Source organism: Saccoglossus kowalevskii, chromosome 5 (genome assembly GCF_978046115.1).
Source record: "Saccoglossus kowalevskii chromosome 5, keSacKowa6.1, whole genome shotgun sequence".
In the NCBI taxonomy this organism is placed as follows: domain Eukaryota; kingdom Metazoa; phylum Hemichordata; class Enteropneusta; family Harrimaniidae; genus Saccoglossus; species Saccoglossus kowalevskii.
The window spans coordinates 18414206-18486294 of NC_140645.1; the positions used below are offsets into that span (position 1 = coordinate 18414206).

The following is a 72089-nucleotide window of genomic DNA, read 5'->3' on the forward strand; positions in this document are numbered from 1 at the left end:
CTTCAGGCGAATTCGTGTCCTCGTGTTTTACGTGCAGTATTACCGGTAATCACACAAATGGGGAATATCATATGACGATAACTCCTGTCCGTCTTGAAGATGAAGGGACGTGGAGATGCTCAGCAAGTTATGAAGCAATTCCAAGTTCATATGAAGCACAACTAACTGTACTAGGTAATTTACAACATCACTTGTCAATTGACAATATTAAATAGTTTCTTTTAGCATTTGGTGCATAAAAACCGATAGTTAAGTTTATACATATTAATAACCTAAATTAAAAGCAATGATTAACACAAACACAAGTAATGTAATATCAAAGTAAAGCAGTCCGTACTAAATCACCTGTTGCAAAACCTATACGTTACGCCATTTCACGTATATACATATTAATTTTTGAATTTTTGAGAGCAAACAAAATACTTATTTCAGTTCCAGCAAATATCGATCTTTCACCGTCAGACAAGATAATAAATGAAGGTAATACCGTAATATTGCTATGTTCAGCAACTGGTAAACCTACTACTATTATATATGCATGGAAGAAAGACAGTGCTGATATCAGTATCAGTGGTAGATATAGTCTGAATGGTGGATCATTGACTATTAGTAATATTGTAAGAGAAGATGACGGTATATATACATGTTATGCCAATAATGGAGTAGGACAATCAGATAGTGCGTCAGCTACAGTTACTGTACATTGTAAGTTTTAATTTACTTGTTTTTTTGCTCGTGTAAGACCATGGTTTGTAGCACGTGGCCAAATACTGATGATTTTATGATCACCTGACTTTTCAGCGTCGTAATACGCAAACGTAAAATTCAAAATATCTTGGAAAAATAATAATAATAATAATAATAATAATAATAATAATAATAGGAAGCAACGCTTAAAGTAGGGTCATCAAGACAACGTCTTGTTTACATTAGAAATTTCCATGGCAACAGTTTCGTGCGATTTCATTTTTGAAAATGATATTCTAGTTAAGAACGTGTTTTCAAAAACTGACATTACATATTCAATTTTCCAAAAAAAACAACTTTGCATTTTCTAGGTTTAGATATATATTGAGCCAATCGTATCGAAGTATGCAGACTGTGCTCTCAGTCACCGTTACATATCTTGGCGTCTACATGTTACACTTTTTCTCTTGGTCAGATTTTAGTGGTCATATCATAAAGAAGTCTTTAGTTTTGTCTAATCTAATATATTTAACCTTTAATAACTCACAGTAAATATTATTGATTATGTTTTGCAGAAAATTGACAACTATACAATGCTTTCGTATCACCTGTACGAATCTACATGCCCCTCGTCGTTAGCATTTAATTCAATTTGAAGTTCAAGTTATTGAGATTAATATAGACTCAATCAAATTTTGCAATTTATCAGTAGCTTGAATTGAATTTGCACATGCCGAGCTTCACTACACACAAAAATATATGAATTACGTCATTGGTCATTGTATAATTGATATTATTAATTTTTAAAACTTACTACACTAACTATAGCGTAGCAGAATGTATATTAAATATAGGATTTTAACAAATTAATTGTTATATATTACATTACAGTTCCGCCAACCATACATACGTTCCCATCAGATCAAACTGTGACTGAAGGCACAAATTCAGTAACATTACAATGTTTAGCAACTGGTCTACCTACTACAATTACATATACATGGAAGAAAGACAGTGCTGATATCAATATCAGTGGTAGATATAGTCTGAATGGTGGATCATTGACTATTAGTAATATTGTAAGAGAAGATGATGGTATATATACATGTTATGCTAGTAATGGTGTAGGACAACCACATAGTGCATCAGCCACAGTTACTGTACATTGTAAGTACTGTATATTGAGATTATTTTATGAAATGGTAGTATAATACAAGCTGAGGGCAAATCGGTGTAAGGTTGATAAATGAACCCTATCACCGGCAAAACTGCGACATCGGAAAAAGAAACTGACAAATGTAACCCGACGTTTTTTTAAAAAAAAATACATTGTATTGTGTATTGATTTCCTAGACACAAATCTGTATTATCAAATGCTCCGTATATATTTAAATTGATTCTTCAGCTTGAGACTTAATTCGGAAGCACTGTTAATTTGCCAATGTAGGTGACTGTCTAGAAGAACAGTATCTTTCAAAATTGGTGTTTGAACGGTTTCGATTTTGTCTCTGCAGTTCCAGCAACTATCAATACTTCACCGTCAGACAGAACAGTAACTGAAAGTAATAGCGTAACATTACCATGTTCAGCAACTGGCAAACCTACTACTATTACATATACATGGAAGAAAGACAGTGCTGATATCATCATAATTGGTAGATACATTCTTAATGGCGGGTCATTGACTATTAGTAATAGTGTGAGAAGTGACTACGGTATATACACGTGTTATGCTACCAATGCTATTGGAGATGATACGAGTGATCCAGCTACAGTAAATGTCAAATGTAAGTATGACGATCTATTTCATGTGAAGGCAGATTTTTTTTCACTGCTTTATGGCACTGTGTTGTGTTATGTTAAATGTATGTTTAGTTACGTCTTTTAGTAATATTTTCAAATTCATTTTAAGGAATATAAATATATAGGGCTGAGGAATTGAGACAGGCGAGATGGAATTCATTTAGCCGTATCAGCGAGGTCATCATACAACACTAACTAGGATTCATGATTCAACAACAATTTGCTACGCCTGGCCTAGCACATTTTTAGCAGTGTAGCGTGAACACAGCGCCCTCAGATTCAGAGATTTTGCACAATAACTATATTCAATGTTACTCACTTAGTTGACCCTGTGGCAGCGAGTGTACTTAGTAGTACTGATGACGTCATCATGGGAACTGACCTCACACTGACCTGTACAACAACAACAAGTAAACCACCTGCTACAATATCATGGTATAGAGGCACAGAAAAACTCAGTGACAGTGACAAGGATATCAACATTGGGAATATCGAATACAGTGACGGTGAATACAATGGCGAGACATCTGAACTACAAATTACGATAACAACAACAGCAAAAGACAACAAAGCAGATTTCAAATGTATAGCACGGAATTCAGACGTTGGTGGCGACGTAGATTCAAATAGCATAACTACCAATGTGTATTGTGAGTCAAACATATTAAATTATTTATTCTGAATAACTACATATAATTAGCATGTAATTATAAATAAACGTCGAGCTGCGTATTATGCTAGTTTGAAACCGTTTATGTTTCCAGTTCCTCCCAGGTATCCAAGTGGGTGTAGCACTCAGCTACATGGTTACCCTGACAACACTGGTTACGTTGTAGCTGGCAACGCATTGACCCTTACCTGTATGTCATGCAGCAGTAACCCGGATGCAGATGTACAGTGGTATCACGGCACACAGGTTGTAACTTCGGGTCTCAGTGATGTGTCGTATCACGATGGCGTGTACGAAGGACAGACTACCACGCAAAATCTTACAATACAATTATCATATCATCACCATATGGATATATTTAATTGTGACGCAGGCAATGTTTATTTCGCTTCAAGAGAATCATCGAATACAGTCATACTCAATGTGCGCTGTAAGTAGAAACGACCTTTATGTTATTCAGTGTGTAATAATTTATAACAGTAGAAATAAACATCGTAACAACTACATTACGAATATGATAATTCCTGTGGATGAATACATCAACGAATAAGTTTAAGGGAACAGCATGCATAACGGAATCAGTGATAGAAAAAAAATATATAGACCTCAGGGCGCATACAAACAAAATGCTAGATTCTATATACCGTCATGAAAATTAATCATAAACTCATACACAAAACAAGAGAAAACTCTAATCTCTGGAACCAACAAACTTTAAATTCATTGAAGACATTAAGGCTTTACCACGCCCAAACATCGTCAGCAAATGTTGATGAAAGGTACTCGTAATATTATTATATTATTCGTATATTTGTTTTCAGATGAACCGTTTGTAGTGAATGACGCACTGAATCAGCGCACTGCTGCGAATCAAGGCGACGCGGCTGAACTACGATGTGAAATAAACAGCAACCCTCATTCTGTTATAAAATGGTATGGTCCAGGCGGTGACGTCATTAAGAAAGGCAATAACATAGCAATAATTATTACTAGGAACTTTACTTGGCAATTGAATAAATTAATAATTAATAAGAAAACTGGAAAAGATAACGGACGCTATATATGTAATGCCGACAATGGCATTGGGTCAATTGATTTCACAGTGGTACTAAGTGGGAAAAGTAAGTTTACATGTTATGGTTCATACAATCGAATTATAATATATTCATAACAGATGTACAGTATTTTTAGTAACATTTAATAATAAAATTGAATTATTTTTTTCATTACCACTTCAGGTTTTCCCGACCCTGCTACAGATATCATTGTTTCTTCGACTCATAATACATTGCACGTGGTATGGAATTCTGGATTTAACGGAGGTTATCCACAATCGTTTTTTATTGAATACGGTGAATTGCCAGACGGGGATCAACAATTCACAGAAGATACACAGGACAACGAATTGACAGTCACGAAATTACAACCACTGACGGGTTATTACATCATCGTGGTCAGCACGAATGCATTAGGGGAAGCTCGAAGTGAAAGATTATGGACACGTACAATAGGTACAATTCAGTTTTCATCGCTGTCATTGTTGTTCATTTTCAGCTTGTTTGGAAAACGTGTCACAATGTCGCACATTAGTAGATATTGTTACAGACAGTCTCTGTGCACTTAAACAGAATACTCCAAGTTTCACTAAACTCGCCTGATATCTTGTAGCACTAATTTACATAATTGTTTAATTTGCTTAATGATTTAACTGTACATTATTGAATAATGTGCAAACAAGACCAGCGAGCTCTCATTCACATCCTATTTTAAACCATTACAACATGATTACAATATGATCACATTTAAATACCATTAAACCTAATTATGCAAATTATGGTGCAATAATGCGCACCCCTGTTCTAAATTAAGTATGTGTTTGTCTTACCTGAATATACAAATTCGTATATTCAAATGAGCTCTAAATAATGAACGTTTACTCTGTTTTAGAAGAGCCAATCAGCTCTCCGATAATAATCTATCTGTTGTCGTCAGCTCTCCCGATTTTAGTTTTAATTGCTGGTTCATTAATGGTAGTGTATCTTAGAATGAGATGCATTAAACCAAGGGAAAGACAAGGTGCGTTAATAAAAGTAAATACAAAATGTTTCAATAAAAATATATTTATCAATCAATCAATTAATCAATATTATTTATTTATTTATTTATTTATTTATTTATTTATTTATTTATTTATTTATTTATTTATTTATTTATTTATTTATTTATTTATTTATTTATTTATTTATTTATTTATTTATTTATTTATTTATTTATTTATTTATTTATTTATTAGATCGTATAGAAATGGTTGAGAGTCCTTATGACGTAATAACTGACCAGCAGAATAAAGGTATTACATGAAATCCAACGTTATATTCTGCTAGTTTGATGTTTGATTGACTACCGCCAGTGTGTGTATCAATCCGCCGTAGACATAGCATCAAACAATTATATATATATATATATATATATATATATATATATATATATATATATATATATATATATATATATATATATATATATATATATATATATATATATATATATCACATGCATTCGGTCTTGGAGTTAGCATATCGTTATTAAGCAGTCATGGAAGGATGGACAATAGAAAATCAAAACAAATATGACATACAACTTGCGGAATGATTATGAACACTGTATAAAATGCACAAGTATTTCATAAAATCATTCCAACAAGTTGACGATGAAAGGCCGATAACAACTGCTGTCACGTTACGTTCGTATGACCCGATCGTTCTAATGATCGTACCAGTATGTGTTGTATATTTCAACTTGTTCCATTTCAATAGACAACAGCAATTAGGTAACAATGAACAACGAGGTATAACTTGAATTTAAAATAATATTTTTGTCACGAACAAATCAAGTTTGTCAGAAATTATTCATTGATTTTAGGATTGTTTCACGGCATAGTGATTTGCACTTTGAACTTTTGTACTGCCGGACAGCTGCATTATCTTTATAGATAGGCGTTGGGAAATGTGTTCCTGCCATGAGGACTTTGAATGTCGTCTTCCGAGCAGAATGGCTAGCTGTGGCGGATCCAGAGGGGGGTCCAGGAGGCCATGCCCCCCCCCCCAAACGCATGACGATTCATATAATCTGGATTACGCATAGCTTCTTTGCGATTTACGCTCCGTATATCTTAAGCGAAGCTTGGACCCCCCCCCCCCCCCCCCAATACATTTTGCTGGGTCCGCCACTGATGGCTAGTATTCTTTCTAGCCCTCGGTATATGATTCATGGTGATAATGAATATTCAAATTAGGACACTCAATACTTATTTTTTCTTATGGGTAATGGTTCGTAAATTATTTGTGAGGACGAACTGGGCATTTGTCCAGTTAAACAACAACATAATAGTAAGTTGTTATTACGTCAGCATCATAGTCAGTGTCAGATGTCAATGGCTGACATCTGCCAATGTGTCACGTAGACTACATTGTACTTATCAATAACAAGCTTGGAGCGTACTTTGCGTGGAGTCGTTCTGGTGCAAGGAAAGTCGTTCGTCTGTGACGTATACAGGTCGAATACAAAATACAAAGCAACCACGGTTATATGATATACTGTGGTGTTTGGCAATTAAGCATATAATAACATTATAAAGACTGTTATGACTATTACTACTTTCGACATTACACTGGGATATGGAATAACGTAAGCCTGGTTTATTGTAAATTGTTCTACGCACCGTTTTTCTATTTTAGATTATGTAGGTGATGGAAACGATGCCAATAGTTACGATGATATAAATATACAGCCGACATATTCTAAGGTAATTGTGAACACATTGTACCAATTAATACTTAGATGTTGTTACAGGTTCCACGATAAGGCGCTGTATTTACGAAATACCAAAACTATTGAACAAATTACATAATAAACCCTTTTATGACGTTTTGTTCCAATAATTCTATTTCGCTGCTTGTCGACCTATCGTTCTGTCTCCATCCGCTGAATTCACACTACGAACACTGACTGACACCGGCGGTCTTGGACAACAGTTTGTAATTATGTTTCTGATAGTGTTGAATAATGAATACAGTATTATTTCAAAACCTATTCAATATAATATTTAATTGGTAAGAACAATGATTGTGATTATTAATTTGTTGTTCTGAATATACATTTTAGTTAGCGCATGCTGAAATTTCAATAATGTCGTCCAAGTGTCATTTCCGTATTCGAAATAGCTGCATGATCAGTAATAATGTCCATTTCATCCTAAAGATAACGATGATACCTCACTATTTGTGAATACGAACGTTGTATATCTATTTAATTCACGCGTTTTTACAGAATGTAACAGATGTAAGCCATTATGCATCCCTAAGTAAACCGGAAGCTGAGAATCAATACGCCTCGTTGTCGATTAACAAAGAAGAACACATCTATATGAAGCCAGAGACAAGGATCTGTGAATTCCCCAGAGAACGAGTATGTATCACCAGTGTTATTTCATCCGGGAGATTCTACGAAATGTGTAAAGCCGATGCCTGGAATATCGACGGGAAAAAAGAACATGCGGAGGTTGTCGTTAAAAAAAGCATCGGTATGTGCGAAGTATTATTTACGTATTACATTTTGAGTACTTAAAGGAAACATCAAGTCAAACAACATAATGACCCCTCAAGAAAAATATCCACAAATGTGAGAGAATGCAATTTACATTTTTATATCAGTTTTCATAGTCTAGATATTCAACTTTTCATCAATATTATGTAGTCAGCCATCTTGATTTTGTCAGGCAAAGGATTATGGTTTAAGTATGACATCATAGAATCTGTTGTCAGAAATTGAGAAAATGAAATTTGTAACATGAGTAATACTGATTATTGTAATGGAAATTAGAATGTTACAAATACACGTAAAGTGAAGATATTGCTAAAAACGTTAAACAAATAAAAATTGTAGTCGTGAAATATAGAATGACACTTTTTTGTGGCCAACAGGTAATATATCATCTATATATTTAGTAGAAAAACATAAAAATAAATATTTTCGGTTCTGTTTCTATGACAATTATTTTATAAGCATGTTTGGCACAAGTACATGTATGCTACCATGTTCTAAACTTTCAGCCATTATGAAGTTCAACTTTTGAAGTTATAGATGAAATCATTTTCTCAATATCTGACAACAGATTCTATGATGTCACACTTTACCCATAATACTTTGCTGAAGAATCAAGATGACGGACTCCATCAATTGATGAAAAGTTGAATATCTAGAAAATGAAAACCGACTGTAAAAACTGTAAATTGCATGTTCTCACATTTGCCGAGCTGTTTTATCTGGGAGTATTATTTTGTTAGTCTTGACTTTCTCTTTAAGGGCAACTTTTTAGAGTTACTGGATGGTGTGTATTGACGAGTACAAAACACAATTACTTACAGATCCCTGCAATGCCCTGATTGAAGCAGAGATAATGAAAGAGATTCAAACACTGCACTATATTCAGGGGAATAAAAATGTTGTGAAAATCATTGGATGCTGTACTGACCAATGTGAGTAATTCATTCATTGTATGCTATCAAAACACAATTTGAAATGCCGGGGTAATTTCAATAAAATCGAAGAATTGGTGATTTTTTTTCTAATTTTATTTTTAGCTCCAAAATATATTATATTGGAACAAATGCCTGAAAACCTGAAGAATTATCTTCAATTTCAATGTAACACATCAACGGAGCATGTGAGCGAAGTTACTCAAAAGGATATGTTTTCCTTCATGATGGACATCGCAAGAGGAATGGAGCATCTCAGTAAATTGAAGGTTGGTTTACACTTAAAAACACACACCACGTTTTCCCGCGCCTTAAATCTGAAAATAACATTATATAAACAATTTTTTGTATGTATGTATTCGGCGCTGAATGGAACGGGGTGTTGTTTCTTCTGACTTGTTGTTAGTTATTGTAAATTAAAATGCCGAACATACTGTGTATTTCTGTACTTGTATGTACTTGTAGTTATCCGGCTTATCCGAACCTTATCGAAAGGTCTAAGAATGACGTATTGTAAGAGATTCATACCTCGACATAACTCGCCCAGATTATGAATCGATCGATGTTTTTATGTTCAAAACCAAGGTATGATTCTAACCTGAGTCCCGCGGGACCTTGAGATTTTCAGGCTGGTGTACGTAATTATATATAACCTTGGTATATCTTTTTTTACAGATAATACATCGATATTTAGCCGCTAAACATATATTGATATCGAGTAATAACACGTGCAAGGTTTCTAATTTCACTTATGCAAGTAACGTCATTAACGATGACAGATTCTACGAGAAGACAAAGGTATTTATATCCGAGTGCAGGGAGGTGGGGAATCGTCATATTATGTTTGAGGGTGCAACATTTTTCAACAGTTTTAATGCTTGATTATTATGTATATGTGTACTATTTTAGGACAATTTCCCGTATCAGTGGATGGCGATTGAAACACTTTTGAAGATGCGATTTGATTGGACGAGCGATGTATGGTCTTTTGGAGTTGTATTATGGGAAATCGTGACTTTTGGTAAATATTTATTATTAATAATAAATGTAAACTACAATTAGCCAATTAATTTACAATTTTGATATGATAAATAGTGTAAATTAAACGGTCTAATTGTATTTATAGGATGTTCACCACATGGAAGCATGACGAAAAAACAAGTTACAGATATGATTCGAATGGGAAAACGACTGACTAAGCCACCCAACTGCGGAAAGGAACTGTAAGTATCAAATATTTCTGATTTGAATTAATAATTGTGATTGTGCGAATGAAAAATTGACTATTGCAATTCCCTTTGCTTTTCAGCTACAGCGCGATCAATTCGTGTTGGATTCATAACGTTACAAATCGACCGCATTTCTCACAAATGATAGAAACCATCAACAGTTTGATGAATGATGGCAAGGTATGGAGTGTTTTTTTATGAAGCTGAACTTTTATTTATACAACGATACCACGTTACGAACATTGTACCAATCTAAGTAATTTATATTATATTATTGTATTTGTTCTTGTTTATTTCAGGCACACATCGATGTTTCAAATCCTGGCGAAATACTCAATATTTACCAACATAATTAACAATTTACTGTGTAGTAGGATAGTATTACTAACTCCTTATGTAAGGTTGACATAATTGGTATTGACAGTATGTTTAAATACTGTTTTTGATAACGTACGGCATGTATTGACAGTGGTTAAAACAGTTGTGTGAGAATACCTAAATAACAGTAGGGTCATATCAACTGCAGTTGTGATATCCAATCCATATATGTTTGTTTTTTTATTTATTCTTTGGGGGTGTTTATGAATTCAAATTTTCCTAACAAAAACCAAACGATTTTGCTAATTTATAAGAGACACTAACGATGATTTTTTTCCCAAGAAAAAAAATACTTTTGTTCGAATTGTTATATTTTTCGATGTTTCTTTTTTATTTTATTTTTTTTATTCTTTTAATTTGCACGTCTTTTGTGTTTTTTGAACACGATTTAACGTTGCAGAATTTTATTTAGTTGGTTTCCAATGAAGTATTATAATGCAGTAATAGTGTATGATATTGTCCGAATATTTACAATATTTTATTCGAATAGTGTAGACACAAAATCTAAAAGATATTATTGTTCATCTAATAATTCCAATCTCAAGAATTATTTTAAAATAAAAAGTTTAAAATTGGCAATTTATAATAATAAACTTACACAGTTTCTAATTGTTATTTTCGCTTTTGTATGTAAAATTACAAATGATCTCTCGTACATTTCTCATGCAGTTATGTGCATTCGTATTATACAATGCTTACTCTTTCGCTCAAACAAATTGTGAAATAAAAATGACTACATTTGCGATCTAGACATTTTTGTGTTTTTGTCTGATCTGAATGATAACCGCACAAGTCAATATTATCGTACAAATACATGTTATTTCATTCATTTATAATTTGACTTGCATTACTATCACTAGAGTCAGACCACATTGATGATTACGAGGTCATGTGTCAATCCTAGTGACGTAATGCATATGTTTTATATCGACTAAATAACACGCTGTGGAAATACCACGGGGACCATAGAACCCTCACTTAGTGACAGCAATGTATCGTTGCGTGTATTATAATTTTGGTTCGATGGCGCACAATTTTTTTGGTATATTAAGGTAGAAGCCTACTTATGATTTCAAATACCCAGAATTAACTATTTTGTTAATAAATTGTACTTCCAGGCAATATAAGAATATAGACTTAAAAAAATGTGTGGGTCACCATGTTAATTTTCGAGAAAATCATGGTTGCATTTTAGTGAATAGCGGCCATTTTGGCAGTATTATAGTGCTTTTACCATAGGTTCATATGGAAGAGATATTATGCCATATCTCAAATTGTAGGCTGGTGACATAGGCTGAAAAAATAATATATTGTTAATGATGGGGTACTTTTTGTTTTCCTGATTTTTTCAAAAATCTGGGTTTTAAAAAGTGTCGAAAAATGCAATTTTTGTTCTAAAAATGAATATTTTTGAAAAATATTAGGACAAATTTCTCAAAATACGTCACTGTAACACACAAAAGAATGCTATTTCAATGTGCCTTGGGACATTAGCTTCATGGCTTTACATGATAAACGAATGATTCAGAACCTTTTCATGCGATTTATGACCAACTTTCTCCAAAATGATGAGTAGGCTTCGTAAGAACATCATTAACGTAATATAAATTATACGTAAATGATAGATTGAATTAACAAAGTAAATGTGCCCAGAGAATTGTTCGTGCACAAGTATATCTTGTAGATATGCACACTAAAACCCACACAAGTAGGAATCTCTGCATTACTTGGCATTAATTGGTTCGCCCTAGTATCATCGCAATTTTCTGGCCAGCTTATGCAAACTAATGCAGTGACCTCTTGACAGTCAGCATTAGACAATTTGTTTTGTCTTGAATTGATGGCAGTATTTAATATAGTGTCAATATACTTACATTCCACAAGGCAAATGTGAGTCGTCTTGGCGAAGGATTGCTTCTTGAACAGCTCGAATAGCTATTGCACATCAAACCTTCCCACGTTATCTGCAAACAAAGTGTTGCGCCAAATGATTTTAGTTATGTGATTAGGACATCTACTTCTTAACATTCTCCACTGTTCCCAACTGCTTTTCCTGCACATATGTTTTTCACTTACTTTTTTATGAGCGGAAGGATATGTGTGTCACGTATGGCGTAGTGATATGTATCGATTTCCGTGAGATGATACTAATCATGATACCCTAGTGGTACATTTCATTCGTCATTCTCGGATTTTTAATATGTAACAATACGTCCGATGCTGTATAGAGTCAGGTCTGGTCACCCATAGGTGAACTGAAGTTTGTATAATTTTTAATAATATACTGACAAAAAAGTTGTATACGAATTAACTACAATTAAGTAATTCGGTCTCCGTCCGTCCGTCCGTGCGTCTGTGCGTCCGTGCGTCCATCCGGAGTTATATCTCAGAATCCCTTGGACCGATTCCGTTCATTCTTTGCATGTGCCTAGTACTTTATGTGGGACATATGCACATGCAGTGGTTTAGCGATTCGATTCCAAATGGCCGACTGGCAGCCATCTTGTTTTTTGAAAATGTCGTATTTTGGACATGATTTGTCAGTTTTCATGTCATGTCCCCGACCATCCGTGAGTTCCTGAGTCTGTCCGTCCGTCTGTCCGTGTGTCCGTCCGTCTGTGCTTCAGTCTGTCCAGAGTTATATTTCAGAATGCACATGCAGTGGTTTAGCGATTCGATTCAAAATGGCCGACTGGCAGCCATCTTGTTTTTAGAAAATGCTGTATTTTGGACATGCTTTGTCAGTTTTCATTCAAACTTGGTACACAGAATATACATGTTAGGATATATGTCCATGACCATTTATTTTACAATTGGATCAAAGATGGCCGAACTGGCAGCCATCTTGTTTTTTGAAAATGTCGTATTTTGGACATGATTTGTCAGTTTTCATTCAAATTTAGTACATAGATCATACATGTTAGGATACATGTCCCCGACCATCCTTGAGTTCCTGAGTCTGTCCGTCCGTCTGTCCGTGTGTCCGTCCATCTGTGCTTCAGTCTGTCCAGAGTTATATTTCAGAATTGCACATGCAGTGGTTTAGCGATTCGATTCAAAATGGCCGACTGGCAGCCATCTTGTTTTTTTAAAATGTTGTATTTTGGACATGCTTTGTCAGTTGTCATTCAAACTTGGTACATAGATTATATATGTTAGGATACATGTCCATGACGAATTATTTTGCAATTGGATCAAAGATGGTCAACTGGCAGGCATCTTGTTTTTTATGCGGTATCTTGGACGTGCTCTGTCAGTTTTCATTCAAATTTGACACATACATGTACTTTATACATGTTAGGATGCATGTCCATGACAATTTGTTTCAAAATCTGGTCAAGGATGGCCGATTGACAGCCATCTGACTTTTTGGCCTTCTACTATATTTCCACAATTTATGTACCATTTTCATTCGTATTTGGCACATACATCATACATATCAGTGTGTTTCATAATCAGATCAAAGATGGCCGAATAACGGCTGTTTTTATTTTTGGCCATATTACTACTACATGGAACACGTGTTTTGAAGTAAATAAACAATCTGTTGTATACGCCACTTGGAACTCAAGTTTCAAGGACACGCTCACGACAACCCCTCCGCTTTAATATGACGAGCACAAAGAGAACTTTCAAAAATTTAACGGGGACTGTCTCATTTTCAATGACTTGTTAGATATTAGATACAATGGTTGACACACGTGCATACTAGTGAGGATCTACACTGATTTACAATCATATTTATTGCAAGTGTTTATTTAACCTTTCCTATCCTGTTTTATTTTTTGAAATGTTATGGCTCGGAATTTTTTAACATAAAAATATTACAATAAACACTGAAAAAAAAATATATAAAAATGAAAAAAAATAGTATCGTAATTAAAGAAATAAATTACATTTTAGCACCGATGCAGTAAAAGCATGCATACATACATAAAAGTCCACATACAGTGTCACTGTTACAGTAGAACAGCGTCAATTGAATACAATTTCAATAACTAGTACTCGTATGAAGTTACAATTATATTTAATAAATGTTAAATACAGTATGAATTTGCATAATATCTTGTACAAAAATCAGACATGGCAAACCAACAACTGAGATTTATTGGTGTATGTGGACTACAAATACGCGCACTGAATAAAAACAAAACATGCTAAAACATCGACTTGTTCGTCGTTGGTGGCGCTAGTTAAAGAAACAATTGATAATTATATTCAATCTCCATACTCAATCTGCAAAATAAAACTGGCCTTTAATACGAAAGACATATCAACCACAATTTAATATACTGTTGACCGTGTAATGTAAAACATAATGTAGTGTAGTGTAGTGTAGTGTAGTGTAGTGTAGTGTAGTGTAGTGTAGTGTAGTGTAGTGTAGTGTAGTGTAGTGTAGTGTAGTGTAGTGTAGTGTAGTGTAGTGTAGTGTAGTGTAGTGTAGTGTAAAATATTATGGAGTGTAGTGTAACATATTATTTAGTGTAGTGTAAAACATAATGTAATGTAGTGTAGTGTAGTGTAGTGTAGTGTAGTGTAGTGTAGTGTAGTGTAGTGTAGTGTAGTGTAGTGTAAAATATTATGTAGTGTAGTGTAACATATTATTTAGTGTAGTGTAAAATATAATATAATGTAGTGTAGTGTAGTGTAGTGTAGTGTAGTGTAGTGTAGTGTAGTGTAGTGTAGTGTAGTGTAGTGTAGTGTAGTGTAGTGTAGTGTAGTGTAATGTAATGTAGTGTAGTGTAGTGTAATGTACAAGTGTGAACGAGAATCAATTCGTTATAGAGATATTAGACCAGGCGGCCACCAAATGACAGGATTAGGACAAATTACAAACGACGCCTTAACACTATGTTAATCATTTAAATAACGCTGTTAAACACATACGATTCAGAAGACATTTACCAAATAAACTACCCTTCAAACGTTGTTATATGTACAAGATTAGTAACATTTTCACAGTTCGGGAAGTTTTGATACGTATATTTATATTTCGTATCTGAATATACCAAGGATAAGTTATATATTTTCAGTTCGCATAGATATGGGCCATTTTAATACAAATCTGTGAGATTATTTTTATACCAAAACATTATAACATGGGCTCTCATATTATAACAATATCTTTTAGTTAAAATGCAAATAATAATATTTTTATAATATTATAATAAGATAATAAATACGCGATAAGTACATGGTGTACATAAAGCGTTACAGTACATCATAACTTGTCGATTTCACATTAGAGAAAAATATAAAGAACTTCTAACTAGTTCTTTCTAAACAAAATTATACATTTTCGTTTGAAATATACATCATCATAACGACAGTTCCACTGTCAATCAAGAAACGAAGCAAGAATTTGTTTTCTGAAGGCGAGCGTGTGTGCCTCTTGTGTACTTGGTGCTTCGAAATTCATTGCTGTATCCCTAATATCCGGGAAGTATATATGCTAAACAAGCACTGGTAGTATTGAAATTCAAGAGTCTGAATTAATTTAGTTTCAGTGCCCGCTGAACTTTCCACCCTTTTCATGTTCCTTTGCTTTTCGACATTTTCTCTTTTCGACATTTTCTCTTTTTCTTTTTCGAGCAGCATTTGCATCCACATGACTGTTCATTTATCCTGCAGCATTGTCGTTGTTGCCTAGTATTACAGTCGCAATCACATGTCTCTATGTGCGAGAAAGAAATATGACATATCAGGACTTCGATACTTTGAAATGTCTTGCGTGATCGTGTTAAGTACAATTTATTGCAACAAGTACTGCCAATCAACACATACTAGGAATCCTAAGTTATGTTGAAGCTCGAGATGAGGGGGTCAATTGTCATAGTAGTATAGATGTGTCGTTAGCATTTACCATCTCGTTACCCCGAATTTAAAACAGTTTACTAAAATGATGTCTGTAACTAATTCAAATTACATAATTTGTCAATCAGATAATTTGAATAATCTGCACACAATGTATGTTATAATTACCTTTCATTTCACAAAATAGTTCAGGTTCAATTTCATCTGTATTGTTTGTTGCACTGCATATATTGCAGCTGTTGAGCGTGTAACCTTGTGGACAAGTTAGGACACACGCGCTCTTCTTTCCGTCGGCACAGACGTCTCCCTCGGTCGTCAAGTCACTAGGTGGAGGGGGTGTACAAGATTCGTTATCTATAGATAATCAGTTAGATATACAATTATCATTTGAAAAGCTAAGAGTCAATGCATTGTGGGTAAATAAACAATCGAAGACCTAAATGGCCGCCGAATTCTCGTTGTGCGCGAGAGAGCCATGAGACTTACTTTTGCTTCTCAAAATGTGTTTCATCCTTTCCTGTAATTGAGTCGATAGTTCCAATTACCATGGTTACATACAATAGGAGAACAGTGAACGCGATAAGGGGGTGGGGGGAGTAACGCTATTCAAGAGGCAAACAAAACAGTCTCGCGGCATTATCGCTTTCAACGAGATCTCGACAGTTTAAGTCACCAATACATGAACATGTACAAATAATGAGATTGGCATTATAATAAACGAAACAGATATCTATCAGCAGTTAAAGAAATTATGCAATTTTTATGGAAGTGTCATGTGTTCAAATTTATAACATTAATGATTCATTTGATTTCCAAGATTCACTGTTTAAACAATGTCATTTTGTGATAGATTTCACACACAAATGTTTATCCATGTTATCTAAAATTTACGCCACGCTTAACTGTTGAAAAGCAATGTTGTTTTATTATTCTTTTGATAACATATATGTGAATTTATTCTGCCTACAAATGCATTTAATTATTATAAAGGTAAACAAAATATTTTTACTTGAAAATATGAGTTCCAACGAATGTATTACATACTATATGTAATTTGCATATTAGACTTGCAATGTCACTTGACGAAATAATGATTTATATATATTTTGTTTCTATGATGTAATTACTGTTCTACCTACCATGCTCAAGTGAAATATTAAATGATGCTTTTCCTTGATGCTTGAGTCCACTGGAGACTTTTAATGACAATTCGTACGTCGCGATATCTTCTAGTCCTATTTTCCCGATCGTGAAGGTTACGAACACGTAAGGTGACTGTATGTGAACATCCAGACAGTACATTCTATAACAACGAACGCCGCTTTTGTTCTGCACGCGGTGTGTGAGATTCATCCTACCAGACGGTGACACGTGGTATACCTCCGCGTCTTTCACGTCTTTGTCAGATTGCACGCTGTGACACTCCATCACGACTGTCGTACCAAAGGGCTCCCCGCATTTGACTTTGTAGTGAAGAGCATTGAACTTCTGAGCACATGACTGATGTAATACAGCTTCACACTGGAATGAGACTGAATACAGAAGAAAGCAGAGCGCTACTGTAAAAAAAATCGGGGATACATAGTTCACACCATGCTCTAAAAGTCTGGAAGCTACCTGCCTGAGAACAATCTGCTTTCAAAGTCACAAAATGGACAATACTAAGTATTAGACACTCGTTCAACCTGAACATCATTAACTGTCACCATCAGAACGAAAATCAATAAGTCAAACATGCAATTCATTATTTAGATAGAAGAATAAAACTTTTAAATTTATATAGAAAATGTATTAACACCACAGTGCGTATCCTCTATATAGCCCTATATATTGGGTCAAACCACTATACGGGCAGTGACCTAAATGAACAGCAAATCTATCCACAAACAACAAACTACGACCTAGTAGTCCACTAGAGACAAATACATGTTTTGTTGTGCTGATAAAAAAATAACAGAACAAAGGCTTGCAAGAATCCAGACTGTAGCAACAATGAACACCAGACATATGAGTTGTAAAGACATAATGTCTCCCATTGTATATTTATATTCATGCAATAACATGACCAACTGCACACTTTGATGTGCTGAATTGACTGTGCCGAGACTGTGTAGGTATTTCAACACCCTATTTGGGAATAAATCCCCATATTTTGGTATGCAGTAGCAAGTTATCCTTTGAAAACTACACATTGCTAGTAAGAGCTATAGAAACAATTGTATCAAACGTTTCCATTTCCCAGTGAATAGACGCGATCAAGTAACAGTCACCTAAGGTGTTTGTAATTCGATTCGAGAATGCTCAGATTCTAACCTGTACGTTTGACCTTACCTGCTAAAATGAAAATAAAACCAAGAACCATGGTTATTGCCCGTCTATCGTAGGTAACGTAGTCGTGAGCAAGCAGCACGTAGTAATTCGATATATGACTTGCAACTAGTACAGAGGAAGGCGGAACTTCGCTTTGTAGTTTTCTTTCAAAGGATTCTATTGTAATTCACGTCGTTCTTTATTTCCAACAACGCTTAATTTATCTGCAATCGAGAGATTTATAGCTATTGACTTAGTAGAGGGGTCGCATAAGTATGCCATTAATTCAGTGCAACTGTAGACCAAAGAATAAATACCGCGATAACGGACAATTGGTTCACGTCGTAAGAAGAATTGAATTTATTTAGATGAAACAAAGATTGATTCTATTTGTTTTAAACAAGACAAATGGTAATGAATAGTGTTGAAAATAAATGAAAATAGGTTGTAGGACTAAAGTTAGGCAAAAAGAGTAAACACGTTTAAAAAAAAAAAAAACATCCGATCTTTTGAATGAAGCTGTGTAATAGGCTATACAATTAGTCGTGTTAGTTGCGTTGATGCTAAGCTAATTGCAAGATTGGTGTTTAGGAGGTTATCGACCCCGACAGTTGATCCGCTTATTTGTTGACAAGTAATAAACACGTTGTATATATGCTTTGACTATATAGGTCGATTGTTGGAAGGTGGGCACATACCGTGCACATGTGCTGACACCATGTGTACAACATAGTGAAATAAGAGTGGGTGCAGGGTATATATTTTTACTTGATTTAGTATGAATGTCAACCACAGAACATGTCAATGCAAAGAGACAGTTATTAATTTACAGTGACCGGGGCTAGGGGGAAAATTTGTGAAAACCTTATTGTTATTGCGTGTCAAGTGCGGTAGTTCCGGAACTACTAAAGCGGATGATATTCCCATAATACAATGATCGATTGGACAGCAACTTCAGTTCGCTTTTGGTGCATATAATAGCAAAATACCGAAATACATAGTTGTAGAAATACATAGTTTTAACATATATTACCGTTGAAACAACAAAGATGAATTGAATGTTATAACCATCAGATTCACGGCAATTTCAGACACTTAAATTTCGTAAAACAGTTTTCCATATGTTTGTTTCTTAATAGGATGCACACATGCGAGTGTCAGTATATATAGCACTTGTTTATGTGCTCTAAATCTTCTTGAGGTGAAGACCTTTATAAATACTAACCCTTTATACACGCTTAGTGGTCGTAATGTTTTATCAACACAACCTCCCATCGAGGATGAATGGATTCGTATTTACCAGTGTTTAAAAACTAAATTGCTTTCAGCTGTCAGTGAGTGATTACGGTGAATTATTTATTTTTTAGCAGCATGCTCTGCATACAATTCTTTAAAGCTAGTTATAAACATACTAGTACAAAAAGCATAGCGTCTTTATAAAGCCCTCTAAGGCCAGAAAAAAATCTCTGTTTCTCGTTTCTCATTTCATGAATTTTTTTAATACTGAGCTAAAATAGGGGAAATTTGAGACAAGTGTGAGTACAGGCGCATTTTGGATTGCTTTAGAAGAAACAAAAACGTCGAAGGCGCATAGTTCAAAAGGGTGCGCGCGAAAACGAGAAACAGAGATTTTTTCTCAGCCTAAAGCTGTAAACCATCCAATTAAAGATAAAAACATAACACTGAACATAACTTAATGCACAACCGCAAATTATGAATAAGTTTTATTCGATCACCGAGAATTGAGCTATTTTGTCAGGGAAATATTAAATATAATATAATACTAGTAATAATTGCCAGATTCACATCAGATTGAATCAGAAATAGCCGATGTTTCTAGAACTTTTCACACATTGTTTTCACTTTGCATCAATATTTTTTTAAAACGTACTTATCACTGCTTCAGAAACAAATAGGGACTAAGGTCCTAGTCAACACATGTCGCCGATGACATAGAAATCAAAAACAAGAATTGTTGTTCGAGTTATACAAATATCCCTTATTTGTTCCATAACAGTTCTTTTACTAATAAAATCATTTTGTACAGTAACTGATTTTGATGCGAAAGTTCAACAATAAGAACTAGCAAATTCATCATTTAACATATACAACAATAAGAATGCCAAGGATAAGGCATTCTAAGCTCGAGCCAACCAGATTACCGAGTGTCGTATTTAGTCTGCCATTGGCTCTCGCTCGCGAACATTGCTTACGCATTAAAATTCTTAAAAGTGTATTTATTTGAGTTGATCACGTAACAAATGTAATCACTGTGTCACTTACTTACTTACTCGTTGTACACTGATTTAAACCAGATCATTTTTTTAAAGAACATTTGTTGACTATTCATTGGAATGTACACATGTTGGTAGAATTATAGTAACTAGTATATATTAGGTAAACAATACTACTATGCTATTTTTAAAATACTGCCATTTAGATGTAGGTACCTCAATTATCTAGCGAATAGTTTCGTATTATTTTTTTTTTTGCAAATAAAATCACATTTGTGATGAGGTCACCTGTCATGGTTTTGCCATATGTGTAATTTCATTGCGATAACTTTAATTGACACGATTAAATTCTCCATTTTTATAGCTTGCTCGAATTGTAAGCCAGTTTCAATTGTACCATCATATTCACCATGTGTTTGTAATTGTCTGTTTTCATGGAAAATGCTCTTATTTTGGATATGGGTAACGTAGTTATGAATCTCGGGTATTATCCGCCGACATGCTGTTAATTTGACATTGAGTCAAACATTTAATAACCATACTACCACAACACATACTCAAACTAATTATACAAACTTTGCAATATAGATTGGATTTGTGAATGGATGGAGTACTTTTTGTTGTTTTACATTATTTCAAAGATCTGGAAATTCAAAAATGCTTTTTTTTAATATTGTGTTCTATGGAAATGTATAAATACAAATTACTATATATTATTGTAAGACACAATAATGCTATTTTGTAGTGCCATGGGATAATAGCTATATGATTTTACATAATAAATCAATGAGCATTGTCATGTGAACTTTCCCAAAAATTATGAGTAGGCTCCTACCTTAAGGTAGAGATGCAGTTGACCTCCCTTGTCCACAAAACAATATATTATCGGAAAGCTTATTGTATGAATTTAAAAATTTTGTTAGTATTTTTTTATGGACACTGTAGTTTGAAATATGCACAAAATGTGCTTTTTTGGTCAAAAGTGATTTAAAAAAAATAGCTCCTAAACCATGCATGCAAGTTGTTTATTGTAATAGTCTTAACCTCTGTCACATTAACACAATCCGGCAAATGTAGGTCGGATTACTTGAAACTGTGTTAATCAAGCGAACATATACAGAGCAGAAACAGCATTTAAAAAAAAGAGAACATGGCGCAATTTCATAATTGTTACTTTCTTGGACAAACAAGTCCTACTCAAACGAGTGGTTTTAGCTCACAGTGCATACTATTGTTAGGGGTATTATGACACAGCTTCGTAACATAAGATTTACGTGCGACTGAAGTTAAATTAGCAGCTGAGCCGAAGCATGTTAATAAAGCAGTATGTGATACGTCGGAATAAACAGTTAACAGGTAAGACTCTTAAGTGTTAACCTGTGCGTTTGTAACAAAGGTTTATCAGCTCCATGTGTCCGCTCCATGACCTTATGTAACCATAGTTACAGCGTTTATCACCGGTATACATTTCGAAATTTATAGCCATTAAATGGGACAGGAATAATGCCTTATCGAGTGTAAATAGACTACATCAGCTATAAATACGTTTTTTGTGATAAAAAGACACCTGTGGTTTGTGTGCGTCACCCACTCACATTTAATGACGTAAATTTCTATACTGAACACCGCAGCTAATAAAATACACGAGTAGTATAGGATTATATACAATTAATCACTATGACTACTATTTGCATATATGTTAAGAAACACACAGTGCACTTTTGATTATTAATGATGCCGACAATAAATTTTCGATTTATATGATAATCCTACTCTAATCTCGAATTTCGATTGGTATAATTAATTTTATACTGTTCAGGTGAAATACATGCTGTAAAAGGATTAATTGTTCACTGGGTTTTAATTTTGCTTATTTCGCTGAATGAAAAATGCGCTAAATTAAAACCCAGTGAATATGTAAAATTTAGCATAGAACACATTATCTAAATGATAAAACCATGAATTTAAAACCCACTGAATATGCCTGAAATGGTAAATCAGTGAAATTTAAACCCAGTGAAAATTAGTCATTTTACAGTAATTTGCGCAAATGTATCGTTTTAATTGGAGCAAATTAGCTTACAAACAAAATGCTACGAAATTTCGTTTCAGATGATTCGGGTCGATAGGCGCATACTGATTCTGCTGAAAAGTTTCTGCCCGTACAATAGCTGTGGGGCCATAGCTGTTCTTGTGTCGGTGTCATTATTTTTTATTATTTTGAGAAATTGTGATTTTTATCGACACTATGGTTCTTCATATAGACTTGAGTAACACAAACGTGCGACGTGTATTTGTTTAGTCCACGTAGTATGAGTAATTCATGAATTTGCTATACATGTATATCTTGTTAAACACTTTAGAATATTATGGAAACTCTATTGATTTGTTATTCGTCACAATCCAGGTACTTTCTTGCAAGATACAAAATGACACTGTTTGCAAAATTGTTTATTAAAATAGAAAGTATTGTCAGGCATATTGATATCGATTGATATCGATAGTTTCAAGTTATTAACACTATTGATACGAAATCATTTAGACCAGATTTTCCTTTGCCACTATAAATAAACTAGTTTTTAACCTGTTAGCAAACAGTGCCTAATTTGTTGAAATTTAGTATTTTTTGCTAACCATATATATGTGAGAGTTAGAACGGACTAACAAGTCTTTAACCTAACCCTAAACAATGTAATATTGTAAGGTATTTTGAATATCTATGATCAGCTATATTCATAAATTTACATCAATATTTAATACATCTCCGTCTCCTACCACACAAAGAACAGAAATATTTGGAGCATTACAAGAAACACCAAAGAAGACGGCGGCAGGTTAGACACTGAATTTGTTCCAAGAATATTCAAAAAATTCCCTGGCCGGACGATGCTCTAACTGGACCACTTGGACAAGTACAATATTCAGTATACTTATTATTTGTAAGGAATCGTAACTTTACAACAATGTACATAATATGTAGCACTTCAGTCATTTTAACGTTCATTTTAATAGTATAAACTACATTCTTTGATTCATAACAATGAAAAATGAAAATCAAAAATAGGATAACTTGATAAGTTTTGCAAGATACGAAGACGGGAAATTTTATGAAAAATAATACAGGATTCGTCACATCTCAAGTTTGGGCTCTCTGGTGTGAGATGAACAAATCACACATTTTATTGGTACACATTCTAAATCGAACAGTTGTCAATTTATTTTGTATCAGTGACCGTGTTTTGTCAATCATCCCAAGACATTCTACCAATAGGTATCACACTGTTATTCTCTGGATTACACTAGCACGAACTCTACCTCCCCCCCCTCTTTATGAGGTAACAATACATATATAGCTCAAAAATCTAATAAGTTCAAAATCTAATAAGTTCAAAATCTAATAAGTTCATTCTCGTTATTATCATCAGCCGAATCTTGCAACTTTTCTGAATAAAGGTTTAATTAAACTCCAGTTCAATGACATTATGTTGAATTATATTATAGCACTAAAATTGCAGTAAATTTTAAGAGGTCTTTGCGGCAAAATATTTGCAATAATGTACCCCATTATTGATTATGTAGCATCAAGGAACGTTACCATGGATGTAAATACAATGTTGTTTTGGGCATCGAATAAAGGTGAAGGTGTTAAAAATAATTGAAACTATGAGGTACCAAGTATTTAATACTAAAATTGGCATCAAACATAATGGTACATTGCTAGTAACTAAGATTTCCATAATGAAATCAAACAATTTTGTAAGGACATCGTCATCTGCTCTGTACGCTAAAGCGCATTCCATCTAGTTCTCTGACTTATGCCGATGTCATGGCGGCCGCCAAACCGGGTTGCCCGATCGTGTCAATGGACTAAAGTGACTCAGGGGTGATTTATCCAAGCGAATGCGATAAACAAAGTAGGAGTATGTCTACAGAGCGCGAGGACTCAGGGGTGAGTGTTCGGCTTTTAGTAGTGAGTAGCACTACTTTATTTTTTAAACGAGCTAGACGAAAGGCCAACGTGACTTATATTTCCCCCACGGCGACTTCACGGGAAAAGTCACAGTCCGGGTTCACAGTTTGCATAAACAAATGAAAGTATCTATATTATGATCAGGTATGTGTGTTATTTATATAGTCACATTACTCTTCTAGGTTCTTCAGTAATATGTGATCGTTCGTTACGCCTTTCGTTTGGCGTCCAAGTATTCCCAAAATCTACGGCCCTCGTAGCATTGGGTAATAACGAGACTGGACAGTAACTATACCATTTATCTTGATGGTTTGAACACACTCAGGGCATCGGGTAATGATACGAATACGAACATGTACTCTTAGTACGCACCCCTACGCACTTAGACACAGACAGTCAATCAGTAGATGACATCTGCGGGAAACTATTCGTACATACACTAGTGTAGCGTTGTACCAGGCTCCCGATGGGCACCGGAGATGGCGTAAGCATGCACCGTTAAACCAGGCGTACACTTCAATGCAATTCCACATCAGCCACACGTCCACTGCAAAATGATTTAAGATAGAGAGATATTTGATGAATTAAACTAGTTTTTTCTTATTTTTTATTTTTTTTTTGCAGATTCAGAATCCAGTGACCGTGAAAATGTTTAGTTCTGCTTCACTGTGAAAGTTTCTCTGCTTTATCTTTAAATATAAAGTCTTCTGCTTTATAACAACACTGGTATTTGAAAACTCCCCGCTAATCTATAATGAGCTCAAGCTCATAAACACAGGCTTTCTCAACGTATTTGGTTTATATTTGCAAGCCCGCCCAATAGTCCACGACATGTCCACAGGTGTTGTGTGTGTGTTTTTTTGGGTCTTTTTTAAAGCCACTAATTTCTTACTACTATACTACTACATTCACTCTTTCACAGAGAACGTCTTGCAAGGTTCAAAAAAAGTTGAAGATTATACTTCATATCCACCAAACTTCAAATTTTATAAGTATACGACAACAGGACACCAAAAACGAAAAACAAAAAAGGGAACTGGGCAATTTTTCGAGATACAAGAGTTTGAAATGTCGTGAAAATAGCAAACAAGCCAACATTTACAGGTTCCTATGGTGATATTATATTCTCTCAGATTTGGGCTCTGTGGTATTAGATGAAAAAAGTCACATATTTGTTTTGCTGTACATTCTAATATTGTTCTAATATTCACAACTGATAATCCAGTTTCCTGTAGTTTTCTATTATATTGTTGTTATGATCAACCATTGCCTGAAACAAATTTGAGAAAAAAAACCGCTTTTCCTAGCTATGGTTAAAAAATGCACGCTAAATTGAATGAAAGATGAGAGAATATTTCGAACCCCGGGAAACTATTCAGAAACACTTGACATGATAGACAACTTTATCACGTAGCCATAGTTAAGTGAAATCATAGATGTATATTATAATTGAAACTAATCGACAGGGCTTCTCAGAATGTGCCTTGAACATTTCTCCCAAACCATGAGTCAACAGTTTACAGATTGGTTCTAATTGTCCATGTTTTAATTATCATTTCCTTTAATCACTTGATGTAATCTAACATCATCACGTGACATTTTAAGACAGTTCTATGTGGGGCTATAGAAGAAACATATTTCACAACAAGATGTATATGCTAAAAGGTTCAACTGACTTGCACTGTTTGATGGAGCTGTGACAAATTTTTCAGCTACCACAATCAGTGGTCAAGCGAAGCAACTGAGATCATATGAGAAGAGCATTGTAGTATAATACTCAGCAAATGTGTCAAGAGATAGCAATTCATAACACATGAAATTAATTATTCTTTTTCAATTTATGTTGCTGAGATTTTCATTATCCTCTAGAGTATTAACCTTTTAACCACCAGACTTTCTCGCCACAGTTTTTCTGCACTTCTTTTTCATATTCTGCAATATTTATGGAAATGAACCCTAATTTTGGAGCCAGAAGACAAAATTTGAATCAGTTTTCAGTTTTTAGTCAAAACATAAGGCTATTTTTGCCCAATCTACTGAGGAAAGGTGCAGACTATAAACGGGACTATTTTGTGATGTGTGATGAAAAGAGGAAGCCGGTGGTGACAAGGTTAATAACTATCTTATCTAATGTTATATTTATATATTTATATATTGTGATACGTAATTGCACTTCGAAGAATTGTAGATGATTAACTCAAAATTCGTATTGAATGAGTAGCTTAAGTATTTTCTTTTAATATATATATATATATATATATATATATATATATATATATATATATATATATATATATATATATATATATATATATGTAATCATCATTATTTAAGCCACCTTATTACTACATATGAGTTACTACCTAAAATTATTACAAGAAACTTTAATTTATAGTAAACTATGACTTTTGGACATGTGGACACATCATAAAATACTATAAATGGATTTGTTGATATATACAACCTGGTCAGAGACTACAGGATCATTATCTATCGGTTGTGGAGATATATTTCATGATCTATATAGTTGGCTTCTTGTAGATGATTTTAGTGATTTTTTTTGCCTTTTAAACTTACTAATTAAAATGTTAATATGGGTTAGATTCGCTGTAATTTAATTTTATTTTATGTATTTGTGTCTATAATCCCCATAGTCGGGAGGAGATACGTAACAATGAAAGTTTAATTTCCGAAAATTCATACCCAATGTAAGAGATAATGTCAGATTTGTGAGTTATTGCACAGGTAATTATAAGATTGTACCAATCATAACAGTACAATCAGACCAATCAGAGAGCAGCAGCTACATATAAGATAATATCTGATCCGTTAACCGACCATGACATCTAACCGTCAGCCAAATCAAAGACATGCTTTTTTGTTGGCAGGTTTATTTTTGTTGGCGTCGCACATTTTGCCTTGTATACATGCTCCGAGTAAGCTTACAATTATTGTTGCAATGCGATATAATAAAATATGAAATTAAAGCGGGAGGGTCGTCATCTGCGCACGCGCGGGAATTGAGTCCCAAGCGACGATAACAACACACGCTAAAACGCAAAGGCTCATGGGTAGACGCTTGTTTGTAAATAGTGACACGCTATGGCCATCTGATGCATGCGTAGGTGACGACTCCCCCGCTTTAATTATTCAATCACTAATATGTGTGTAAGTTTAGGTTTTTGTACATTATCGCTAGTACGTACCAGTAATCTGAAATATTTTGCAAACAAACAAACTTTTATTTTTCAAAATACCAACATGGCAGTCGTCCAAGCATTCGGCAGAGTGGAATGCCCAGAACTGGGTGTAGCGAGTATTAAATATTCATCGCATTAAGCCTTACATAAGTAGTGCATTAATAAATCAATTCACAGTCTAGCAGTTTATACCAGTGAATGACAACAATTTGAAAGTGTTTGTTATGACTTGTATAGCGCATTTTCTGGCTAGAATAAAAAAGAAACCACAACTTGAATTGGTTTTAAAGCCAGACTGAAGCCAATTATACGTGTTCTATGGATATAATGAGACTATTACAGGCCGACAATGTATAAGTAACAATGATACATGTGATATCCTTTTTTTTCTTAAACTGTACGAAAGATTATATACACACGTTGTCATAACAACCAGTGTTGTATAGCAATTATGTGGGTATTCCAAATATCATTGAATGATTCGCACGTTGCGGCACGGTTTGATCATGGGAGTAAAGTTCGTATAGACAAAGGGGGTATTGTGCAGTCGATTACATGCTATAACTCGTACATCGAAGTCACGTGCTTACAATTTGTATAATTGACCCATTTAAGTTTTATGGGATATAAAACTACATTTTGAGAATGCCAGACGGCACAATGCACAATATTCCAAGGTAATGGGGAAAGAAATGAAATATGCACATTGATGAGAAGACGAAATAGGAGCAAATATTTACGCGAACTTCCTCGTCCGAGCTGCGTTATTTTGGAAATAAAAAAACGACGTACTGTCTAATATTACATCATTGATAACATTGCAGATAGCATTTACAAAGATTGTTTATCATAATCGAATCGTAATGAATTTGTTGTTGTTGGGCAAAAACTGGGCTGCAAATGATACAGATTGATCAATAAAAACCGTTAAATATTGCATTAAATATTGCGTGCATTGACCTCAAAAACTGCAAAGTGTACCTATGACAACAACTGAGGCCGTACGCGGTATCGATCACTCATCGCTTCAATAAATGGCAGCGCATACAATTATGATGCTAAATCGAAACTATAACTATGGAATAGATTTTAATTTGATTTGATTTGTTTTTTACAAAAGGCTTGACTCCTTTCATAGTTATGTCGGCAATGGCTTAATTACTCTGCTGTTACAGTAACTTCTGTAGTTGAAACGATATATTCTTTAAAGCGCGGTGGTCGTCGCGCTGAACATGTGCGACACTTGTGTTGATAAACATTGATTTTCCCTCAATCCAATGCGCTTGCAAATGGAAATCACAAGTATGAGGTTTAACCTAGGCGCGACTTGCACTAATTATCGCCGGTGATTCAAAGATACCTTCCAAAGTACCTAATTAAAGCTTCACACAATATTTCTTGAGATATTTTGTTTAACAGATGTCAGTTAAAACGCGTGTGTGATATTAAGCCGCATGTATCTGAGACGTTATTTCAAATTCCCCAAACCTCGACTTCTCCGTGCACAGACATTGGTTCCACCAACGTCTATCGGTGATTTTTGAATTGACTTTAAAAATAGTAATTGATTTACCAATGCACCCCGAAACCGTGGTGGTTTGTTGCAAATAAAAATAACTACACTCGTCTAATGAATCTGACATTGAATGGTCGTTCATTCTTGTAATCAAGTTATTGGCTACCCGCTCCGCTAGGATTGCCCCTAAATGTACATGTGTATGTCCGTCTGTCCGTGTGTGCCTTACTTATACATTTTTTGACTTTTTTGGGGGGTGGACCAATTTCGCTCAGACTTGGCATGCAGGTCACACCTTCACTATAATTTGGTGGTAAAATCTGGAAAAAAAAATTCTGGCCAACCGTTGCCATTGCAACAGCAAATCAAAGAAAGCTTAGAAAGAACTCCCGTGTGCTGAGAGTATTGGAGACACATTAAAAATTAATTCAAATTACTTGAACTTGAGATGTTGAAGGAAACGTAGAAAACTAATTATGCAAATAAGGTAACTAATATGAACAGATTTAAGTGTAAAACTAATAAGGTCTGCACAATGTACCAAGTTTCATTGAAATGTGATTAGAACCAAGAAAATATTAATTATTATGATAATTAGAGAATTAATATGAACAGATTTTAACCCAAAATTATTCAGGCTGTCTATTGTCCTTGAGCATTTATGTAAGTTTTATTCAAATGTGATGATCAATACTTGAGATATCAGTATTAATTAATTATGTTAATTAAGAAGCATCAATATTTACCAAAAACTAATATGGGGTATAGTTCTTGGTTCATTGAAATGTGATGAGTACTCTTTAAAAGTTTCATTGAAATCCAATGAGTGGTTTTTAGACATCAGTGCAACAGCCATAGAACAGCAAAAAAATAACTAATTATGCAAATTAGGTAATTAATAGGTAAAATTATTTATCCCAAAATTAATCAGGTCTCTGGCATAGTCATAGAAAATCGCAAGTCTCATTGAAATGTGATGATTAGTACTTGAGATATCAGGTGAAAAGCTGAAAATTAACTAATTATGCTAATAAGGTGATTAATATGCACAAATATTTACCCAAAACTAATTAGGTCTCTGCATAGTCCTCAAGTAACAATGTACCAAGTTTCATTGAAATGTGTTCATTACTACTCGAAATATCAAAAGCTGAAAATTAATTAATTATGCAAATTAGGTAATTAATTACCCTAAAACTATCAGGTCTGTGCAGTATCATATGACATCTATGTACCAAGTTTTATTGAAATGTTATGATTAGTACTTGAGGTATCAGTGAAAAAGCCGAAAATTGATTAATCATTATGTAAATTAGGTAATTAATAATATTAACAGATTTTTACCCAAAACTAATCAAATCTGCGCATTAGTTCAGAGCATCCATGTGCCCAAGTTTCATTGAAATCCAATGAGTGGTTCTTCAAAAATCAGTGGAACAGTCATAGAACAGCTAAAAATCAGCTAATTATCATGCAAATTAGGTAATTAATATTCATAGATTTTTACCAAAACCTAATCAACTCTGCGCATTATCCCAGAGCATCTATGTACCAAGTTTCACCAAAATTTGATTCGTGGTTCTTGAGATAACGGTGGAACAAAAAAAGTGACATACATACATACATACATACATACATACATACATACATACATACATACATACATACATACATACATACATACATACATACATGGTTTTTGTTTATTCTCGATTATAAAAAAAATCTGGTTACATTTACTGTATAAAAAAAATGATTATCTCATTAACTTATATCGAGTGTCTTGTAGATAAATCATCGAATAAATTAATAAATAGATAAAAGAAACTAGTGATATTAACTGTATAAAAAAGTAAAACAAGTATCTTATTAAATGATATCATTGTAATGTAAATCGATTAAATACATAAATATTTTGTTTAAGCTGAATGATACATAACAGTCATGATCAGGTCAAAGTTATCTTTCATACCAGTTCGTTTCGAGTTTTACGAGGAGATTAAGATGGAATTCCACGCTTTTCATTAACAAGTCATTTCGTGCAGATTCTTCAATCTCGTGACATGCGTCTGGTTTGTTTGGTTCCCTATTCATACCTTGTACTAACGTGCGCGATATTCGCTTGACATTATGCCTTTCTTCACCAGATGGAAGATATTTTGCATAGCAATTAATAGATGTGACAAGCAGTTTCATATTCGGACAAAATCGATGTGCGAAATCTATCAGTTTCCTTGATTTAACAGCGGCTTTTAAAAACTCTTTGATTACTTCATCACTAAGCACATAATAATCGTTAGCGATAGCATGTCGGACCTCCTGAGTGGACTCCTCTGACACAGTTAGATCCATATCTTCATCTACAGAATCGTCAATAGTGACACTCTGATCATCACAGGTTTCCATTGTGGGGACTTCGGGTTCGGGTTCAGCAGTAGCTGTCGATGCAGTAGTTTTCATGGTTAAAATCTTGTCACCTGTTGCTTGAACTTTAATCGAGCCATTGTTTTCATTGACCGACTTACAAGGGTCGCATTCCTGATCTATTATGGCACGCTTTTCCGGTTTGTTAACGAGCTCATTATCGTGAGAGACAGTAGATCGATCCAGATTTTCGTCTTTTCCTTCAATACTATGTTTAACCTCATTAACATCAGGTTGAATAGACTGTTCAACGGGTTCATGTCCAGCGTCCTCCGTTATTAATTGGATTTTGTCAGGTTCCCGATTGGACAACAGGTCGAGTGGCGTGTGCTGCTGTACTTCGGCACGTGTCATGTCATTATTATGTACATTATCACTAGTTTTATTGTTCTCTCTTGTCGTGCAATTGCGCTGAATATGCCCAATACGATGACATTTATAACATGTAACATTATTTGTAGTAACATAAATCTTGTATAGTTGTTGATCAAATTCAATGTTGAAAGTGTCAATAAGTTTATCCTCAATATGCATATATAATTGCCGTCTGAACGAGTTAACATGTCTCAGTGCGGGTTTTTTACATCCAAGTGATATTGCTTTGATTTCACCGGCAATTCGACCATAACGAGACAATTCATGTTGTATTAAATCGTTTGGCACAAAAGGTGGAACACCTGATAGCACAATTTTAGTTGCAGGTTTCACCAGTGGGCTCACGTGTACAGGAATGTCACCAATCTTTATCTGCCCCAAAGCAGTGACTGTGTCAACAGACTTTAATGAATCCACGAAAATAATAGCAGCACCATTTACACGAGAGGCTGCAACAATACTTTTGGGCTCAACGATTGTTGCAATCACCTCCACATAGGTAGCAATACTCACACCATCAATGGATTCACATTGGATCCCATTCCGTCTTGTCAATCCGACATGTTCCTGATTCACCATGGCGGCCATCTTGGAAAGTCACCTGGCGGCACAGGCTCAAATAAAAATACAAAATGAACGAAAATACGGCAGATTTATGCCTTCAGTCAAAAATAAATCAACCAGAGTGCTCACTAGTACCTTAGAAAACAGTTAATGGATAAAATCCAAGTCAGTCAGTTCGTTTACGGATGAAAAGCTCTAGTAAAACAGGAGCTCGTTTCAGCATGTGCAGTACGGTACATACATACATACAGACATACAGACAGGGTAACTACAAAGACTCCCTTTTGTGCTTCGCACACGGGAGTCAAAAATCATTTTTGAATACTTTCGCGCCAAATGTACCACAAAATGTACCAGTCTTGTAATAACAATGTTTAAATGATCATGCTTTTCATTTTGGCTTAGTTGCGCAATGGCACCAACATTGTTACAGTGTGTCAACGTAAGTCCCAATGCAACTTTTAGTGAACTATAAATGCTACGTTCAATCAAAGAATCTATAAAACACAATCGCAAAATAGGCGGAACTAAAGTTTGTCATCTTATCGAAATCTAGGTTAAAAGGTCAACTTGTGTGAATATAATAACGATGACAGCAAAAGACGAGCAAGTAATAAAGTGGAAGTGACTTCTGAAGACTGGTTGCTCTTTGCGAACTTCGTATATGGACTCAGATTTTAGTTATAAACCGATGTTGTTTGTTTTTTTTAGCGGAGCTGGTCGCCAATCAGCCTATATATTCGTCGGTGTGTTTGTTTGTGATTACGCTAACGTACATGTGTTGATAACCTGTACGACCTTGTACTTGTCTCCTCGTCAATGAATGACCAAAAACGTAACTGTGCTTGTCGATGCTAGGTTATCAAATCACCGACGGCGTTCACACCTTTTTTTCAAATGTGTATCACGTTTATCAGCGCGAAGTGTGGTGTGCTAAGTGATTGTACTTGAACCGTGTATGCATATAAAACGCATGCTGGAAAGGTCAACTACTTGATTACCACGTGCAATTTCATTCACACAAATTTGAAATATATATGCATAGACCGGAACATACGCTTGATATACACTGCATTGTGTTACCTTTTCAATGGTGTCAGCTGTCCGCCTGCAGGTCAGATGTGTAACAGCATTGGGTGTGTGACTCGTGATACTGCCCGGGTAGAAGCTCGTACTGTGTCTCGCAACTTGGCTAACGAAGCAGTGCTCAAAAACGTGCGTGCAGTGCTACCCGATAAGCTGTCTAATTCAGGTGAAACTGAAGTGATCCCAATATCCAGCTTCGTTGATATGTCGTCTGAACGTGGGAAAACGGGCGAGTTAAGTAGACCGACTATGTATATAAATCAATTCCGCGAAATCCATATTGACGTCATTCATGGGCGGGTCGTAAACCAATAACAAATCGAGTTATACACTGGTTTCTTTAACTCGCTGTAATTGCTTGAAAATCCCATGGGGGACTGTATTGTTTAGCGACATGCTTACTGTGTTTGGTTGTATGAACAGTCATACATCGGTTTAGCCAATCGAAACACTGCCTCAAACTGGGGGTCATTCCGCGGGCTTCACAAAAAGAACTTCTGTCGGTAAAAGTTTGACGTTGATTCGCTGTGTCAATTTATTCTAAAAGCGTAGACAGGTGAAAACTAATCCGCATTTAGGAGAAACTTAGGATGCCTCCAACTGAGTCAGTGACCTGTACCCCCCTCCAGCTCTCTAATTGATTGATACGATATGCCGTATCGTAATGATATGCTATCATCTGACAGTAGTATTAACACCTTTTTCACAAACAGACACATAAATAAAGAAGATAACAAGGGCAGTACACTATTTCTCCTAAAGGTCATATTTAGGGCAGCGAAGTCATATAATTGTTGTCTCAGACAGGCTGCGAAAGTTTCGGTTTGCGCAAAATTGCGCATATTTGTACATGCCCATAGATATGTGATTTATTAGGTGGTTTGTCACGACATGAACGTACCCTTCTTTGATATATGTAAGGATTCTGACTTGTTTATTAACTATGTTCACTTCTACACGATTGATAATGATATCAGCCACGTTCAGCCTATTTTTTTATAGCCAATGTCACAGTTCGTTGCCGTTATACACGCGTCACATGCACTCATTTAGTCCCCAACTTAAAAAAATAGAATACATGTGTTATTGTTGGGACGCCATAAGTATTTATAAACTACCATGGGATTATGTGATCTGCACGGCTGCATAACATGTGTAAATTGACCTTCTGACCCAAGCGGTAAAGGCCGCAGTGCATATTGGTAATCATTACACAATCGTAAACAAATCGTGTTTTTTTTTTTTTGATATATATAATTATATATAATTATTTATTGGCAAGGTATTTACTATAATTTCAAGTCACGATCGACGTAAAAATCAATCAACCAGCTACATAATACATCTGGTGAATCTACATAAATAACAAATGTTAATGGAATGCATATGGACATTTCTTCTTACAACTTATTTACGTTTTGAACGTCTGTTATCAGTTAGCTCAAGAACTAAATCGGATCAATAGAAAATACAACCAATGATAAAGAGTAGCTAAGGTGTTAAACATAGTTTAAGTCCTGTCTTTAACACATACTTTATGGTTAGTTAATAGAGCACTGTTTTTGGAGTCTCAGAAACCCGATATTACATATAAAAACGCGAATAATCCATCGAGTTTTCACGTTTTCCTCGTTAAGGCGCGTTGGCTGCCCCCTCTCAGGAATCCATTCGCTGTTGTATTTAATAGAGAAGCTCAGCACTAAACACATAGGAGAGTTTATCGTCTTAAAAATTTAGATCGTGTTTTAATCCAAATCCTCCTTGGAAGAGTTGTAAGCAGAAAAAATTGCATATCGGAAATGACGTAAAATAAGTCTTGAGCTCCAAGCAGATCAGTGACACCAAGTAGAGTGGAATATATCGACAACTGGCGTATATACAGTGAAATGTTTGACTACTTACACTAAAATTAACACGTCACTGCCTTTCCACCTAGTAATATTTAATTCATTTATTTAATCAGGTTTATCTGAAGTATACAGAATGCAATGACCACAACACCAGGTGATCTGCTATGTTTATGAAATTTACTTTTCAACACGTGACATTAAAACAAATCGATGACAGGTCTCGCTTTTTCGGGCGGCGGGAGGGGGTCAATCTTTCTACCACTGGCATGTTTGACAGTTTTCCCCAGAGTTCTAACAATTATTATATAAATTTTGATCATCCACTATTTGCGTATGCTGTGACCTCATCTTCCTTTAAGTAAAGCCACAATTGTTGGCTACCAATGTTGCATTAAATGCAGATACTTCGGCTCCTTACGTCAGAGGAGCACTGACAGTCAACTATCGGATATGTGAAGGAAATTATATGTATAATATATATATATTGTTCGAATCGAACTTGTTCGGTTCAAGATTTTGAAGTTGATATATTAATAAAAAGAAACAAAATAAAAATAAAATAACAAGTAATTATAGCATTTTTAATGTACGTATAAATGTAAGCTCGCCGAAGCACTCTAGATAATGGCATTTAGAATGTCCACAATTGTAAGAGTGATGACAAAACAAAAACGCAGTAATAAATGAATGGCAAGTGTGAGCGACACTCAATAAAATGGTTAATATATTTGTTCACCTTATATGTAAATATCTAATAAATTACTCACGGAAAGGAAACATCGTTTTAATGGATCGTTCAATAAACATTGGTTTCAATAAAAATATATTATGCATTTAAAAATGTCAAGCCATAATTAAAAACTAACATATTATTACGTGACTAGCAGCGTAAGCGAAAACATAACATAACTGCGTCTCTGTGTAACATACAATTTAGCGGAATGAGATAGAGGGCAGGTGTAACAATTCGGCGAATGATGTATCCACAAAATGCTAGGTTTCGCCATGAGCTAATTTAAAATAATTGTAAAATGGCCCGTGCTTCTGAGACAACTTTTAAAAATTAGTTTGTGCCAAACAAACAATGTGCTTAGATTGAATCTTGAATTACGACAAAACTCTTAAATATAGATTAAGTTGCCATTCCTCTAAAGGAATATATCCCTCGTGTTGAATTACATTCGCTATTGGTCACAGACGAAATGAAAATTCAAATTAATTTTGACAATTATGACAGATCAAGGGAATTCCTTTCTGAGACAATCTGGATCTGATATCGCGATATAATATAAACTGTCACACAGGTGATGTTGTAATGTGTTGTAATAAGTAAAACTTAATAAGATATTTTTTGTCATTTATTTTATTTTTTTTCAGAGAAATGTTACCCAAACAAGTATTTTTATCCTAGCATACAAGTAAATGCGAATTCCAAATATGGAATGATTGCGCGCGTAAGTGTCCTCTAATAAAAACAAACATGGCTGCCACCAGGGTTTGACTGGACAGTACGCGGTTGCATTGACCTCTACCGCGCGTCGGTCGATACTTCCGCTGTACCGTCTTCGTGCATACTTTGAGGTATCCTCGTAATAACCTCATATTATAAAACTATCTGTATTTAAAAAAAATAATGAAATTGAGTCGAAAAATATTAATGTTTGTGAGAAGGTTAAATTGGTGTAACGTAAATATTTTTAGTTATTACAACTTTCATTGATCATTCAAAAAAACTAGACACGTAGTTGATAAGAATAGTCCATGAGCAAAATAGTAATAGCACAATGGGTTACGGTAAAAATATGTAATTTCGATGAAACTAATTGACGTTTGTCAAGAAGTCGACATAATATTTAACATATTCTCACTGCTTTATCGTATCTCAAGCCTAAAATAACTGCTAAATTTGATATACGACACAAATTACGACGTCATACGCCAACGATTACAGACAAAATATTTGTATAGAAGAATATATAAATTAAGGGTTATGGGCAGAAATGTTTTCGGACATAAAGTGCCCGAAACTCGAAATTATTCGTTGTAAATTTGTGTTATAAATGTCGAATGAACTCCAATTACATGTATTTGGCTTATTGTTCAAACAAAATGGCTGCCTAGGTTGGAACGCTATAGGGAAATTGTAGTTTGTTTTCTGCGTACGTCAAATGAAAAACTATTTGGGGGTAATGTTACTTTGTGCATGAACGTTGATGTTAATGTATTACATTGAAGCTGTGTTGTTGTTTTCTGGTCACTGAATAGGAATGCACACTACATTAGGAAAGACGGTGTTAACAGGAATAGAATTAATTATGTGCATATTCCTCATTCGACACACTCAATGTTATGATGTGCAGTGCACATACACATATTTCCATCACAGAAATACACTTGTAGCCAATGCACATAACACGCACATGCAGGTAACGAAATTCCTAAATACCAACCTTCTAATTCCAGAAGTTGCTGGGTTCTCATAAAATACGGAATGTGTGTTCTTGCCATATGTATGGACGTGTATGAACAATGGAGTTCTCTTTCCGCCATGTATAGCTGGGAAATCATGGCGAAATGTTCTGTAGAGCGGTAACATAGCTGGGTGAAAGACGCCATAACATTGGAGGTTGTGCTTAGATTCCAACAAGAGTAGCATGTTTTGCTTCCAATTCCAGAAAATTCAGGAGTTCAAACTATTTGAAAGATCTTGCAAGGCCGAGTTGAAATTCCAATTCAACACTTTTGAATATTTGCGAGTTGGTTCCAAGAAATAAACGCCTGGACTGGAGTGAAGCCATTGCCGCATTGTAATTCGCGATCACTATTCTCGCGATCCACGAGATTATAAGACCAAAATGGCGGCCTCCAGTGTGTGCATGAAAGTTGGTCGAGTATTTCAGTTCGGGATCAAATAAGAGTGTCTGTGTGTTCTTTGTGAACTCTTTCCTAGTGAGTACAATCAGATTTATCATTGTAAATTTGTAAATTAAATCAATTCTCTGAGCAAACCGTCGGGGTAGATTCCTGAAGTATGCATATTTGACAAAACATAATTGTAACACACTTATTTAGATATTCCCATATCAACTTATGTTTTTATTTGTATTTTGATTGCCAAAGTGTTCACAATTGTTACGTATTTCTGTGTTTTGTTTAGTGTTTAGTGTTATACATTTATCGTTGGGCTAGGGAGACGCCCATGTGTTGTCTATAAAGGAGTCGTCAGATTTGAATTCGTGGTCATTTATTACAATAATTCGCGTGGTCAGCAGGTGTGTCAAGGTTCTGGTGTCGCCACGTGGCGTGTGGGTCTATTGGGTTATGGGTTTCGAAGCAGTTACGTTCGGTCGTACGTTACCAATGCTAAAGGTCTGCTATGCCGTTTTCCGCTGAGTTCAGCAATTACTTCAAGTGAGTTTTCGTCGACTGACTGCTGCAACTGAACAGCTAAAGAACCGAAAGGTGCGTGAACATCGCCGACTGATTATCTCAAATTGTATAACTAGTAGAATATCTGTGTGAACCACCGACGATTTTAAAACTATACAGTGCCACTAATGGTGGCTGTCTTCGGCTCTATGCATCGAGCGGTTTATTTATTACTCCCATTATCTAAATACACAAGTGAAAATGATGCCATCTGTTATGCCGTCTTTGTTACAGTTTTATTGGATATACAAGCTCATGCATCTTTAAACAAATAATTTAGGCCAATCATTCTCTACAAACATTTGATTTTATAGTTCAACAATGGGAGACAATGTCTCTTTAAAAAATCTGCATATGTACTAAATGTCCTGGAATATCGAATGAGCTGAGAAGTATCAACCCCATAGGTGATAGGAGAGTGAGGTATTGCTGCAAAAAATGTGCAAAATGGTTACTGGCGAAATTACAATCATTTTTCATGTCATGTACAAATTCAAGACACAGACCTAAGTATGGGACAATAGACTGAAGCAGATAGAGTTATCTCAAGTTCACCACTGTTCTGGTACGAGCTTAAGCATTAAAGTCTATTGCCTCTTTGAATTGTTCAATGGCGTCATCTCTGTGAACAGTCGCCTTTCCTTCCGTAAAGATGTATTCGGTATATGAATATAAATGGGTGTTTTTTCCAGCAACGCTGGATGTTGATCAACACGTGTTTCGTTGTCAACCTCCAGTTCGCCCTCGTTCAAAGCTGAGCTTCTCAAAGTCACTAAAACTGCATGTCCTCTTCTGTTAGGATGAACAGAGTAACGGAGCAACATAGCAATACGGAGTGTCTAAATGTAGTAAACTATTCTGAATGACACGGCAACGTAATGGAACCCAGCAGGCCTAGGATATGTCCAATAATAAAAGAGAACACGTGCACTTTATGATGCAATATACAACATCAATGGCGACCATACTAACATCTACTGTAAAACATTAACATTAAAGTAAAAAACATATTCTTCTTGCACTGAATTGACTCTGAGATATAATCAAATCGACGTAGCCATAACCAGCAATTTACATAAATGTAATGCATTAATTAGAATCCCGCAAAGCCACGTTGGTTTGAATGTATATTAGTTGAATTGCTGTCCTGTGGTCAAATCATTCTTTGAAACACATTCTTAGTCACATCTGTAAACAATGGAATACATTTTTATTTTTTTATTACTGCTGGTGTAATTGGTAGATAATAAAAATATAATCACTTCGTGTCGTACTTAGTTACACATCACGTATGTAATTGCTTTGTAAATAAACGTGCCAACGATGATATTACTTTTGATTGACTACTTACGTTTCGTCTTCCAATCGCCAACTCTCTGCAAACTCAAAAACGTCGTCAACAGTACTGCCATCGGGTTTGTGAAATCCAGGATCGTCACTATGATCGTTTCCCATAAGACCGCATATTTTATCTTGATATTCACTAGTATACCCTTGGAAACAGACATCCAATGCATATTCTCTCGGAATCCACTCCAGGTTGAATGTGGTATTCTTGGATGTGAATTTCAATAACACCATGTTCTCTAGTTCCTGGATATGAATTGCCCTTGCTGAATCAACAAGCCCCTCTTCTCTCTGTGATAATAGTTTGTGTAAGTAGATAATTAAAATATAACAATGTAAACGTATTGTGAATGTACTGGTATAGGTGATTACATGCGGTTATTTTTTGTAACATTGTTAGCTAAAAGTATCTCATCAACGGAACAGGAATTCATTCGTTGCACGCCAGCACTATCGCTAATTCGCTAACATTGTTAAAGCTGTTCTACAAGGTAATAAACTAACACGTATTTAACAGACAGTTTCACGGATTGTTGTATTTGGTGTCCTTTTTTTAATCGAAAGTGGAATAACTTGCGGGGCAACATAATATACGATATTCGTTAAGCAAATACATTTGCACAACATAGCACAGACTTCACTGTACATACACACTGACATTGGTATAAATTGAGTAACAGAAAACATTGGTCAATTCACTATATCGTATCATTTTTGATCTTTAATCACACCAGACTTGTTCTTTGTTTGAAAAAATACCATCTAAAGTGGCGTGCACTGCAGGTGTCTAATTACGATTACTACATTACAATGTGACATGCAATGCATCCAAACTGATCTAATATGATAATACAGTAAATGTATATCTTACCGTAATCACGTCAAGCTTATCAACAGTAACGTGTTCATGCCCAACAGTTAAGTTAAAAGAGACAATTCCTGTTTTGGTGCCATCTTCTCTACGTTGAAACTTAGCGGAGACTTCAAAGTCAGGTTCGGGGGAAGAGCAGTCTTTAAACAGGGTAAACCAACATAAACCTTGAAACGTATAAACGCGACCATCGAATGTAATCATTCGAAGTTCATCTGTACTCTCCGGATCTGTATTAAATAATGTAATGCGAGATCGTTACATTAGCATAGCCGACAATAAAACAAGGTAGTTCACCTCTGTAAACACCATGTTTTAATATAAATTGTAAAGAAAATTACCCAAATAATTAAAACAACAAACATAATGGAATTAAAAATATAAAAAAAACATGTATTATTTTTACGGACACATGTTCATTGTTAATTTGCAACATAAGAAAGGCTTGAATTTGAAGTGAAGGTAAGGTGATGTGATGTCAGTCCAAATGTGGGAATGCATTGTATATTCACACGCCGTCTGATAACGAGAATGGACGTGGAAATTAATAATCAACGAACATTATAATAAGAGCAACTATATAATACCAGTGTATCAGTGTCATGAATACATTATCGTGATTAGTTTCAGAGTTGTGATTCAGACTATTAGACACAAATATTGATACATTGTCCGATTCGCATAATTTGCGTTTTGTTTCACGAATATCTTACAGATGTGTGCTTGGTCGAATTAGAAAAAACAAATTAGTTAAATTGAATTATTTTATTTGGCACGCCATGGGAACGCACCACAACACTTTGATTTCGCCGACAGTGAATACAGGTTTATAGTGTGAATTCTAGTATAATGGTGAGGGTGATAGCCAAATAAATAAATTATGGCTTGCGAAGAAAATATATTGATACTTAATCAGTATAAGGATGAAGCAGCATTTATTTCTGCATATGCTAACTAAAATGAACATTTTATAGCCATTTTTTTTATACAAATTCAGATTTAACACCCATATTGTTGTGGGGACTGAATTAACATATTTGCATGTATTTTGAATAATTAATAAAACACGCAGTCAAGTATAAAATGATTTTTTAACATTTTTAGATGCTTACCATTTAAAATAAATCGATACCTCTATTTTTCATTTATTGCTATTAATATGCAAATTAGTTGTTCTAATTCTGACATGAACATGATCAATCAAATGAGTGCTACTTAGCTAACACTAGTGAGATTATTGCTTGGAGATTGTAGATGGGTTACATGAAAAATTCCTCGAATTTTGTTATTTTGTTGCATATTAAATATTAACTAAATTAAAATATTCTGTTCAAAATGCAAAATCGACACTTAAAATAAGTTGTGCATAATCGATGTAACTGTTTTGTTTCTTAAATTTTATCCTCTACTTGTGAGAAGAATGATGTGGTGTCATCTTTGATTTATTTAGAGTGACCACTGGAATCTGCAATAAAAGATTGATTTACTTAGCAGTCACGTAACCACGTGAAAGTTACATCTAACGTAATATTGATTTTACCTCATATGTTTCAGTTCTGGAATTGAAAAAAATGTCATCAATAGAGGGCGCTATAATTAATAGTGCGACTAACTGATACAGAACCCCATTGTTCAATCAATGTATAGAAATAAAATTTGTGAATGTAGTAATTTGTAGTTGTTGATACGTACGTGGACAAAACATATGGTAATCCGGGCAGCAATCATCTTCGCTTTCGCAGTGATAATCACAAAAGCAGTATTCTTGGATTTCTGTGACGCCGCATTTATTTTCACATGTCCCAACTGTATTGTTATTTAGAAATAATACAAAAAATATATAATGCAATTAACACATAATACCATAAAGAACAAATATATTAAAAAATAGTATTGCACGAGGAAAAAAAATCAGAATAATTGTTTGAATAATGAGTACTCTCATTCTGTGGTAAATGACGACTACACGTTTGAAAAGATTGGGACGGAAAAATTCTCAACATTGCAATATAGCGAGGGACTTTCCTATCGGCGCTATCAAATGATCTATTTTGATGAAATTAATCTCACTTCCCCTTGCACAATGAAATAGACAAGTTGACGAACTGACGGGCGTCAATTTTGTTTTGATTATCAGGGATATTGCAGCATTCAAGTTGTTTGGGCTAAACAATTGAAGTTGTAAATTATCCGTACGAATCTTATTTGTGATCGCTTCAACCGCTTATGTTGGTTATTGGAGCATTGATACGGAATTCCCCTAGGAAGTTGTTAATTACCCGATCTGCTAATTTTGTTTACTTTAATACTGAATTTAGTTCCATGTACATGAATAGAATATGAGGTTATTAAAAAGAACCCACAAAATACTGGCCACAAAAATGTCCTTAATACTTCAACGACTACGGGGACGCTTATTGTAATCGACGCCCTGTTTGTTTTGTATGTTTACGTAGAGCTTCGAACGTTCAACTAGAACCGAAACCCCAAAACAGGTCGTTAGCTACCGTTAGCGTCAGTGTTAATGCTCTTAACGAAGTAATGCAGCAAATGTCTTATGTGTTTTTGCAGCCCTCGCGATTTGTGTACTAACAACGCGTACGGTTTACGTGAGTTCATTTGTATGTGGTAGAATACTGAGTCAATCATCTTTAGAATTCGTAATAGAGCGGAATTATATGTGGCATTTAACAACTCTCCATTGCTCATTCGCTAGAGTGGTCATGCATCCAAAAAATTGGTTCGAATTTTCTGTCTGAAAAATGTCCTATTTTTGAATATTCTGTGGTAAAGTTGTACTCTCCGCTTGGATAAAGACACGCATATTACAGCAATGTACCAAGTTAGAGTTGTGCGCAGAAACGATTGACAGTGAGTACTTACAAACACAAAATGTACGATAGTCGTCGCAGCAGTCGTCGTTACCAATACACAAGTCGTCACAGTAGCAATCATCTACTTCAAGCAAACCACACCGATTTTCACATTTCCCCGAGGTTGTTTCTACAAAAAAATATTTTCAGTGATGCACTGTACTGATTATACATATTCATTTGTATCGCACCGCTTCCATATTTACCCCCGGGATAACGTTGTTAACGCAATAACTAATTTTAGAATCAATTGAAGCGGTGCCCGTTTTGCAGTCCATGACAAATTACCGATTGATGGATGGAACACATTTCACTAGCTTAGCCAAACAATTGATTGGCCGACGAACGGCTGATTTTTTACTTACGTCTTACTGTTCCAACTTCTCTTTGCACAACTTGCCGTTTTCTATCCAATTCCTATAAGACATAACAGTGAAACTATTTCATTCGCTGTATCTTGCTGGCTGGGCATCGCGAGTTACCTGTTAACCAGTTTACCAATCCTGTGACTGATATCATGAATGTTCATTAGATGCGTCTATGATCGTGAAATTTTGATAAAAAAAATATGAATAATAGACTAGTGAGACGGTGTTTTTGCGTTGGCTTTACGGATCAGTCCTCGGATGCGAGATCCATGGTAACTAATGTACTGAAGTCATGGAGGTTACCAATCAGTGGTGAAAAAGAATTATCCTCCGACTACGTAGGTACGTAGCGATTCATCAAGCCATTTTTAGAGTATTCTGATTGGCTGGATCTAAGTGGCGAACAATTAAATGCACCACGATACGGGTATGTATACGCTATATGGAAATTGTGTACAGATTTTCAGAATTGACACTAGAATATCAGACTGGTGTAGCAATGTTCACGAGTTTTAATGAATCTCATATTAAAGGGTCACACATTTGATATCCTGATTATCTGATGTGTCCATTTCACAGCTTCTATGGATTAAAAACTAATACACTGATCACAATGTGTTAGAGCTAATCACATATATTTAAGTCAATTCAAATCTTGATCGTTTCACAATCCGTGAAAAATCGCCACTATTCATAAGTGAAGCATGTGCGCGGATAATATAATAGAATTACTAATATTTCAAAAAATGTTGTGTGAAAAACTACCAACCACCAATTTTCGGATATCTCAGCTTGCAAGGACCAATCAGATGTTCATTACATAAAACATTACATAAGAAAATGTTTAAACACACTATAAAATCATATATAAAGTTGTCCATGAGCCTTTATAAGGCTACCAGGCTTCATTTTTTAATTAAACCAAAAGTAAAAAAATAATAGGTCTTACAAAAACGTATTCATTTTCTGTGTGTACGTGTGATACACGTGTGAAGCTCAGTGTTGGCGGCACGGGGGGGGGGGTAGAGAGGGCGATTGGGCTCTCGAAAAAAATGTCGAGGGCGTCGCTCCTAAAGTCAAGCTGAAAGCCTTTGTGTCAGCAAAATGTGCCCCTAAAAATGCAAGAATGGCGTTTCAGAGGGTCTAGATTTAAACAAATTTAAGGGGGAGCATGCCGCCGAACACTCCGGGAAGGCCGCGTGGGATGGTGAGCAGATCTCGCCCCTCCATGCAAAATTCCGTGCCACCGCCTCTGTCACTCACAGAGTACACCGTCTGCACGCGTGATATATATATATCAATTCACATACGCGAAATTAGCATACGAGTCGCATGCACTCTGTGTTACGTCAGCAAATAGTTCTACATTCTACAACCCCCGTTGCACTTTTTCTGACTGTGGAACGTAGCATGTGTTCAATGAAATCCTTTTATATTTCTATTACCTTAACGTTCGGTGGTGATTATTACCGAAGTATCAACAACAGCACGACCAAGAGAGGACATCTGTGGCATGAAATATGTTCATGTAAATTGAAGACAGGCTTTGAATATTTATAAGCAGTTGAGTTGCAACAGTATGAAATACATTTGCCATATCATGAATATTTCCATGGTTTTATTTTGCAATGAAAGAATGATAAACTCTCATCATGAAGGAATAAAGTCATGTTATGGTCGACTTGATACAAATAATATTAATATTATAACACGTAATTACAATTAGCTATCTGTGTAACGTGACTTCTTCCAGCATGGGTTCTTTAGCTGAAAACGGAATTGAATACTCACAGCTCCCCGGAGTTGAAATGTATAACCACATTCAAGCGGTCAAAGTTCAATTGCTTATTAAAATCGATCGCGGGAACAAAATTTACCACAGTATATTGTTTTAAAATTGTCAAAAGTTACCACTATTTATTTATACCTGGTTGGAACAGAAATCTGTTGTTGTTTTTTTAATGCAACTAAATTTTTTTTAGAATAATTGTCATTATAGAGCATTCGTTTGTTGATAATAGATAATTTTCTGATGTAATAAGTAATTTGATAGACCAGCTCTGAGGAAACTAAGCTAGAAAATTGTTATTGCCACTACCCCTTAGCTCATATTCGTTCGCAGTGCGTTTTGTCATATGACGTTATCTGTTTACAATTACAATGCCAAACCTGAAGCCTGATCTTCTCATTAAGGCAATATGGACAACTTTATATACGATAGTATTTTTACATTGATACTTAACGAGAATAATAACGTGTTAAGGATTTACGACGAGGAGTGAAGTTTATATATAAATATCAATGTACTGAATAAGAAACTATTATCACGCTAGCAATTATTTTCTTAATCGTTTAAAAAAAGGTAACAGTTTTTATATAAAGTGTATAGCATAACATTAAATGTTATATCTCCTAACTTACGGTCATTACCAATGAAAGTAAAAAAAAAGGAAAGTATACTTTGTATTTTTTTGAATCCATTGAAGACATTAATGCTATATATTCACCAGAATATTACACAGTCGGAGATTTCCGTATTTTTTTCCATGAGTTGTAATTTGTTTATTGTAGAATTTCACTCAAGTGATGTTATATTACCCAAGTAGTACATATATTTAATATATATGATAATTTTTATTTTAAAATACGCTCTGCCGCAATCAATCTATTAAAAGGCAAATCCATCATTATTTACATTATCGGTATACAGCGATTTAACATTGGTTTTCATAAGAGCCAGCTGTTGTATTAGGGTCATTCCCATTGAAATAATAACGCTACCTCGCGTGTCAGCAAGTAAACGCAGTGTTTGCTTTAGAATTATTAGAGAACATATTTTCAGAACAATTGCACAGAATAAGTCTCTTTTTTTATGACACTCAGTTAGTGGATGGGTTAAATTTGTAAGGACATTCCCCGAGTTTTTCGTTACCACATAGCATATAAAGTAGACGAGGAGACGACTTATGATTCATTTCGGATTGAAATTTGGAGCATTGTATAAGGTGTCAATTCAGTTTCAATGACAAGGTATACTATAAACGGTGGCACATGTGACAGTGCCCGACCGAATCAAGACCGACCGCACACACAGTTTCAACAGAAGTGATAGAATCAAGAAAAACAATACGGGGGGGGCAGTCAAAATATGTTCACGCTTGAGTGACTTTACAAAAGCCCAAATACTTATACTGCCAAACGATCCGCATTTCAACCCGTGTTTGCGTGTCCACTTTTCAAATAGACTTGTTTGGTGTTGCCGACGTTCCCTGATTGCTGATCTATTATGCACGCGAAAGGGTGTGTCCACGTGAGTTCACTGTCCTTCAGCAGAAATACGATTTATACCAGCTTCAGTTTTGTACGACACATACTGATTTTGTATTGTAGAAAAATCGCCTTGAGAGTTCATGTGTTTAACATTCATACACTCAAAAACACAAAATATTATTTAATATCTTTTGGTACGTGCCTTTGTAAAATAATTCAGTGGGACAACATACAAGCAGGTATATTGTATAAAACAACTGATGTGAACAGGCCCACGGACGACTGGTCGCCCTCTCCCCTCCAATCGTGAGAGCGTTTAGTAACGTGCACGTGGAAATCATGGAACACACACGGGAACTCGAAACTGCCGATCTACGACCAATAAAACAAAAACAAATAATAGTATTCTGACTTATAATTCTCAGGTAATAGGACTGGTGGGATGACCACACTGCGGTCGTCGGGCGGACGAAAGTACGATCAGGTAGACTTGGGTGTTTCCTTGCAGCTGAGGACGAATGCTCAGCTCAACTCCTCGAATGGGTCTGGCGTGGTGACGCCATTCAATAAACTAATTTAGGGAATCACAGATATAGACATCAGTGGAACGCACTTGCCAACATTGCCATATATAATAATGACTACGTATTTCATTGGGTATTGAATATTGAATTACATAACTCAAATAACAAAACCATTTGTATCTAATGGCATAGTTATGATTTGGATAAACACTTAAGTTACCAACAACGGAATACGCACGACTGTCATTCACAGCGGTTGGGTATGGGGTACGTACATACGTGTACCAAATGAGTTAAGATATTAACACTAAACAAACGACAGGATAAATATATCAAATACAATTGCCCAGCTTCACGGTTTTCATTATTTTAATAGTTAAACAAACAAGGAGCTGCAAAGCGAGAATTTTAATGACGTCAACGATGTAGTGTCAACGGACAACGTCAGTTGTGTGCTTCAATGTCCGTTACGTTTAAAGGTGAGATTTTACGCCCGACTGAAATTTGCCGACAGTTGTGTGAAATCCACAAATTTCATTGGAGCTACCAGATTGGTGGAGGCCCTGGCACCGTGCTACAGAAAGTATTAAGTTGATTCAAATGTCAGACATCAGCCGAATATCGCCGACTGCTTGGCTATTATGCGCGCTCACTAATGCAGTCAAAATTTATAAACTGGCGTTCACTTTTAGTTGATTTTACCAAGTTTATAAAATGTTCCTAAAATATGAAAAAAAACTCGATTTCAATCAGACGTGAAGAAGGTATTAATACATACATTTTAAGATATCTCCAAGGATCAACGGTAAACTCGTGAACAATCGACGCAAATTGTCTCATGGTCAAATAGTTGGACACCTTCTTCCCCAGCGAAGGAATTCGTCCATGAAATGAGTAATATAAATAATACTTTCTCACCTCACATACTGACAGGGCGATTATCAAACAAAGCAATTGGAAACTTAGTACATCCATGTTGCTCAGAGCGTCAGCTAAACACAAAATAACACATACGCAGTCTTTACGATTTGAGCACAGCTGTGTACATATTTTACAATGCAACGTCCTATTGGCCGACATGGCATATCACGGATACAAAGTATCACGTTTATGAGTGAGTATATAAGCAATGGTTTATTATTCTATATTATACCACCGTGACAATAATGTGTGTGTGAATGATACAAGTATACAAACAATACAACTGCTATGTTAAATCCACAATACAGGCAGTAGTATGTGTCAAATTAAAAAAGCTTTCATTTGCCGTTAACCCTCTTTCGATGCGTAAGCTTACTCCCTCTGAGCTAAACTTGTTAAAATTTAATTATTTCGCTCGTGATAATGATTTCCAACATCACAAACGTAAGGGCGAAGCGCATGTCGGACAATAATTTCTTCTCACGTGTCACAGGTTGAATAGCAATAGAAAATATCTCTAAATGGACGAAATTACAATTAAACTGCAATAATGAAAAAATATGTATTTGAATTCTTAAACAAATATCGAATGCATAAAGCTGGCCCCTGTCAAATGAAAAAGCTTACCAACTGGTCCTACGTTCGATGCATAAGCTCAATACGTAGACCCTACAGTGACTCAAATCAACCGACTTGTGTCCTGATCCCAAGTTAAATATAATGGTACAACATATAGTAGGCATATGTAGGCATATTAGTTTTTGTACTTTAGTGTCCTATTATCGACTTATAAAATGTATGGGAAGATCGCACTGTACTAAGTCACTTGCAGCTGGGGTGCATGTGAAACTGGAGCCAGACACCTCAGAGAGCAATACATCTTGATTGCCAAACAAATAATTATCATAGAATACTGAGCGACCCAATGTGTTTAACTGGTATTGAAGGAAAATTGGTTTCTCGAAACAAATGGAATATCTCTCTAGTAAAGTGTATATTTCAAAACGGGTATAGGTGGAGTGGCTGTTAATACTTACTGAAGTAATTGTACCACATATTTGAACATCGGTTATAGATTTCATTCGTGTGAACTAAATGTCATACCATTTTTACTGTGAAACTCTGTATGGCTACTATCTCAATCTGCGTGTAATGAAATGCAGAGTCATAGCGTGTGTCTGACGTGATGCAATGCCTGCGTTTAAGATTATGTGAATCCGGGTGACACTTACTGTAAATGGCTAGAGTACTCATCTGGACGCGCACCTGTTACTTGAACTGATCCGTTAAAAGGTACATTTATGAAACCACAAAATTGCCGACACGTGGAGTGATTGACAGAAAACATATATATGCAAGGTATATTATTTTTCAAAAAATATTTTTTTTAACATTATATGTGTATCACATGTCGAAGATTGTACATCCTGAGTTCAATGAAAAGTTTTCAATTCTAATCACATTCAGTTGGGGTTTGTATTAGAAATGTTGCCACAATCGCAAGTTAATAATTTGCATGCAAATTGCCATCACGTATCGCGCGACCTGCATGTTATAGCTGACATTCCTTTTAGGGGATGACCGGTGAAAGTGAAAGCCGTAATAAAGATGGCTGAAAACATTTTGTAAATATGGATAAATTAATATTATTTGTGTTATTATCATTTGTACGCCAGCTGACTGTTGCCGTTCAGTATAAATCGCGCAGTTTATTATGCATATTTTTTTTACAATGGCGGATTTAGCATTTTTAAATAAGGATTTTGAACTGTTCGCACGCACTTGCACAACCAGTAAACACTGGCAGTGTCAATTGAAATACGTATGTCTGAAGATTTTGTTGTATCACAACAAATTCGGTTTCAGGAACATCAAGGAGATAAAAAATACAATTGGCTGTTTTGTACAAGCGGGGTTGTAGAAACACTGCCTATGCTGTCAATCAGAATAAAGTGATCTGGAACATGAAATAGGAACTTCTCCGGGTAATCTAAAAATCAAGTACTCGGATACCAACATAGTCGTAGATTTGTTAGGTAAGTTTCATATAAAATTATGAACTATGCATTTAATATTGTATGTAATACTACAATCCCGCATGTAGCTGATTTGAGCAAATCACTGAGTGTATACATTCTCTTGTCCCATTAAAGACGCATAAATGTACACGTTCGAACAGCTTTCTACACGTAAATTCCGCGAACTGGTTACGCGTCCGCGTGTGAAATGACGTTGCCTGAATTCGATGAAATCACCACAGAAACGCATGGCGTTACGCGTACACAGAAACACATACACACACTTGAAACATGAGGCAGACGGTCATATAACAGGCAGAACTGAACTAGACATTCATGCCTGTTTTCGTCATCTTGGAATTTAGTTTATTTGTTGAAGGAGGCTGGAGAAAGAGAATGTCCACTTAGTACAATCACCGAACGGTCACTTACGTTCTGTCTGGCGATGAGACACATTCACAGCAATCCATGCGATAATTACGTCATAATTCTGATATGAGTAAAATGTTTTGGTTTCAAAGCTTTCTCTAAATAGCTGCTTTGCGAAAAGAAGTCTGTAATGTCAGGCACATTCTTACACCACTATTACGCTAAGAATGACAAAAATGCATGAATAATGGGCATCCATAAGCTCTTTTTAGTAATGTTGAATGCATAAGGCTGGTAGTGGCCCGCTTCAAATGAACAAGCTTATACTGATCGATGACACCCACCTCGACCCCTTTAATCCGTCTGAACTCGTGAAAATATCACTCTTGAAAATGACCTCCAAAGTCACAAAGGTCAGGGCGAGGCACATGTTTAACAACCATTTTTCTAGATATGTGAAATGCTCTCAGATTGAATTGACTTCAAATTTTGTAATTATGTCAAAAATGCATACCAGAAACCCAGTTTGATGTATAAGCTTAACACACAGGACTTCTTTAACAAATATGCAACCTGTCCACATACTCCCGATAGTGATAAATTATCTGCGTTTTGTAGATTAGCACCTGGTAATCGGCAGCAGTTTGAGCACGAGCAAATGCTGATGGAGTGCCTGCATACCGCCATCATGGATGCCACTACTAAGAATGCTGTGGAGAAAGCCAAAGCCGCTCTCAAGAAAGGTATGGCTTTGATTCCTCATCGCATGAAGCCTATTAAGCTGGCCGATAAGAGCGAATTTGTGTGTGGCACTGCGAATGAATACATTTCTGATGAATTGGCCTCTGGCACTTATGACAGTCAGCTGAATTTGAATAACAATTTTTGAGATGCAGGTCATTGGATCACAGACTTCTCAATTCCGGATTGGTTCCTGTTTCAGATGCGGAGATTTCGAACATTTGCAGAACAGATGCGTGCGGCTTGCCGACAAAAAGTCCGAACCCAGGGAGGTCACCTATCCTAATTTGGTGACACTTGGACAATGTCATTTTTTCTCATCCCAACGTTCTGGTTTTGCCTAAGGAGCCAATCTTGTCACGGTCTGTGGTCGGGCGGCTAAAGAGTTCATTATCGTTCTGAGAAGATTCTTTCTCCTGCCCAGATTTCGTGCATTCATTAATTGCACTTGGTTACCGTTTATCTTTCTAAAATTATTCCCTGCAGTTTGTTGGTAAACATAATTTGTCCAGCAGAAAGCATCCCCAATTTGTTCGTCAAGCTATCAATAAAGTACTTGTGAATGGCTGCGTTTTACGACAGTTTTTTTTACAACCTCATTGCGTAAACCCTTTGACAGTGGCAGAGGGGAAAAAGCTCAGAATAGTTCTCGACCTCAGACATGTTAACGTAACGAAGCCTTCATTTCGATATGAAGACCTAAAACTTTAGCTCAGATTTTCTCCGAAAACTTTTATTTTTTCGTTTGGGATTATGAATCCGGTCATCATCACGTTGATATTTGGCATGAACATTGCAAGTTTTGTGGTTTTTATTGAAATGTTGATGGCGAGATCAGATATTTTACATTCAATGTGTTGCCGTTCGACTTGAGCACTGCTTGTTATTGTTCTACTAAACTTCTAAGGTCGTTGGTTAAACGATGGCGTAGTATGTCACATTCATAGGTATTTCTGGTGACGATTTTCTGACATCTTCTAGAGCAGCTGGTATTGTTCAACGAAGTGATTTGCATAAATCTGGTTTTAAAGTTAACGAGCAGAACAGTCACTGGGAACCCGCTCAAATCGGTGAATGGTTGCGGTTTGTCATCAACACCTTGCGGATGGCATTTTCTCTTCCACATGTAAAGTTGATAAGATAAAGAATTTAATTTCGAACGTCATTACCGTTAACAGATGTTTGGTATCTTTATTTAACGCTGTTGGGCCGATTTGGGCCGATCAGGAAATTTTGTTTTGATCGAGTAATGTGGGCGATTTAAACTGCTTTCGTATCAAACCCAAATTCTCAAAACTACTGCTGTATTTTCTGATGCAAGCGACACTGGTTCCGGTGATCACTATCGTTATAATTCAGAATTTGTCTATGCTAACTGGTTGTGGGATGAAACTGAATGCAAACAGAGCTCCACATATCGCGAGTTGAAAGCGGTTCTCTACGGAATAACTTCGTTTTTGTTTATTTTGAGGCGTAGACAAGTTGGGTGGTTTTCGGATAACCAGAATGCTTGTCGAACAATTTCGGTTGGTAGTGCAAAGCCATCTCTTCAGGCGTTAGCCATTGATATTTTTTTTCAAATCTGTTGTCAGAATGACATTCAACTCAAGACGACTTGGCTACCGAGGTCCGAGAATGAAAAAACGGATATGCTGAGTAAAATTATTGGTACAGATGATTGGTCACTCAATCCCAAGATTTTTTCGGCATGTTGGACAAAATATAGGACCTCTATAGCATTGATAGATTTGCGTCTTGCCACAACGCTCAGCAGCCAAGTTTCAATTCAGCAGCTTGGAACCCCGATACGGAGGCCGTTGACGCATTCTGTCAGGATTGGTCCACTGGTCTTGTAATTCCCGCTATTCGTCATCTTCAGAGTTGCAGAGGCAAGGCAACTTTAATATTGCTAGAATGGCCATCCGCTGCTTTGTTGCCGGTGTTGCGTACGCAGCCTGGGCGTTTTGCCGTTTTCGCGTCCTTCCCAATATTCACAATTTGCTAGTGAGAGGAAGGGGTCAGACATTCCATTTGATAAAAACCCGCAAGACATCCATCCAATCTTGTTGGTTGAAGTTCAATATGTTGGCTTTGAGACTCCCATTCAATCCAGATGCACATGATGTACAGGACGCGAGCAAACATAAATTGGAATTGTCTAATTATGTAATTGCATTTTATAATGTCGCTTGGTGTATGTTTATAATCTGCCATGACTAAGGAATTTGTAAATATGTATTTAACAAGAATAAATTTATGTCGCATCATTTAGTAAGCTTGTTTACCTTCTTACAGCGTCTGTGGCCTTTCGACATATTCGCCTTTCGCCATGTCGGCATGTCGGCATACTCGCCTTTCGACATATTTCTTGGTTCAGGCTACGACGGGGGCTGCAGGCGCATTCTCGCTAAACCTAGGAAGTCCAAGGAGCCAGTCGACTCGGAAATTCCGGCTACCCTGGTATCCCATAAGAATCCATCTTCGTCATCAGACTTAAGATTGCTATGTTTATGCTTTATTTCGTATGCTGGATTTATTCGTATAGGCGAATTTTTGAGCGTTAAAGTAAGCGACGTTTTATTTTCAGATTCTCATATGGAGATTAAATTGCATAAGCGAAAGAACGACCAATTTCGAGAAGGAAGTTCTATCATTATTGCAAGGTCTCACAAAACTACTTGTCCCGTACGCGTTACTGAAATGTTCGTATCTAAATTGCGGGCTTACGTTAATTCTGAAAGTTTTTTTCTTAATTCGAAGACTGATGCATACTAAACAGGGGCTCAATCCTCACAATCATTTGGAGATTTCATATTCTACTGCTAGAGATTTGATGATGAAAGGTATTAAACCACTGTTTAATGATATTTCACAATTCGGCACTCGTAGTTTTTGTGCGGGTGGTGCCACGGTGGTAGTACGTCAATGAAAGGTACGTTGCCAGACATGGGGGGTGGAAGAGCACGAGTTCAAAAGATATTTGTGTGTGATTCGCTTCAAAGCAAACTAGAGGTATCAAAGTCCCTTGCTCTAACATGCACGTTTGCGAAACCATAACTAAATGTTTGCTCTTCTGGGTACTGCAACCACCGCATATCGTATTTCACGTTTGTTCTGTAATTTGAACTAATGATTGAAGTATTTATATCATAATTCAATCGTTGAATGGTCGTGCGCACGACACAGCTTCCCAGTTACTTGAACACGCAACATATAACAGTGTTCATCGCGAAAACCGTCGTTTAATTACGAAGGGTATTTCAAAATGTTTGCAAAGAAATAGCAAACTAAATTACTGTTAAATATTTGTTTTCTTGTTGTATTTATTCTATTAATAAAATTTCGAAATAATAGTGAGTTGCTATGTTTTTATTATAGACTTAGGAGAGCTCATTTAAATCATACGCAAATTTGCACAGGTGTGTGGTAATCACCATATGATATGGAATTCAAAATTAAGGCTGCGCCAATAGAAAAACAGTTATGCAGTAAATCAATCAGATCACAGAGAACTAACGCCTGTCTAGCGCTGCGTCATCCAGCTTACTAACTCAAGCATTGATGAAAACACTGTGCATGTTTAATTCCGTCGGTTATCAAACAGGTACATGGTATTCACACATTTTGATAATATTAAAATCAATATGTCTGCTGACATTGGCAACGTATGTGGATATTTTAATAAGTACTATTATAGGTGCGTATCGTAGAAGGCATACAAAAATGTCCTGTATATGAACACTTGTATAGTCGGGTGTTGCAGGTTGAAACATTGCATGTGTTTTTTTTTAGCAAGTGCTTCAAAATAAAACAGTTTAATGAACTTGTGCACGTCTCGTATACATAAACTATTGTGAAACGTGCATAGTCGGAGGTTTCAGGTTAAAACATTGCATGTGTGTTAGTTTTCTGAAGTATTTCAAAATAAAATAGTTTGGAAGAAAATACAGATGTTTTCATATAATACACATGCTTTCAATTAAAAAAGTGTGTTTTATGAAAAAAAAAAGTAGTAAATATTGGTAAATTAACCTTATTCGTGTTATTATCATTTGTACACCAGTTGACCGTTAAGTATAAATAGCAAACTGAGTTTATTAAGCTTAATTTTCCTAATGGCCGATTTAGCATTTTATCAGTAGATAATAGCAGTGTTAATTGCAATACGTGTGCTGGAACCATAACATAACGTTTTGATTTACGTATGATGAATAGTGATCAAATAGTGATTTCGTTGTTTTGTACCAGCGGAGGGTATTTAAACACTGATGATTCGGTCTGTCAGCATTAAATTGGCCACCCGGTACATGAAATATTAATCTTCTCCGGTAAATCTACAAGTCAAGTACTCAAGTACCAACGTAGCCGTACATTTGTTAGGTCAATTTCATATAAAAATTATGAATTATGCATTTAATATTGTTTGTGTATGTAGTAATAATAATAATAATATGCCGTATACAGCTGATATGAACAAATCACTATAATTTATACATTTTCCTGTCACAAAAGAGAAATATATATTTACACGTTCGCCACTATTTATTGTGGAATCTGCTGTCGCTTAACATCGTTTAAGCTTGTAAAAGGACGTTGCCCGGATTCGCTGATATCACCACAGAAACTTATCACGTCACGCGTACAAGTGCACTTGAAAAGGTAAGCCGAATCGCTCTATTGTAATAGGCAGAACTGAAATAGACATCCGTAATACCTGTTTTGTGCAAACACCTGTGTATATGCATGTTAAACGGCAGAAAAGAACCTGGTGAATTCACGTGTATTGCAAATGATGGTAGAAGTGTAGTCGACTACGCCCTGGTATCCCTGGATTTGTATGGCTATGTGACATCCTTCACAATCAAGAAAAAGTATCTCCCAAATAAGACACAACCTCCAAATTTGAATACTCTAGTACAACTATTAAGCTCCTCTAAAAGCCAAATCATTAACTCGTTAGCTCTATTTATAAGTGCTATTTAATCAAAGATCAAATGAGAATAACCTAATAAGTTTGTATGTATATTAATATTAATATCCCCATCACATTATTATATAGTGGTTATATTATCTATTGACACCCTCTTCATCTAAATTTTTTTTCATATTTTGTAATATAAATTTATTTCTTTTCATTAATTAATTGGTATGATTGTAATGGGCCGGAGACCATTATACAATTAATAAACAAAAAACAAACAAACAAAAAGAAACATTTTGTTTTTACAAAAAAGCATGTTGTTTCAAATATTGTTCGGCGCGGACCGTCGCCCTATGCATGCTATGACATTGTACAATCCAATAAGTGCATAATGCGTTGCCGGCTAATATGTTGACAATGTGTTTTATATGATGTGATAAATACAACAGTCAGCTGGCGTATACTTGAAAATGAATTAATAAAAATTAAACAATTAATATTCACTTTATGGAGCATACAGCTTGAATACAGCTTGAAACTATTGAAGAGACAAAGTAAAAACGGTTTTTCTGTTTCAGGCATATCAAGGGGACAGTTTTCAAACTCACACGGCCCAACAGACCGCTGGGGTAACATTAAGCCAATTGCTGATGAAATTCGACCGCATAAGTTTTTGCACGGATAATTTCGTATACCTCATTACACGAATAACATAAAACACCTTTCCGGGGTATTTGGAACCAAAATCGTCATCAACCTGTAAGGCCATTGCTGATTGGCTCATTACTTGATCGACAATTCATACCGGTCATATCTCCATAAAACAACTTGTCACGGCAAACATTTTACGATTCTTGTAACTCCTTTGACAACCTGTTCTACATTCAATGGCCATTTAATTTAATGTTGTATTTAAATACTGTTCGTGGTTTGTGGGACACCCACACAAGCTAAATTGTCATCACTACTTTAGTCTATCCGGTGATTGGAGCAATATTTATCCATAAACGGAAAAAGTTGAATAATTTTCTACCGACTTTCTTGGACAAAATGTTGCTGTCGGTAACATACACGTGCGACGTCAAATGGCATCGCATGTACGGCCTCAAACCGTCGAAGTTATCGCGGAATTTGTTAATACAGAGACGACATTTAGCAAAATAATTTTGTCCTCGATCAAACACAATAAAATTACTGTTACATTTGTTTTCGCGCTGGTGAGTGTGTAATAAATATACTATCGATTGGTGATAGTTTCGCGTACATGGAGACGTTAACATAATCTGTAACAATGTTGATGTGTTAGTACAATGAAACTTGCGTTCATTTTGATTTCGAAGTTTACGAAATGTTCCTAAAATATGAAAACATTTCATTGATAGACACGCACGAGGAAGGCATTAACACATACCTTTTGAGAGGATCAACAGCAAACTCGTGAACAATCGACACAAATTGACTCATGGTTAGAATTGTTTGATACATTTCTCCCCAGCGAAGGATCTCGTCCATGGAATGAATAATATAAATAATAGGTTCTCACCTCACACAATGACAGGGCGATTATCAAACACAGCAATTTGTAACTTCGTACATCCATGTTGCCCAAAACGTCAGCTAAACACAAAATATCACATATACAGTCTCTCCAAACTGAGCACAGCTGTATACATATTTTACGATGCATATTTATGGAGGAGATCAAAATCAAACCAGCGGTTTCCGGCACGTTATCCTGGGTGCTCCGCGCTATATGCAAATTTATGCAGTAATATTCATGAGCTGAAAAACCAGTGCGGCGCCTCGTTTTCGCCAGCAGACTGGAACAAACCCATTTTTAAGTCCAAAAGAACATCAATAAGCGTCGTGGAAATAGTCGGTTTAACTAAATTGCTGGCCGTAAATATTTGCTGTATCACGTTACATTGTTTGACGACTCGCGGATGACTTGCGTTATAATTATCTTGCTCTGAGTTGAAGAAAAACAAATATTTCCCAATAAAAACAAGATGTAGTGTATCGCACTGAAACAAAACAATGGATCGGCGATACTCAGTTTCCAAAGTAAAATGCCATTACATTCATTTTCTACAAATACCGTATTTCATAAAATCGTAACTACGCAACTTTGATAAGTACACAGCTTCCTTAGTAAAATACCATTTTAATACGTCGTGAATATAATTATGACGTTTTCGATGACTTGGACGCACATGACTGGCCCTAAATGCAAATGTGAAATCTCTAATAGTATAGGAATCTTTGCTCCCTGAACTTTGAACCAATTTATATTAATTATTCAAACACCGGGAAACTACTAGACAGAAAGGGTCGTTTCCGGCTGACCTCAATAAAAGCTAATTAATGAAATCGGCGGAGCTCCTCGGAGCTCGGCTTGTTTGATTGTGATTTAAGCAACGCCTTATCGACCGACATGGCATATCAGGGATTCGAAGTATTACGTATACGAGTGAGTATAAGCAAGTGGTTTATTATTGTGCGAGTTCTTTTAATGTATACAAACAATACAACAAATATCTAAATCAGAGGAAAAATCAAACTGCAGGGACGGAAAGATATATTATTTTAATATTTATAAAATAAAATGGATATCAATAAGCTCTTGTAGTGATGTTGAATGCATAAGGCATGCAGTGACCCGTGTCAAATGAACTAGCTTATACCGACCCTGACCACGTGGTCGATGCGTACTAAGCTTAATCCCTCTGCGATGAACTTGTTAAAAATAAATCCTTTCGCTCGTGACAATATGGCCACAGGATAGACCGCATCTCGCGTTAAAATGACTTTCAACGTCAGGGTCAGGCACATGTTTAATTGCCATTTTTCTTGGTTTGTGAAAAGATCACAGGTTGAGAGTTGACTTCAAATTGTGTAATTATTAATTAATTCATCCCGATGTAAATATATTGATATATAATATTTTTATATTTGAGTCGGTGTAAACTTGCGACAGGGATACAAGAAATATGAAAAATCTCCAAAAACACAAAATAAAATAATATAAAGAAAAAATTATTCATTTATATGTATAAGCCGTTGTAGCAATGTCCAATGCATAAGGAAGACACTCGTCCGAATCAAATGAAAAAGATTACCTACTGGCCACACTTAAATAATTCCGATTATGTTTTGAAACCACAATAAATGTAGTGCTACAAAATAGAAACAAAACCTGTGTAGGCATATTATCTGGTGTACTTGTGTGTGTAGTATATTTTGTAAATGTCAACTGATACTATAAACCCGTGATGTTGGTACATTCAATGTGTCACACTACGTAACTGCAGCAGCATTGCCAGCAAAATGCCGACTATATAAATAGTCAATAAGTACTCAGTTTGTGTATTTTGGTGTGCTATTAAAGCAAATATTTTTTGCTGCGTATTTTCGACTTGTAGATCGCACTGTACCAAATCACTTGCACTTGAGGTACGATGCAATACATTAGACAACGACAGAGAGCAACACAACTTGGTTACGAAACAAATTCATTGTCACCGAATACTGGCGATAGATTGTGTTAAAGCGGGAGGGTCGTCACCTGTGCACGCGCAGGAATTGAGTCCCAAGCGACGATAACAACACACGCTAAAAACGCAAGGTCTCATGGGTAGACGTTTGTGTGTAAACAATGAAGGCTATGGCCATCTCGCGCATGCGCAGGTGACGACTCTCCCCGCTTTAACTAGTATTGAAAAAATCAGGGCTTCTCTAAACAAATGTAACGTTTCTAGAGCAAAGTGTACATTTCCAAACGGGTCCCAATAGGCAATGATAGGTGGTATGAGTATTAGTGCGTATGGAAGTAATTGTACCACCATACGTTGCTTTTATTGATCAGGAGGAAACATATATTCGAACATCGACGCCAAATTAGATATTTCTTTCGTGTGAACTACTCGTTTTATATCTAGAGTACTTTTATGAAACCACAATATTAAAAACATGGGAAATGATTGACAGAAAACAGAAAACGCGTGATAAATTAAACTCATTATAACTGCTAAATACTATGCCGTTTATTCGGTGTTACTTACTTGCTTTACTTTTTATATCAGCAGTTACTGTGAATTTACGTATTCGTATTCACTGTTATAATGCTGCACCATTACTTTCTACTTTCACCATCATAGTACACTCAGATATTTTCCATTTTGACTTGGTGCACTGTTTGGTGTGGATCGGCGTGGACGGGTTTCGCGTTCCCTGCACGTAATAAGATCTGTTGTTATGCATGTGTTTTTAGTGTAGGCTCATTTATCATGAACTAAACATTCGTGTATTAATTTTGGTAAAAGCAAAATCTCACCCGATTCTGTTAGAATATTATATAGACATAAGAAAAAAATAGGGTGTCATTTTTTTCTCTCTTTCTGACACCCTGAAATCCAGGATGGCTTCCACACTACAAAAAAGGGGTAAACTGGACATTACGAGCGAACTAAATCTGATTCTAATATGTTTTTCACCATCTATTTCTTGTAAAAGAGCAAATAGAGATTCCCACATGGGTGTCAACTTCCCTATAACTACTAATCTTATATTTTGTGAAGTTTCAGCCAGACCTACCATCTAAAATTAAATATGGCGCCCTGAAAATCAATGTTTAAGGTAGTTTGCTACCATTTCTAGGGATCAAAATCTTATCACAATATTTTATTTCCAAAGTGATATATAATTATTTATTATGGCACTAGTGATCAATAAATTAACTTTTTTTAGTTCAGAGAAGAAATGTTTTCAGAGATAAACTACATAAAACATAAAAAAATCCATTTTAAAAATATCTCCATAGGAAACCATTGTAAAGCATTATTTGAGAAAAAAAACATATTTTGAATCTAGAAATTGTTTTAATATTTCATGACAATAATTCGTATACCCAAGGTTATTATATATGATTTTTTTCATCCTATGTCACCGTGCAAATCTTGAGATATGATGAAATATTATTCCCATAGGATTCAATGGTAAATTTTCTTTATGAATTCAAAAGTACTGTATGAAATATTATGGAAATCTGACATTAACTTCAAATGGTAGCAAACTACCTTCAATGCAGTTGCTGGATGCAGTTGTTCCATATTAGATATATAAGGTTGTTTCATATATGCATATAAAAATATATTTTCATTGTATTTGCAGAAAAAAAGTGCCCACAGGAAACACAATGTAGCTTAGAATCCATAATTAACCAACATGGCAGAATTTTCATCTAAAAAGAAGTCGAAAACTGAGGATTTTAAACTTTGCTTCATTTGTCAAGTGAGCAGCAGACAAACAGATTATACAAACTATGTGCTTCATCCTTCTTTGTCCTCAGTAGAAAAACTAATTAACACAAATGATGTTGGATGCTCATACGGGGAAACAGAGTTCTCTGCATTAAAGGATCGCTTAAGTGGTTTGTTTGTTGATGATGATCTGCTACAGAAAAGTGTTTCGTACCACAAGACTTGTTACAAAGACCTAACAAATAAAACATACATTAAACGAGCAAAAATCAGATATGAGAAAGGACAACCAACAGGAAATGCAAGTGCCGTAAAACAAAAGAAAAGAGAACGACCATGAAAATCTACACCTACATGTACTTCCAAGTCACAACCTACATGTACCAGGAGTAGGACTTTTGACAAAGAGATGTGTGTTATTTGCCAAGAAGACACATCAGACAAATTGCATGATGTCTCAACTGAAAACATGGGAGCTCAGCTCAAGGCAATTGGTCAACAGACAGCAAATGAACAGTTGAAAGTCAGAATAAGCAATGTTGTTGCATCATCCGATCTTTTAACAGCAGTTGCAGAGGACATGAAGTACCACCTGCTGTGCTTAAGCCATGCAAAGCGAGACATAGAAAAGGCTAACAGTCAACTATCAAAAGATCCTATTCAGTTTGCACAGTTAGTGTCCGATCTTGAGATGCTTGACATGGTAGAAACAGAAATTAACAACACAACTCGTGAATCTGTTTTGAATTTGAATGAAATTGAAAAATCATATGTACTTTTGCTAGATGCAAACAGGTTTCCTTTGCCTGATCATCCAAGATATAAACCATACCTAAAGCAACTAATTTTGGACAATATCCCTGATGTGCATTTCACCAGACCTCCAGACAAAACCAAACCGGAACAAGTACTTTCCAAGGAAACCCTGTTAGCCGGTGCTCTTGACAATGACCCGAATAACCTAAGGGAAGATGTGAAGGTCCTTATGAAAGCAGCTAAAATTCTAAGAAGAGACATTGCAACTGCAACTCCGTGGAAATTTCAAGGAACATTAGATAATTATGAACCACCTGCTTTGCTCCAACTATTCTGCAAACATGCTATCCAAGGCTTGCATGAAGTTAAAACTACCATCGAGGCAGAGTCCATGAACCAAAGTGTATCTGTGCTGGCACAGCATTTCGTGAGTGCATACAAAAGTGAGCGGCAGGTTACTTATGAAACACAACACGAACACAGCACTTTCAAACAACGAACTGAAACTCCGCTCAATGTTGGATTAGCTCTAGATATACACAAAAGCACCAGATCAAAGTCTCTTGTAGAAAAACTGCACCTACTAGAATTAGCTATCCCATACAAAAAGGTTATGGAAATAGAGACTGCCATCGCAAATGGTGTTCTTGGGCGAATGAAATCCATGGGGGAGTTTATCGTCCACCTTGGTTGGTCCATGAAATGTTTGTTTGGTTTGCCCTGGACAACATAGATTTTCTTGAATCCACACCTTCTGGCATGAATACACTCCATGGCACTGTCACTGCAGTGTATCAGACTGCATCTGGTAAATCCTCAACAACACCAATTGATATTGACCATTCATCACGCTCTCAAATGCTTCAGGATGTAGTTCCCTGTGAAATCTTACCATGTGACAAACCCATACCAACAAGCAAAAAGTGTGCTTGCACATTGAGTTCTGGTACATCTCGCACAGATATGAACAAGGAGAAGGACCTTGCTTGGATTATTGGATGCTTGGACTTCAAAGAAAGTGAAGTAGAGGTCAAACCTACCTCTTGTCCAGGAACATGGGGGGCTTTCAACTCTTTGTTGTCTCCTTCTGGTCCAAAGACAAACATTGCTCTTATACCGCCACTGATACGCTTACCTCAAACTGAGTATAGTACCCTCTATACAGGGCTGATAAGAGCGAGTGCTATCGCCACTCATGTCATGGGACCAGAATCAATCACAGTCGTGACTCTTGATCTTCAGCTATACGACATGGCCATGAAGTTGTGGATGGAGCGTGCGGACATCAAGAAGCAGTTCCTGTTTCGGCCTGGTGAGCTGCACATCATCTTCTGGGCACTATCTGCCCTGGGTAAATATGTGGAAGGGAGTGGTATTGACCAAGCATGGGTCGAAGCTGGACTATACTCACCAACAACAGTAACACAAATCCTCAATGGAAAACACATGTATCGGGCATTGGAAGCTCATACAGTTACCTTGCTCGCTTTGTACAGCTTATACTTCCAAAATTTCTTCCAACTTCAGCCGGAGGAAGAAGTCTTCTTGAAAGAAAACTCCACATATTTAGGAGAAGCATATCAGGAAGACCTCAATCTGAGACCAGGAAGCAGACATAACCTTAGCGATGCTGTTACAAAAACAATTGAAATGTTTGAATCTAGGGAAATCTTCAAAAAAATAAAATAATCTGATGGCAGTGCAAACAAGATTCAGCGTTTCATAAGCAACTACATGGAGCAGTTTGAGACCATTCTCCAATTTGTTCGAGCAACCAGGCAACGAGACATATTACTACATATGCAGAGTCTTGAAGCACTTATAAAGTACTTCTTTGCCCACGACCATTTAAATTATGCACGTCTGCTGCCACTGTACATATTTACAATGCAAGAAACAGAAAAAGATCATCCCGAAATATGGGCAGAGTTTGTGAAAGACAACTTCAGTGTCACCAAAGGCATTGCTGGATTCACATCCATACGTACAGACCATGGGATCGAACAAGAGAATCGTGAACCCAAAGTTGTTGGTGGGATAGTATCACGCAAAATGAAAAATCACTGGACAAATATTTTCTCATTGCACCTGAACTGTCAAATTTACAACGGGAGTTTGAAAAAACATACTGCACTGACAACAATGAGAAAAGAACACAGCACCATGAACTCACAGACGGAAAACTCTCTCGTGTAACACAAAACGCCATCAAACTCAGTGATGTATTTCATCAACATGGAAATCCATTTGAATCAACTAATGAGGATGAAATTTACAACCTGCTCACCAAGGAAGTTATGAATGAAACTGCTTCCAATGACATCATTTGCCGTGACCACATTGGTCAACAAATGTATGAATGTTTTGTCACAGAACGCCTGACAGAAGGAAAACTTTCTGTGTGGGACAAAATGACCAAAAGAAAACTTGGAGCATACAAAAGCGCTAATGCATCAACAGAAATCAGAGTAGGAGATAAGATAGTCAAGATCAAGGAAGAGCGAGGACTCTTGCAACGCTTCATCATTATCTCCAGAAGTCGACCAGAACTTGACCTGAAGGAGTGCATTGGAACTTATGAGTTTGGTGTGATACCACGATCATTATTTGCTGCAGATGGGTCTCTTCTGCTAGCCTATGATAAGGTTTCAATACTGCATCATCTTGAGAAACTCATTAGTAATGCACAACAGGCTGAAACTGACAGCAACGAGGCAATTGAAAGTGAGTCATCAGGCAATCAAGCAACACATCTACCACAAGCAGTATCAGCTACAACAGTAGAACATACAGATGTGGTGACATCAGCATACCGAGTAGTCATCATCGACGGAATGGCTGTAGTAAACTCAGTTTCCAAAACTGACCAAATGAAGACATGTCAAGAATTTGCAGACTCCTTTCTTGCGATAATCTGTAACATAGCTGAAAACTATGACGAGGTTAGATTGGTGTTCGACAGATACATGAACACATCACTCAAGGAACAGATGAGGACAAAGAGGACCAAGGGAAAGTCAACATATTACCATGTGAAGGACACCACTTTAATCAAGAACATTTCCCTGAAGGACTTTCTGTCGGATATCCGAACCAAAACAGAGCTCACAGAGTATTTGGCTGACAAGGTTGTATGCCACAGTCACAGCCCAAACAACAGACTAAAAACATTTATGGTGACCTCAGGAACACAAACCAGAGGCAATGTTGATATTCAAGATTCTCTTCTTAGTCACAGCCAAGAAGAGGCAGACACATTGGTGATACTGCATGCTGTAAGTGTTTCCCATGAGGCGGAGCTTGTGGTAAGTTCTCCAGACACGGACGTCTTATTGCTACTTGTCAACATGTATCCAAACTTGCCAGTTTCTACATTATTCCTCACTGGAAAAGGCAGGATGAAGAGGAACATTTCTGTGCGTGACATATACAACAAGTTGGGACAAAAGCGTGTTTCTGCACTGTTGGGTTTTCACGCTCTGACATGTCTGGTAGATTCGCTGGCAGAACCAAAAACTGGTGCTTCAAGGCATTCATGTCTTGTGAAGATCAAATCTTGGAATCATTATCAATGCTAGGAAATGACAATAATCTTTCCCCTGATTCATGCTTCCAAAAAGAACGCTTTGTTTGTGTGCTGTATCGATCAAAATTCCACAAAAAAGTAAATGAGCTTTGCTGGTTCCTCTACTCAAATCGTGCAGCCGAAGGAGAAAACCTTCCACCAACTTCAGGTTCACTGGAATTGCATATTCGTCGCGCACACTACATAGCCATGATTTGGAAGAGAGCTAATGAAAATCACCCAAGCCTCCCAGCACCTACTGCTATTGGTTGGACACTTGACGCAGGTTCAAGACACTTCTCTCCTGTTCGATGTATGAATCCTTCAGCTCCTGAGGCAGTACTGTACCTAAAAAAGTGCGGATGCAAACGTGGATGTGAAGGAAGGTGTAGTTGTCGCAAAAACAATATCCCCTGTACAGAAGTATGTGGATGTTGGGCATTCACTTGCAACAACAAAACAAGTCAACCAGGGATAAATGATGAGTGTGAAGACGATTGATGTATATTTCTAAATCTACACTTATACTGGTGTATATGTGACTTTGTTACATTTTTTGATTAATACAATAACTGAACAATAACTAACGTTGTTTTAAAATAATTTTTGTAGATTTGTTTTTTGACTTTATCATGAAACAAATTAGTTTAATCAAACAGCTATTTTGTTTGTACATTTGTTTCCAAATATCATTGTATAGATTATGGTGTTCAATTCAATAGAATTCAGAATGGAAGCCATCTTGACCATAGGCATGTAAATCATAATTTTAGCCTAAATTTTAATATAACATTGCTTTCCTCGTGTCCAAAACCCTATATCTAGACACTTTGTTTGTAGTTATAACATGTGTATGAGTCAATATATTCAATTATTGCTAAACGGCGGCCATTTTGGACGCCATCTTGGATTTTAGTGCCTTATGAAGTGAACAAAAAATGACACCCTAATTTTTATTAAAGCTTATGATATCTTCTTTCAAAATCAAGTGAGCTTTTGCTTTTACCAAAAAAAATACACGAAATTACAAATGATCCTAGACTATTTGGAGAATGCCCGTTCGCAGGGGGAAAGACGAGAAAGTGTTATTAATAGGTATCTGGAAAACTAATTTATCAAGTTTTTTTATTTAGTCGTATTCAAGATGACTGCCCCACATAGTAAATATAAATTAATCGCATTACTTTCATTATCGTTTGTATGCCAGCTTACTGAACCCATTAAATATATAGGTCGCACAGTTTATTAAGCATGTTGGCCCACATGTCCGATTTAACTGTTTGCACGCACTTGCATTGTCAGTAGATGACGGCTGTGCTAATTACAATACGTATGATGGTTCCCCACAACGTTTTAATTTGGATAGGATGGCTGATGATCAGGTTAAAGTCGATTTTCGGTTAGGAAGACGGGCATATCTCGATTGTCTGCAGGTTTTAGTTTTAGTTTAGTTTTCTTCTTCTTCTTCTTCCACTGTGAAGACGTGTCCAAGGAGAGCTCTGACATTCCACTGGTATTTTGTCGTGAGTTTTGACTGAAATATTTTTATTTTGCCAACAGGGATTCTGTTGTGCACTTTTATGTTTATTTATTCACATTTTGTTTGGTTTTTACAGCGGATTGCTGTGATTACAGTAGATTAAATTTTTTGTTGTGGCCTGGGTGGCAAGAAGCCAATATCAGGGGGAAATTCTTTCTCTCTCGGGGTTCTCCACACGTGTCAGGGGGGAAACTCGTCTCGTCTCTCTATCTCGTCCCCTTGAGGTACGGGATCGGGAAAGTCACTTTAACTTTACAGTCAAATAAGGCACACACAACGAAATACGTTTCAACTCTCGTCTTAGTCGATCTTTTGGAGCACTCTATAAGACACAGCGCCCTGGGGAAAAGTCCCCAAGACTCTCACAAGGCTGAACCAAGACTCGCCCAAGACTGGACTGCCTCAAGGCTCGCCCCTGGACTGGACTCTCGACTGCCCAGGACTGCCTTCTCTCTCTATTGCGTCTATCATGCTGTGCTCCCCAAGACCAACTCAAACTCTCTTTATTCATTTTCAAAACTCTAACCAATTACAAAGCAGTAAAAAGACTCTAAGGCGTAACCTTCAATCATAAAGCCAATCACACTAAGTACTGAATACGTCATATCTTTTGATTAATCGTTCACTACATTAATAACTACGGATATAAACTGTCAAAATGAGTAGTCTAAAAAGCGGCGGTTATCTGGTAATTAGTTCCAAATCACTGAGCCAAGTTCCGTTCAAAACTTCAAATAGGCCTGAACGATGACAGACATAACACAGCAATTCGCTAATAATCAGCTAATTCAGTCGGTTAACAGATACGCGAAAACAAATTCATGACACCAATATGGCGGCCCTCATTGTTAGACCAGCTGGTTCTTCTCTTACACGGAAACACGCTGTAAGGTGTAGTAGCATTGACGGTATTTCTGTTGAAGATTATGTTATTGCAATGGGATTGAAAATAGGCGACGAGAATATTTTAGCCGCCTCACGTATGAATCGATCTGTTGTTTTATTTTTGTCAAATGACGAGCTTGTTGAAGCCATGGTAAACTGTGGTCTCACAATTAAGGATCAATTTATTCAGGTTGAACACATGGAAAAACCCGCCACACGTGTCAATATTTCCAATGTCCCTCCGTGAATTGTCAAGTCATGGGCGCATAATTGGTAATTTCCGTACTATTCCACTTGGATGTAAATCCGAGTCTTTAAAACATGTTAAATCTTTCAGCCGTCAAGTATTTATGTTACTAACTAATGCGCAAATTAATGGTTTACTTAACATTATGTATGAAGGTCGCCCGTACTCAGTTTATGTGTCAACTGACGACCTCTCTTGTTTTCACTGCAAACAAAAAGGACATATAAAGAAAAACTGCCCTAAACGTGTTCTTGAAAATAGAATACAATCTACTGTCACTATTGATAACGAAAACATTAATGTAAACGTAAATACTGCCAGAAGTGCGATAACTGAAAAAGCCATAGAAACTGAAAATATAAACATTGCAAACAGCAATGAATGTAATGACGTAACAGAAAACATAACAGATGGCACTGAAATGGAGTGTACCCAAACCGAAATACCTAATACAACCCCGGAAGAAAATGCGAAAAAGGCTACAAACACGGCAACAACAACGAAAACAGGCATGCGAAACGATGTAAACAGTGAAACAACAATAAAAACGGGTACGCATAAAGACAAAAACGATGAAACAACAACGAAAATACGTGCTCAAAATGACGAAAACAGTGAAAATACTGAGCATATAGATGAAAACATAAAAACGGTTGCTATAAACAAACAAACAATCAGTGAACCTCAAAACAGTGACAACGACATCATAATAAATCCTTTTGATACACACCTTGATGAAGAGGAGGTACGAACCCCCCATTCAAACTCCCCCTCCCTACTACCCCCACCCCCAATCCCCGGCCATGTGCCCATAGGTGATGTTCCATCTCAATCAAAGCCACTCCCAGGCGTTGAGGACTTTGATTTGTCTGACGCAGAATCATTTACTTCTGAAATGTCCGATGACATCCAGGACATTCCAGAATCAAAACTTGTATCGTTTAAAAAACTCACTGATCTGTTGGAGACTATGAAAGGATCTAAAAAGATCCTTGAACGTTGTTTACACTTTTGTGCAGACGCACGTTTATTGAGAAAAATTGCGTGAAGCCGGCCCTGTTACAGTGCAGGATAAGGCTAGGATACATAAAATTGAAATAAAACTGCTCAACTACAAAAGATCAAAGATCTTGGAGAAAAATAGACCATAATGTTTTGTACTACTCTTTTCATACACTTATTAATGAGTTCCATTTCAATATCTTCATGGAATGATAATGGTTGCTGTGACGCCTTGAAGCGTCATGAGGTTTTCAACTACCTAAAACTTAATCAAAATGCAGACATTTATTTCATTCAAGCTATTCACACTCAATAGCCGCTGACGAAGCCAGGTGGAAGGTTGTTTGGCGCGCACCTATTGTCTTTTTACACAGTACAACAACATCAGCTGGCGTTGCCATTCTTGTATCTAAAGGCAAAAACATATCAATTAACTCGTCACGTAATATAGTTGACGGAACGCTGCTACATGCTGATGTCACTATCAATGACCTGTCATACCATATACTTAATGTCTATGCACCAACAAATAATGTAGAACGTGTTGTATTTTTCAATACTTTAAAAAAACATCAATGAACTTGACAAGAATTACCCTATCATAATTGCCGGCGATTTTAACTGCACACTGAACCCTCTATACAGGGCTGATAAGAGCGAGTGCTATCGCCACTCATGTCATGGGACCAGAATCAATCACAGTCATGATTCTTGATCTTCAGCTATACGACATGGCCATGAAGTTGTGAATGGATCGTGCGGACATCAAGAAGCAGTTCCTGTTTCGGCCTGGTGAGCTGCACATCATCTTCTGGGCACTATCTGCCCTGGGTAAATATGTGGAAGGGAGTGGTATTGACCAAGCATTGGTCGAAGCTGGACTATACTCACCAACAACAGTAACACAAATCCTCAATGGAAAACACATGTATCGGGCATTGGAAGCTCATACAGTTACCTTGCTCGCTTTGTACAGCTTATACTTCCAAAATTTCCTCCAACTTCAACCGGAGGAAGAAGTCCTCTTGAAAGAAAACTCCACATATTTAGGAGAAGCATATCAGGAAGCAGACATAACCTTAGCGATGCTGTTACAAAAACAATTGAAATGTTTGAATCTAGGGAAATCTTCGAAAAAATAAAACAATCTGATGGCAGTGCAAACAAGATTCAGCGTTTCATAAGCAACTACATGGAGCAGTTTGAGACCATTCTCCAATTTGTTCGAGTAACCAGGCAACGAGACATATTGCTACATATGCAGAGTCTTGAAGCACTTATAAAGTACTTCTTTGCCCACGACCATTTAAATTATGCACGTCTGCTGCCACTGTACATATTTACAATGCAAGAAACAGAAAAAGATCATCCCGAAATATGGGCAGAGTTTGTGAAAGACAACTTCAGTGTCACCAAAGGCATTGTTGGATTCACATCCATACGTCCAGACCATGGGATCGAACAAGAGAATCGTGAACCCAAAGTCTTTGGTAGGATAGTAGGAATCACGCAAAATGAAAAATCACTGGACAAATAT

The 72089-nt window shown here is 36.1% G+C and overlaps 4 protein-coding genes and 1 pseudogene across 5 annotated transcripts in view; 2 read left to right on the forward strand and 3 right to left on the reverse strand.

Annotated features, from left to right (window-relative positions):
• Positions 1–11053, forward strand: part of LOC102808723 (uncharacterized) — a 16445-nt gene extending 5392 nt beyond the window's left edge. The window contains exons 2-20 of the mRNA XM_085499188.1: positions 1–174; positions 433–705; positions 1579–1854; positions 2202–2474; positions 2814–3140; positions 3255–3590; positions 3982–4281; positions 4399–4671; positions 5108–5236; positions 5454–5510; positions 6898–6965; positions 7490–7742; positions 8587–8697; positions 8803–8966; positions 9373–9495; positions 9607–9718; positions 9824–9920; positions 10007–10106; positions 10226–11053. The exon at positions 1–174 is cut by the window's left edge and continues 138 nt beyond it. Coding sequence (XP_085355314.1) covers positions 1–174; positions 433–705; positions 1579–1854; positions 2202–2474; positions 2814–3140; positions 3255–3590; positions 3982–4281; positions 4399–4671; positions 5108–5236; positions 5454–5510; positions 6898–6965; positions 7490–7742; positions 8587–8697; positions 8803–8966; positions 9373–9495; positions 9607–9718; positions 9824–9920; positions 10007–10106; positions 10226–10282 — 3503 coding nt within the window. The 3' untranslated portion in view covers positions 10283–11053. The remainder of the gene's footprint in view (positions 175–432; positions 706–1578; positions 1855–2201; positions 2475–2813; positions 3141–3254; positions 3591–3981; positions 4282–4398; positions 4672–5107; positions 5237–5453; positions 5511–6897; positions 6966–7489; positions 7743–8586; positions 8698–8802; positions 8967–9372; positions 9496–9606; positions 9719–9823; positions 9921–10006; positions 10107–10225) is intronic.
• Positions 11054–15600: 4547 nt separating this feature from the next.
• Positions 15601–34027, reverse strand: LOC144356704 (uncharacterized). 2 transcript variants are annotated; one of them, XM_078011370.2, is made up of 5 exons: positions 33795–34027; positions 18450–18652; positions 17258–17650; positions 16287–16472; positions 15601–15978 (listed from the first exon to the last, which is right to left on the reverse strand). In XM_078011370.2, the coding sequence occupies exons 2-5, from the start codon at positions 18478–18480 to the stop codon at positions 15836–15838; spliced, it is 753 nt and encodes a 250-aa protein (XP_077867496.1). In that variant the 5' UTR covers positions 18481–18652; positions 33795–34027; the 3' UTR covers positions 15601–15835. The 2 variants fall into 2 exon arrangements, with proteins under 2 accessions (XP_077867496.1, XP_085355716.1); XM_085499590.1 differs by lacking the exon at positions 15601–15978 and adding an exon at positions 16605–16635 and having other exon boundaries at positions 16374–16472.
• Positions 34028–40054: 6027 nt separating this feature from the next.
• Positions 40055–40708, reverse strand: LOC144356703 (IgGFc-binding protein-like). Its single transcript, XM_078011369.1, has 2 exons — positions 40428–40708; positions 40055–40264 (listed from the first exon to the last, which is right to left on the reverse strand). The coding sequence occupies exons 1-2, from the start codon at positions 40655–40657 to the stop codon at positions 40255–40257; spliced, it is 240 nt and encodes a 79-aa protein (XP_077867495.1). The 5' UTR covers positions 40658–40708; the 3' UTR covers positions 40055–40254.
• Positions 40709–40853: 145 nt separating this feature from the next.
• On the reverse strand, positions 40854–49315 carry LOC100374934 (uncharacterized). The gene is made up of 6 exons (XM_085498774.1): positions 49248–49315; positions 44533–44584; positions 44178–44297; positions 42987–43100; positions 41295–41524; positions 40854–40907 (listed from the first exon to the last, which is right to left on the reverse strand). Exons 1-6 carry the CDS (start codon positions 49302–49304, stop codon positions 40854–40856), a joined length of 627 nt encoding a protein of 208 aa, XP_085354900.1. The 5' UTR covers positions 49305–49315.
• Positions 49316–54715: 5400 nt separating this feature from the next.
• LOC144356706 (uncharacterized) lies at positions 54716–55435 on the forward strand (annotated as a pseudogene).
• Positions 55436–72089: the final 16654 nt, after the last annotated feature.

Coding starts and splice junctions, on each gene's coding strand:
- LOC144356704 (XM_078011370.2), bottom strand. CDS start 18,480: ATGGTTCTTGGTTTTATTTTCATTTTAGCAG. Junction 16,473..17,257: donor TAATATTTCACTTGAGCATG/GTAGGTAGAACA, acceptor GATTATCTATAG/ATAACGAATCTTGTACACCC. Junction 15,979..16,286: donor ACTATTTTGTGAAATGAAAG/GTAATTATAACA, acceptor TCTCGCACATAG/AGACATGTGATTGCGACTGT.
- LOC100374934 (XM_085498774.1), bottom strand. CDS start 49,304: ATGGATGTACTAAGTTTCCAATTGCTTTGTTTGATAATCGCCCTGTCA. Junction 41,525..42,986: donor TTACCATATGTTTTGTCCAC/GTACGTATCAAC, acceptor TATTTAATACAG/ATCCGGAGAGTACAGATGAA. Junction 40,908..41,294: donor ATAAGCTTGACGTGATTACG/GTAAGATATACA, acceptor ATTACCTTGTAG/AACAGCTTTAACAATGTTAG.
- LOC144356703 (XM_078011369.1), bottom strand. CDS start 40,657: ATGGTGTTATTGAAATTCACATCCAAGAATACCACATTCAACCTGGAG.